Genomic DNA, 70,649 nt, shown 5'->3' on the forward strand with positions numbered 1-70,649 from the left:
GTATACGATGTAGTTGCAATATAGGGAAGCAAGGTCGTATTCCACAAGGATATTAGTAGTCAAATCCTAGTGATTACCTTAAGTCATTATGCTAGAGCTATTTAGACTAAACAATAAGGTGATTGGTTTGATTATCTAACTAATTGCTTAACAAGTTCAAAGAGAAAGTAAATCAAACAAACAAGGTGGATTAAACAAGTGATGAAGGTGATTTAGGGACTAGGCATCAATGGACAAGTAATAGACTTCAATTAGCTCAATATTAATCTCAATGTTCCTAATTATCTAGAGTGATCTCCCAACTAGTTCTAGCCCCCTCCCGGACGACTAAAACGGTAGATTACGGGTCATAGTTGCCGTCTCCGGTCAACTTCTAACTTATAACTCCCAAAAGCACACAAATATCGACAAACTCTCACCCAACTCTCAACCTCCCGATTTATTGAGTTGATATGTTTCAAGCTCCTAATCTATTATGATTATCCTCTCCCGATTCAAATCATAAATTAGAAATGCATAGAAAGTGGCCAACAATCCATACAAGATATAAACCTAGGGCTTGAAAAGATAATAGTAATAGAAACAAACAAGATATATATTGACCATAATATTCAATCCATTACAACATCCAAATAGCCTAATCCCCAAATCAAAGAGGGATTTTAGCCTACCATGTTCACAAACAACATACTTAAATCAAAGAAATACATATATGAAAGAGAGAGTAATGAGTGACAAATCCTATTAATGGCTTTTCTTCAATCTTCTCTCCTCTTCAATGCCTTCTTCAAATGGTAGGTGTGAGTATTAATGGAGGTTAGGGTTTAGTATGGAGGTAGGAGAGTGTATTGAATGTTGGGGGAGATGATAGATGTGAAGAATGGGGGAAAATGGGGTATTAGGGCTCAAAATCGCGACTGGGGCCCACTTGGGAGGAGCCCCGCCTTTTCCCCGCAGTCACAGCCCGTGACCGCGGCTAGGGAATGTGGGCAAATGGCAGGGGACCCGCGGTCCCACCCCGCGGCCGTGGGTCTTGGGCTCTTTGCGCAGTCCGCTTGTTTTGCTCCGTTCTCCCTCGTCCGGACTCGGATTTGGTCGTCGTTTGCACTCACGAATTCCTATCGAGACGTACTTCAATCTCATGTCTTCAAAATCCTCCAATTAATCCTTGATATTTCCTGAAAATACTCCAAAAACTATACCAAGCATCAAATCTCAACAAAACATAACATTAAGGCACAAACAAGCACTCACAAACAAAACATGAAGGAAAATGACAATAATTAATACGAAAATGAGGTACGAAAACCATGTTTGTCAAACAGACAAGTAATTAACCTTTTGTGGTTGATAGTGATAGGATGATTTATTTACATAATTTAAGCGAACAAAATAACTATGTGGAGGTGCAAGTTAATTGAACTTCAATAATGAGGCTGAAGAAGATACTGAGATCGAGTGATATTAAGAGGGCGGCTGATAACATTCATGTTTCCATGGTTTTTAATATTCTTATGATGTTAATTTTATAGGAAATTGAGTGTTTGATGATTGTTTTGTGCTTAAATTGCTTTATACTGTGAAATATGTTACTTACTCGTACTTTGATGAATTTTACAGAAATATGAAGTTCGAATTTGGACTGTTGATCTTAATGAAAGTTGTAGTTCGTCTCGATACGAGTTCGTAGGCGCAAACGGTTCGCAAATCCGAGTTTGGACGACAAAGATATGGCCGAAACAAGAAAGTCGCGCGCAGCAGTAAATAGTGCCCGACGGGAATTTCCGAATTTTCGGGATTTTGCGGGATTTTCGGATTTTATCAATATTTTCGAGCTCTATATTGTATTTATCCCCTGTGCCTATATATAGGTCATCTTTTGACCTATTCAGGGTTCCTTTTTGAGTTCCCAACTTTTATTTTTCAAATTCATAGCTTTTAGAATTTATTTTCTTTCCAGTTTTTTTTGCTTGGATTGGATTTCCACAAGATTGAAGATTCAAGCTGCTACATTCGTTCTTATTCAGTTTTTATATAATTCAGTTCTTCCAATTGCTTTCTTATTTATTATGTTTATGTTTTATTTTATTATGTCTGGCTAGTTTCGTTTAGCTGATTCTAGGGTTTGTAAATAGTTGATTGAATTTATGTGATTTATTTGTTAATAGCTTTGTACCTTCCAGTTTATGATTCATAATTCCTGGTGCTTAATTTCTTGTGAATTATCTGGCGAATAATTTGTATGTGTAGCTATTCGATTTGAGACCTAGCGGAGATAACTGTTTAGCGGATTCAGGAATGTATGATATGATTTTAACCTTGAGACCTAGCGGAGATAGGTGGATCATAGGGAGCTATTCTTAGGAGCTATTGGGAGTTAGTAGATTTTCTTGAGACCTAACGGAGATAGATAATTTACTAATCTACGATCGTTGCTGCTCTAGCGAGAGTGATTGATTAATTAAGTGATCTCTCATCATAACTGGATTAAATTGGTACATAGGATTAATAGATTAATTGCATAGATTTAGTTAATGAATTTACTGCCCTAGAATCAGTTGTCTTTTATTAATTGAGTTTTCTATCCTATTTTATTTGGTTTGTTTTGATTTAAGTTATCTACTTCATTCTTATTTGTGATTGTCTGAATATTACTAGGGTTTAGTTAGGATTACTTAAGGTGATTCGTCATAATAGTCCCTGTGGATACGATACTCTGCTTGCTGTTTATGTGCTACAATTATACTGTTTAGTTGCAGTTTTTGTTGCTATAATAATAGTGATCAACGGCGAAGGAAGTAAAACAAGAAGAGATTCGAAAAATAAGGTAACTTCAGTATGAAGAGAAATTATATATATGAGCACATGGCAAGCCATCAGGATGTAGGAATGGATCCACTTCAGTGTTAAAAAACACAGCAGGTCTGATGTGCACAAAAAACGCAATCAACTGCGCATTAAACGCAAGAGTTTGTAAAAAAAAAATGTATGATATTTTTAATCTATTTTGTAGAACGCCTTTTATTCTTTAAATACTCAAAGCTAATCATTTTATTATAATTTATAAGAATGATGTCTGATATCATATTAATAATTTATAAGTATTTTAATTTTATAAATTGAAATGTGTATTATAGTGATTTTGGGTGTTTAAATAAAAAAATGTTTCAAAAATAAAAATAAAAATGTCAAGCAAAAAATAAGAATAAAAATAAATAAATTATTTAACATCTTCTGCTTTTCCTAAGTGTTCTTTCTTGATGCTTAACATCTTTAGTGATGAACTCGTAAATCACTGACCTCTCATTCTAGTTGTTAGCTTGGGTTGTAGTAGCATGACCTAACATTGAGATGTGAGGAACACATGTTCGGCGTATGCTAAGAGTGAACAAGAGGCAACAGTTTCTTTCGAAGTGCCATTTTTGATAGGCGCACTTAGAATTAGCTAGGCGACGATAGTGGTACAAGGGAGAGAACGAAGGTGTGACACATCAGAGGAAGGGTAGCGGCGCGACAGTACAGGGAAGATGGTAGAGGGCATAGGTTGAAACTTCCATGGTCGAAGGGAGTTAAATTTCATTATCTTAATCGTCATCTTAATTTTGAAGGGTTGTATACTGAAAGCAAGACTTTATGCTTGTATACATTGATTCCTTAGTTCACTGTGATTCTTCTATCTCAAATATTGTTATTGCATAATCCTATTATAGTCCAATTTATCTCATACTATAGATTATATGGTGTGTTGTAGATCACAGAAGATCATATAATTGGAAAAAATTGAGATATAAATTGAGTTCACAATCGAGGCAACTATGGACAAGTTGCTGGTTTAGATTGTAGCATAAATGGATAAATAGTTTGTCTTGGCTATTTATTTATGCTAGTACATTCGTGTATTGAACAGGATCACAGTGAGATGAATTCTTATATTCTGACTAATTAAGAATCAAGATCTCGGCGACTTAAATAATCTTAACCTTAGTTGGATTAATCGGTGTAAATAATATATTGACTATTGCTTTGATTTATCATGGGTGAGAGTTCTCTTGAAGCTCAATATACTCGATACTTTGGGTGATAGCAATTATTATTTGACATGCGATTATATTGCAATAAGGATCCGTGTCCTGCTAATAACAGGATGATAATATCCTCTCGATGAACTTAATAAGTTTATCGTATTAAACCCTGCAGGTGGAATTAGTTCCGATACGATAATAAGTTTAAGTGGTAGCACTTGAGATGTCGTTTATAATTAAACGACTAATTAATTAATTAATTGATCGTCAGAGGAATTAATTAATTAATGGATATTGGATATTTTAAACACGGGGATTAATTAAGTCTAATACTAGCCCCGACTCACCTAAAGAATAAAGAGGTAATTCAGTATTAATTTTCTAGTGGAATAAATTAATACTTGTGTCTCGATTTTATTCTGGGCTGAATAGGAAAATCGAGCACTGGAAGGCCAAACTTTATTCAAGCTAGTAGATCCCCGCTTGGCCCAATAAAGGCTTCACTCCATATGGGGCGTCCGTCCATCTATTTCTCACTTAAGCCTTTGGGCTTTGTTTTAGTTTAATTAGATGATGGGCTTATTATTTAGGGTTTTAATACCCAGTATAAATAATAGGTACAACCCTAATTCTAATGACTGGTGACATTACGTGAGATAAAAAGAGAGAAATCTGTGAGAACACAGAAAGTGAGAAGCGGCGCGAATCCCTAGGAAAATGAGAGGACTTGAAGATCGTTGCCACCCAACGTCAAGTCTTGCCGTGAGAACAAGTTGGAAGATCAACACTGGAGTCGATCATTGCCGGATTTGCAAGTAAGATTCTATCCTCTTGCTATAGGCACATGATTTTTGTATGTATTCGTTTGATATCCGAAATGGATCACGGGTACGTGAATCATATGTCAAAATTTGGTTCCTTCAAATTTTATGGTCAAAACTTCCATGATGTTGTTGGTGGGGGTGGTCGCCGGGGGAGGGGAATGGTGGTGGTTTTGGCGGCGATCGTTGGGAGGAGGAAGAGAGGTGCATGTTGTTGGTGGATAGGAAGAGAGAGAAAGAAAAAATTACTAAGAATAAGAATGCATTAAGGGGGCAGTACTTTGTGTGATTGATAAGATGCATGATTGAGTAATTTTATCCTGAAGAGTAGGGTTTCTCTAATGGGATAAGAATCAAGCAAAAATTGCTTAAATGATAGAAATAATCAAAGGCCTTGGGATATCCCAAAGTTTCAATACATCAAAGTAAACAACATATTAGTCTTACTATTTTTATATATCAAGGCTAATCCTATAAAGTAATCGCCCTCTTCAAACATTTAACATCTTCTTAATTCTCGAGTTCAATAGAAAGTGATCAAATTAGCTGGGACGGATGGAGTACAACCTAAAAATCTTGATATATATAGGATTCCGCTCCAATAAGACCCTTATTTTTCGTGAGACGCTGAAACTTTTATTTTTCAATGAATAAGTCATATATACTGATGAACAAGGCGGTATCTACTGATAAATAACGAAATTTAAAATATTTCGCTGCCTCTAGAATTCGAACCCTCAGAAAAAAAATTCGCCCTCTAGGTACAATATTAGCCATAGGATAGATAAAATAAACTCACGAGATCGTGTTTAAGATCTTACTAAAAATAGGGGGTCTCATTGGAGCGCTCCCCTATATATATATATATATATATATATATATATATATATATATATATATATATATATATAGGGGGAAGGCTAAAATAAGAACGCTTCTTAAAATATAAATTAGGAACCATTTTCAGCCCTTAGATCATCAAGATTTACGGTTGATTCATCATCTTGTTGGATAAATTCATGGTCCTGAGTTCGAATCCCAAAGGTAGGAAAAAATTATTTTTCGCAATTCATACCTTTATACAGTTTATTCATGCATGTTATACATAAAATTCATGCATTTTTGTTGGTTCGTAATTCTTAAAATAAGGGTGGTTTATTGAATAACCGCCCCCTATATATATATAATAATTAAATTTAAAATATAAAAATTACTTTATTTAATAATTATTATTTAAAAAATAGTATCTCCAAGAGCGCAAAATTAGCTTCCCACAAATGTAAGATTCAATAAGAGTCACTTTTTATGATTGTCACTATTTACTATTCGCTACGTCTTTGAAAATTATGATCTTTCTTTATTTGGATATGATTCCATAAATTTTTTTTTCACCTCTTACAAAAAAAGTGTGAGATTCAATCTTCACTTAAATATAATTACTGCACTTATTATAATAATCGTATTATTTTCATTGAACCATAATTTTTAGGGACGGAAACAGTAGTAGTATTTAATTCGAAGGGGAAAAAAAATACTGTCAATTTCTTTTGTATATATATTCGTCCATCTTCTAATTGCAAATTGAATTTTCCATATTAACTTCAAGTACGCGCCACGCGGTTTTGTTTTTCTTTCTGTTTCTCTCTCTCACTCCATTTCTCTTGAAAGATTCAACACTCTGTCTTTCTCACACTAGACCTTACCAAATTCCAAGCAATGGCGGAAACAGGACTGACGATCTTCGACGGATCTCAGCTCTCAGATGCCGATGTTTCATTGCCTCCTCCACCTCCAGATACCGCGATCACCGGCGCAGAGGTCCTGGAGCTGGCTGAAACTAGGGCCTCCCTCTCCCTTCTCGGTTTCGTATTGCCGGAAACTCTCAAGTGTTCTGCTCTTCGGCGGATCGGCGTCTCTGATACCTTAGGATTCCGTTCTAAGAAGCTCGATTACTCCGATGCCTGCACAAGTCTTCGAAATTATATTTCGGCCATTGCCGATGAACTAAAAGGTGAGTTTTGCGTTTGTTGACTTCAATTCTTGACTAATTCAATGAGCAGTTGTTAGTCGTTCAAAATGTTGACATGTAGCACTTATCTTTTTTTTTTTTTGGTTAAATGAAACCTAGAAATTTAAACTCAGCGATTAACTTCCTTTTTGGGGGTTTATAATCTGTGCTGTTGAGATATTGCTACGCTGTAATTTCCGCCTCAACCAGTTAATCGTTTTTCATACGAAAAGTTACTCATATCATGAATGTGTGGTTGTTTCTGTTTCAATTCAGATGATCCTATTGCTGTGACAATATTGGATGGCGGATCTCTTAATATGTTCTTGGAAGATGAAGACGATTTTGCAATGCTAGCAGAGAATCTTTTCACTGATTTAGACGTAGAAGATAGAGGAAAAATCAGTAAGGATGAGATACAGAGTGCTCTGGCTCATATGGGCATCGAATCTGGGGTTCCTCCAGTATCAGGTATACCCTGTGCCATATAGTATGTTTGTAACTTGTAAGCACATGAGATTTTTGGAACGTCATGAACATTTATAGCTGACAACAAGATACATATTGCTCAATTCTGCTGCTTTTTATGAAAGCCTAAACAGCGTGTGTACTGATTGATTGTAATAAATTTATTCTTTCCATTAAGTGTTTAGATTTTCTATCAATTCAAGTTGGTGGTTCTGAACTATTCTTGACCATAAATTCTCCACCCAAAACTTAAGGACTTGTGTGCTGTTTCTTTGACCTGTTTCATTTGTTTGTCCATTTCCCTCAAATGCTATGATATGCAGAAAAGTGTGACGAGGTTTTATGGTTTTTCATATGCATTTTTTTATTCTGAAGCTGGTTACATAGCCTGAAATAGCTAGTTATAATCATAGAGAAAGAAGAAATGATATGATGCTATGTATAGTTATTACTTCATTTTAGTTGCTGATATAATATCAAGAATTCTACTAGTAGGATATGTGTTAATCTATTTGTCAATGTTAGCATTGTACAAGATGGATAAATACTTTACCTGCTACTAATATCATCCATAATATTTTAGTCTCTCCTCCTTAAATAAACTGGCTGAAATCGTGAACAAATCATAAACTTTTCGAATATATATTTGTACGTGCAGTGTCATTTTTTTTTTTTTATAAATTACATAAGTAAATAAAAAGTTTTAAAGACCACACCACGGTGCACTCGAACTCAAGACCTCAGGCCTAGGGCATTAACCACCTACCGCTAGGCCAACTCACGCACACCGTGCAGTGTCATTTTTGGTTTCCTAACAAGCGTTCTAAAATAAACATTCCATCACTACTTCTGTTTACTCTTTCTTGTCATTTCACCCCCGAGTGGAACTTTTAGTTGTGATTCTGAGCACACTTTATTGATGTTGAACAGAATATCCACAATTGAATGATATCTTCAAGAAACATGGAGCAGCTGGAAAAGAAGAGCTGGGACAGGCACAATTTGCTCAACTACTGCAACCTGTGCTGCAAGAACTAGCTGATAGTCTTGTAATGAAGCCTGTCGTTGTTGTTCTAAGGAACATAAAATTGGCGAATGGCTCTAAGCTTAAAAAGGTAAGTTAATTGACTGTTGCTGGTTTGCTTCCAATTCAGGGACATGGAATCCACTGTCTTCCAAAATTTTGGCACTTAAACTTTTGGTATATACTATGGTCTACTATAAAAGAAGAGACTATAAATTTTTGATTGCTACTAAAGTTTGGGTAGTTAACAGAGAGAAGAAATATAAACATCTGGTGCTGTCATTACTAGTAAATAGTAAATAGTTATATATATTTGGCAAGGGATCACTTTTTTTTTTTCTTTTTCTTTTTTCAGTTGGATCCTCTTGACTCTGTACTATTGTAATATAGTGGAATACGAATTTCCCTGCAGTGAATGTTTCAGAACCTTTTCACCATACACCTATAAAATATTTAGCTGATATAGATATTTCAGATGCTTAATAAGACAACTAATTATTTGTTTTAAATTGTGCTATGGGGAATTTTCTTTTGAGTTCAACATTGACTGTTTCTGCAGCTTCTGGCCAAGGAGAGGCTGCCTGATGATGCTGTTGAGAAGATAATGGAGGAAAAGTATGAGCGCAACGGTGACCAGTCATGTGCCACGAAAATCAAATTTTACCTCGAGAAACATGGGGATGATTTTGGTTTACCACCTTCGCAACTGCCTGAAATGGCGGTTCTCTTGGATGAAATATTTACTGAGGTAGACAGTGAGAATGGTGCAGCTGAATCAGACAGAGACAGTTTAATGGTGTTCCGCAAGAAGATCCTTGAGAAAATTGCTGAGAAACTTGAAGCCAGTCCGATTCTTTATGATCTTCAGGTCTCACAACTAGAGGAAGCTTGATTTATACTTAAGCTGAATGCACTTGATGGTTTTGTCCTAAATTTTCATCCCATTATATATATACACAATATGATATACTGCATTCTTAATCCATGTGCTATATAGAAATTACCTATCAGTGTTTATTTAGTTTTATATAACTTTCAGTCTGAACTCTGTTTTAGTATTACTATTGTTTTTTCGTTTTTGTTTTTGTTTTTTACTGTGGTCTGCTTCCGTTGCTGAACCTCCCACACCAACATCATAATAAAATGTCCCAAGAGCAGATGAGGTCTGAGTTTGTGCAGTAGTGGCTTTGCAGCTCACCTGGTTGGAAAGAGTTAGGGTTTCGAGAATGGTTCACCTGGAAGCATTTAATCTCACATCATACTCTGAGATCGTGGGACGAGCTCAAGCAATTGCTACACGCTTGAATTTCGATAAACAAGCATTACGCCATAAATGGAAAAGTACATTAGATATTGTCCATAAATAAAAATGGACTCACTTTTGTGGACATTTTAAAATGACAAAATGAAACTATTTTTTAGGATGGAGAAAGTACAATATAAAAAACAAACGCATGATCCGGAGTAGACGAAATAAGAAATAAATAAAAATATTAAAAAAGTTATTTTGAAAAATAGTACTACTTAAGATATGTCCCTAAAATATTTTTCTAAGGAAGGCGGTACATGTTTTAATAAAAATTAGTTGTGTATTTGAAGAGTGAAGAAATATCCCACAAGTTAGTAGGGTTGTAAGAGTAATATTTAATGAAATTGTTTTCAAAAATAAATTAGAAAGATGTTTTGGGACGGATGAAAAAAGAAATACATGAAGATGTTTCAATGACGTTGGGGGCCGCTCCAATGAGACCCCCTAATTTTGGTGAGATTTAGGGCACGATCTGGTGCGTTTATTTTATCAATCATATGACTGATATTGTATCTGGAGGGAGAATTTTTTTCGCAAGGTTCGAATCCTGGAGGGAGCAGAATATTTTATATTTTGTTATTCATCAATATATACTGCATTGTTCATCAGTATATATGTCTTATTCATTATTAATTTTTTAAATTTTATTTTTCATCAGTATATACATCTTGTTCGTTAGATATATGTCTTGTTCATTAGTATTATATGTCTTATTCATTGTCCTCAGTATTTCACGAAAAATAGAGGGTCTCACTGAAGCGCGCCCCTATATATATATATATATATATATATATATATATATATATATATATATATATGGAGAGATTCAAATAAGAACCACTAAATAAAATAAGAACGGAGAACCATTTTAAGCCATTGGATAATCAAGATCTACGGTGGATGTATCATCTTCATGGATGAATGCAGAACTTGGGTTCGAATCCTAAATTAAAGGGAGCAAAAATTTTATTTTTTTCGAATGCAGTAAATTTAATAGCGGATGTATTAATTTGTATAGCAGATACATTAATTTTAATGGTTCTCATGTTCTCACGAAAATTGTGATTCTCACTGAAACCGCACCCTATATATATATATATATATGACTTCACTTTTGGATTTATAGCAATTTTGACATTCTCATTTTGTTTGGTGAAATTTGTCCACGAAACGGTATTGTTTCAACAATAATTTTTTTTTGAGAATGCATGTTAAACATTGTTACAAATTAAAAGATAAGATGGTTATTAAAACGTTTTGTAAGTGCTGAAATTCCAAAATAGATAAAAAGTTATGATTTATTCGACGATTAACCCTAACATAAAATATGAAGCTAACAATCAAGGAAACACCTCGATTACAGACCTTAATCCTAAAATAGGAGTGATCTTATAGTTTTTGAAGCCAGAAACAACAAAGAGCTTAGCCCATTCTTTCTCAGTTCTTTCCTTTCCTGTTGAAGAAGTCATCATCAACATATCGAAGAAGAGCTGAGTTTCAGTTCGCTTGTGTTCTTGCTTCTCACCGTCCACAGCCATATCCACAATAATCACTTTTCCACCATTGTTTTTCGCTGCTTCTTTGCATTTCTCCAGTATTTTTATACAACCAAATTGTTAACTCAGTTGAAATCTCAAATTGTTACTATACGATAAAGGTGCGTTTGGTTTGAATGATATTTGAAATTTCATACCTTGAGGAAAATTGCATCAGCAGAAGGAATGAACTCAAACATGTCTCCACCCACAAACCTTAGATTGCGAGAACCTTCCAAGCCGGCAACAACATGCGGAAGGTCAATCTAAGCCGGGAAAGGCGTCGGTGATCATCTTCCACATCCCTCGAAAATGTGCTTGCCTTCATTAATAAGTATGCTGTGTATCACTAGCCATGGCCTCATTAAACCGTTGATTCCATTTCTCATTATTTCCAGCAAACCCCCAAAAATCCATCCCATTTTTGGTGGCGAATGCAGATGAACCTTCATCTCGAAACCATTCGCTCATCTCCCTTGTCAGTCTCGGAGTGGACTAGAATTCGCATAAGGCGAAAGAGGGCATGGGATTTTGCTGTGTTGATGCGGAGGGCGTGGGCGAGTTGAGAAAGTGTGTTTGAGGATGATATCGGGTATGCCTAGGGCTTGTTGAAGCGCGCATTTTAGAGACATGGAGTTTATGTAGCTCAAACACTGCTTCCAAACATGAGCTTCAGCATCAACAAGTATATTGGGTGATGCCATTGTTACTTGTTTAGACTGCTACTGTTTTTCAATCTTGCATTCGATTCTAGACTTTATAGCCTCCCAAATATTTAATGACGTCGACTTAGTTTTATTATTTACATCGTTTGAAGAAATTTAGTTAGGCAGTTGCAGTTCCTTCATTGCTAGAAGTCTAGAAATACATTTATACGTATATTCTTATTCACTTTTTGAGCAAAAAGTTGACATTCCATTGCATTAATGTTTGTCTGTTTCTATTATTACCATTAATACGCTCTCTCGTGTGACCCACGGAATATGATATACTTATAATTTTTTAAGAAAATTTAATTTATGTAAAAATATTAAAATATAATCATTTATGAGTTAAATTATTTGATAACAAAAAATATTTTTTTATTAATTTAAATGTAGTGTATAATATAATACTATTATAACCTCAATGAGTATAATATTAAATTTAATGAGTATTGTAATAATTAAATTTATAGATTATAAAGCAAATAATTTAAGTAATATCATTCTAAGCATATAATACTAAACCATCAATATCGAAACAAAAGTTAAATTAATAATCTAAAAATGACAAATTGGTTAAACAAAGTAATTGGGCATAAGATATTTATAAATAAATGAAACTAAATAAAGAATCAAGTTAAATTTTCCAACAAACATGCTATTTCTTATTAAAATAAAGAGGTCAAAAACTAAATACGGAACAAACAATAAAGTGATAAACTATTTACATAAATAGTTTAGATATTTTATATCTTAGATAATAAATCATAAATGGTTTCATCATAATATAATCTTAATTTTTCGATAAACTTAACATTTGTATCCATGCCTCTGTGGCCTATTGAAATCGGACGGATGAATTATATTAAATTAAAAATTATTTCATAATCTTTCATTCAAGATGTATATTAATATATATTTTTATCCAAAATATAATTACTTAAATAGAAAAAATATAATCTACCAAAGAAAAGAAAAGAAAAAAAAATAAAAAATGTAATTAGTACTGCACACATCACATCTCGGTGGTTATTAATGTAATCGATTTTTTGTAAAAAAAAATCAAGTGATGTACACGTTTTTTAATAGTGAATTCTATTATTATTATTATTATTATTATTATTTTTTTTTTTTTTTTTTTTTTTTATTTTTTACAATTTCAATTGTATCTTTCAAATTAAATTAATTTACACTCACTTCGCTTACTTCACTTTTCATATACTCCCTCCATCCGGAAAAGCTTGATCATTTTCTTTTTAGCATATGTTTTAATGAGATAGTATTTAATGTGTTAATTGTGATAGATAAAAAAGTAAAAATATGAATAAAAGAAAAAAAATTATCATATAAAAAAATGATCAAATGACATGAGATAATTTGAAAAAGAACAATGATCAAGTTTTGTGGGATTGATGGAGTATAAATTTGAAGAAATTTAGTTAGGCAGTTCATTCATTGCTAGAAGTCTAGGACATGGAATGTACATTTATATATTCTTATTCACTTTGTGAGCAAAAAGTTGACATTGCATCTTTTATTTTTTTTGGTTTAACTCACAGTGATTACGTGTGCGTTGCACATATTACCCTTTATTTAAGACGATTTATCTATTTAAAATAATAATATCTTTAAAAAAATGATATTACTATTTATAGTTGACTATTAATTTTAATATATAAATGTTTGCAATTAGGTATAAAGATGTAAATAAAATACTATTTTCGTCTCACAAAAATATTATCCTTTTATTATTTTGGGCCATCTCATAAAAATATATCATTTCTATTTCTGCACACTATTTCACCATGATTCCTTTATTTTTTACCTATATTTTTGTAAAAAGACAATTTTATGTATTTCTTAAAACTCGTGCCACTTCGAAAAAAGCTTATTTTTGTAAGACGGATGAACTATGAAACAAAATCTTATATATGTGTATAATTTTAGACCCTCAAAATTGTATTACAGTGATAATTAAGGATGATTTATTATTTGGAAAAATGATGATCTATTATAATATGATTAATTTGATTAAGGAAGATTAGAAGAAGAAAACGTACATAATATATTTTTCCAATTACAAGGCAGAAAAGTTGTTCTGCTCCCATGCCCACTAATCCAATAAAATATTTCTAAATCATAAAGCTAAATGTTATCATGGATATAATTAAAGTTATACGTCACTCGGAGAGAGAGTTCATTATATGTTGTTTGTTGTTACTCATACTTCAAATTTTGAAGAGGAATATATAATTAGAAAAAAATTTCATTTTCTTTTGCGTCAATATCTCTAAATAAGTATTTTGCTTAATAAAAGCTTAATAGTAGCCAAAAGAATATATATATATATATAGGGTTAGGTTATATTGAGAAGCTCAAATGTGTTGAGAAGTTGAGAAGCAATCTAATAGATGAGCATGCCAATTAGTTTTTATGAACACGAGTTTGATCTGGGGTTCGATCCTTGTCGGTGACGTATTTTTTAACAAATTAAATAGATTTGTATGTTCGTCAGTTATATTTGGTATGTTCAAAGAATTTATTGATCTAGGGTCTAATTACCATGTTCATCAAAATGTATTAACATGTTCATCTATTACATTGCTTCTCAACTTCTCAACACATTTGAGCTTCTCAATTGAACCACTCCTAGGAGGGTTAGGTATAAACACTTCTTAATATATGAATTCGTTGTGTAACTGTATGAATTGTTAATTTTTTTTTGTTACGTATGGGAATTTGAACTCCGAATCATGAATTCATCCAACAAAGTGATGAATCTATCGTTAATCTTGATGATCTAATGGCTTAAAATGATTCCTATTTTTTATTTTAAGAGGTATTTTTATTTTAGCCCACCCATATATATATATATATATATATATATATATATATATATATATATATATATATATATGAGAACCACGGTTATAGTGAGAACCACAATTATCGTGAGAACATAAGAACCAATAAAATTACTGCATCTGCTATACAAATTAATGCATCCGAAAAAAATAATTTTTTTGCTCCCTTCAAGATTCGAACCCAACACCTGCATCCATCCACCAAGATGATGCATCCACCGTAGATCTTGATGATCGAATATATATATATATATATATATATATATATATATATATATATATATATATATATATATATATAGGGAGAGGTTCAAATAAGAACCACTAATAAAATAAGAACGGAGAACCATTTTAAGTCATTCGATCATCAAGATCTACAGTGGATGCATCATCTTGGTATATATATAGGAAGAGGTTCAAATAAGAACCACTAATAAAATAAGAACGGATAACCATTTTAAGCCATTCGATCATCAAGATTTACGGTGGATGCATCATCTTGGTGGATGGATGCAGGTGCTGGGTTCGAATCCTGAAGGGAGCAAAAAAATTATTTTTTTCGGATGCATTAAATTTAATAGCGGATGCATTAATTTGTATAGCAGATGCAGTAATTTTATTGGTTCTTATGTTCTCACGATAATTGTGGTTCTCACTATAACCGCACCCTATATATATATATATATATATATATATATATATATATATATATATATATAGGGGAAGGCTAAAATAAGAACGCTTCTTAAAATATAAATTAGGAACCATTTTCAGCCCTTAGATCATAAAGATCTACGGTTGATTCATCACCTTGTTGGATAAATTCATGGTCCTGAGTTCGAATCCTAAAGGTAGCAAAAAATTATTTTTCGCAATTCATGCCTTTATACAGTTTATTCATGCGTGTTATACATAAAATTCATGCATTTTTGCTGGTTCGTAATTCTTAAAATAAGGGTGGTTTATTGAATAACCGCCCCCTATATATATATATTAGTTCTAAAAAAAATATAAAACATTTTCAACCCTTAGATTATCAAAATCTATGATTGATTCATATACTTATTCGACGAATTAATGATCCTAAGTTCGAATCTCATAGATAACAAAAATGTTAATTTTCGCAATTCATATATTTACACATCGAATTCATACGTGTTCAACATAAAATTCATACATTTACATACGATTTCTCTAAGATTAAATCTCAACCGTTAAATTATGGGTAGATCAATGGTGTAAATTTATTTTTATTTTATACTCTAAGAGTTATTTTCATCCGCGCCCTCCCCTATATATATATATATATATATATATATAGGGAGAGAGAGAGAAAAAGGTTCAATTGAGAAAGACAAATGTTTATAGAATTGAGAAATAAATCCTAGCCATTTATTTGATGCAATCTAATGGCCAACAGACCATATCATATCTTAATTATTAAATCTGCATAATTTTGGAAGATTCGTTTATGGAAGATACGTTAGGAATTCATAAGCAATTATTTCTTCTATATTACGTTCTTTACGTTTCCGAATAAAGTCCATTACAAGTATTTATCATGTTCAACAAAATTATAATGACTTTAAGATGTATTCTTATGTTCAGCCTTAAGTTCAAAACAAATTTTTATGAGTTTCATTAAATTAATTATAAGTTCATTATCCCTTTCAAGAAAAAAACTATAAGTTCATTAAAATAAAGTCGTCTAGACATTCTCCAACGCACACTAAAAATTCGACACAAATAACTATAAGTTCATTAAAATATATTGAAAAATTCATTAAAATGTCCAAAAACTATAAGTTCATCAAATCGAATCCCCATATGGAAATGGAGGAAAATCCGCAATTTGTCTTTACGTTCTAAAATTCATTTTCGTATAACTAATAAATGATTAATAAGGAATGATCTCAATCATCATATTAGAAGTAATCAAAGGTGTAAATTTATTCTTAAATCTAACGCTTAAGGGGTCTCAATAGAAGCTCACCCAATATATATATATATATATGGACATATGTTGTAGTTCCATGAAAAATGCTACTCCCTCCGTTTCGGCCAAGATGCTACATTTGCTTTTCGGCACGAGATTTAAGGAGTTGTAGATTAATGTTTTAAGTGTATAATAATAAAGTGATAAAGTAGGAGAGAGAAAGTAATAAAGTGATAAAGTAAGAAAGAGAAGCTAATAAAGTGATAAAGTATGAGAGAGAATGTAATAAAGAAATATTTAATTAGTGTTAATTAAGTGTTTAAAATTCCTTATTTTTGCCAAATATAAAATGTAGCATCTTCGTTGGGACGGCTCGAAAAAGAATATGTAGCATCTTGGGCGGGACGGAGAGAGTATATATTAAGAGAATTTCTTGCTTACCTTTTTGGATTGTCACATTCGACTTGGCAAAAAAAAAATTATTAACTTGTTTATCAAATTGAAATAACTTGTTCGCAACTGTTCAAACGAATTCTTAATTCTCATTATTTATGAATTCTCAATAGATCATTTCTCTTTATATATATATATGATACAATTTCAGACATATATATATATATGATACAATTTCAGACATAACCATGTTAACACGATCCATCGTGTTAGGGTCAGATTTCCGCTACAAGAGTAAAATGTGCATCCCTACGAAATGCAGAAATATAAAAGTGGCGTACATGAAATATACTTTAGAATTTAGAAACTAATTAGAATTATGAATCAATTGCAGCGGCAACTTTCACACAAAAAAATGAAGGCAAGAATGAGTTTTCTTCCATACAAAGAAACAACAAAGTCTTAGATAGCTAAGGGCCAGCTCTGCTGAGAGCATCACTGTTACAAAGTCTTAGATAGCTAAGGGCCAGCTCTGCTGAGAGCATCACTGTCACCATCTTCGATGAAGCCTTACTGTTCTCGAGCTCCTCGAGTACCAGAGGAAATTGTTCCTTCACGGCTGTGATTCTGCATATGGTCCAAGTTACCCAGTCTCTGCATAGGAACGCTTCTTCCCATCTTGTTACCCCCAATGGCTGCAGTCGCGTTTGGTGGTACATTCTCCGCTGGCAGAATCTCGACCTCATTGTTTTGAATTCTAAGGTTAGTTAAGTGATTATTAGAAGGGGATTGATAATAACGCTGATCTTGTATTGGCACAGCAGCATCTGCTGATGTTTCAGGACTGCGAGCGAAGGATTGCATGCCTGTCGTGGATATTTCAGACATAGCATGGAATAGTGAGTTCAAACCTGTTACTCTTTTCACACTTTCTTCCGCCATTTTCACCTGTTCCAGAAGAAAATGCTTGCTTATTTTCAACAAAAAACACATCTAGTCCAGCTAAGTTAATGAGTAAAAGGCACCAGTGACAAAATCCAATTCTTCCAAATAAAGTGGAGTTATCCTACAGAAATTAAGTAGTCATTTTCTCTAACACAGCCAGAATTTGGGACTTCAATTTTAGTTAACAAAGTTATTAGTGACTGGTGGCAAAGATTAAATCGATGACTGTAATATAGCATTCAAAGTGCCATGTACTTTGTACAACTGAAAAAATGCCATGGGAAGTAGACGAGTGTCGTAGCATCTCAATGACAATAAATTGGGTCAATTAAAGGTCTTTCATTTCAACCCTACAACATCTTCAGCAATTCAATGAAATTTACCTTAGCTCTCAGGGTTTCAACATCAGCCTTCAGAACTCTATTGTCAACAGCTGATTCACTGTACTTTTGGTTTATGTCAGTAAAGCGCTTGAGCAAGGATGCATTTTCAACTCTTAATTGAGAGACCTGGGGAGAAGAATGACCAAGATATAATTAGACCTTTAGGGTGCGTACTCTTTGGTTGCAAATTTATCGTGAAAAAATGATGGATACAAAAGGATGGAAAAAATTTATCACACAACTTTTTTATTATCTCATATTCTCTAAGGTGGAAAACATGGAAAATAATTATCACACCAATACCGCAAGGAAAACATATATTTTCACCACTTTTTTTCTCTTTTCAAATGTTTTGTAATGGATAATTTTCCCCAGATATCATGAATTGGAGTGAAAAAGAGAGAAAGGGGCTGCTTGAATTTCTTTTTCATGCTACCCGGGGAAAATTATCCATCCTACAGAACATTTGAAAAGAGTAGAAAAAGGGTGAAAATATATGTTTTTCACCCTTTTCCATCAAAGAGAACACACCTTAGTGGAATAACTTTCTAAATGAAAATGAGGAATAGAGCTTATACCTGTGTCTCACGCTCAGACATATGTGCCTGCTTCCTCCTTCTTGAGCGTCGAGCTGATTCTCTATTTGAAATCATTCTGAAAGATACTCAACAATTTTATTAGATAACACAGACTTATTTAAAGCTATAAGATAACATAGCTTACTTGGAACTCTAACATGTGAAATATGATGCTAGATATCCATACACCAGCCTGATCCTTTTAAGCAAGTGAAAAGTTATTTTTATTATACTTTAGACATTTTTAAAGTATATAATAACACATTAATCAGAAACATCTCACAAAAAATCAAAAACAGGTTATCAAGATTTTATTCTTACACCATACTTGCAGAGCATGCCTATTACTTCAAATAAATATGAGTAGATCATGTGGGTTGGCCACTATTGGCTGCTGGCACAGTGTACTTTAACATCACAGTTCATAAATTACAAAATATAGCTCAAACCACCAGTGCTATTCTCAATCATCTCAAAGCTTAAAAAGGAAAAAAAGAAAGAAAAAGAAAGCACGTTCATCTGTGCATATGAGTATAGTAAGTTTCTTCCAATACAGATGAGTGTATCATGTGAATTGGCTGCTATCGGCTGTAGGGCTAGTGTATTAGTAACTTAGACAGTTTATCAAGATATATAGCAAGTGATATTTTCAATTATCCTAAAGCTTAAACAGAAAAAGAAAGCACAATCTGTATATTATACTGTCAGAGAACTCCATGAATTTGGCAGGTCCTACAAGGTTAATCCACTAACCTTCGATACCATTGCCGCTATAATTTATAAATATTATGACAAGTACATACCTTGGTGTCCCCTTTCCACATTAGATCTTTGTTTTAAAATTTCTCTCTATCTACGAGAATCAGTTACAGTTCCTAAATCCAAATGGTTAACTGTTTGTAGTACATGCAGAGGCTTCTCATCGCAAAGCATACAAAGCCTTGGGTAGTGAACAAGCTTGGATATCCTTTCCATTTGTATTTGTAAATTGTAATCTTATAGTATATTATTATTAAGATTCCAGCACATCTAGTTCAATTAGATACTGAATTCAAGCCAATTTAGTAGCGATACTCCCCAACTTCAAGCTTATATGCACTATTATTTCGGGAATAGGAATATATAGTAACATTACTATTTAATGATGATGTAATCATGTAATACAGAGAGGACAAAAAAGAATACCTTCTCATGCGCTTTGCGTCAGCAGGGTCCATATTCTGAGTAGCCTCAGTTTCTGCTTCATCATCATCGGACTGATCTCCAGAAGAGCCACTTGTTGTGGACCTCACTTGAGCAACAGATTTCGTTGAAATCGAGAGAACGGTTGGTACACCAACTGTTTCACTAAAATCCTCAACTTGTATCTTTGATGAGTCCCTTCCATTTGCTAAAGAGACAAAGTAAATACAATAAAGTATATGTTATATATAGGGTATATTTTTCAGTTATTTAAGTCGTTTTTGCAATTACTATTTGATTAACTTAGCCTACTCTCAAACAAAGCATCCCATATTGCATGCATTCAGCAGCAGGTTTATGGTGTTAATTCAGTTTAGCATATGTTTTATAAATGAAGATCTTTCTCTATTTTGAGAGAAAATGTGTACCACACTGCATGAACTAGGGGGTAGTCATCCGACAAGTATGAGCCCTTCTACCAATCCTTAAGCATGTGAGTTTCAGGATATCAACCAAGAAGTCACCAACTGATAAAGCTTCCATTCTATACATGAAAGACAATGCCTTTCACATTTGCATCATGCTCATGCATAATTAGAGGGGTTCAATGGCTATATTCAAATACTTCATAAAGGACTTATGCAAACATGTTATTACATGATAACATGCAGGTTTTTCACAACACAACTTCCTTGGTCAAGGTTGGGCTTACTCGAATCATCTGACAGCATCTGACTAATTCTACAAGTTGTAGCTGCTGTCTAATGGTGAATGAAATAGAAAGAGAAGTCCACAGTCTATGCAAACCCATTTCTCTGTCTAATGGTGAATGGAACAGAAAGAGAACTCCACAGCCTATGCAAACCCATTTCTACGACTTTAAAACACGTAAAGTATAAATCAATGTATAACATCTCTGGTACCGAGTAATAATCTTGACTTACAAATTATTTCTAGAGGACAGCAGTGAAAAAGAGATAGAAGGAATGAGGGAGAGAGGGAGAGGTAGATAGAGAAACAGAGAATAACATATAATATGACCCAAAAGGGGTGACTTAAAACATGACAACTAATTGATTCGATCATTTAGCGTGACAATTTCCTTGCAGTTGCAGACTTTAAAAATAAAAAACAAGGTGCCTTATGCTTAAAAAGATAAGCATAAAGGTCATTTCATTCATGGACAGGCGCTTTAAACCAGGCAAGGATGGAATGTTACACATACTACTACTGTATTGTAAATTTCCGCCTTCCCCTTTCCCCACTACATTTCATATCCACCGAACTATTACATACAGGATATACAATCCATGACATAAATCATGTCACACTTTGTACACTTCAACACATGCAGATTTGCAATCACAACGTCAAGAGAATTCATCACGGGAAAAGAACTCTATCAAAAATTACTAATAAGTACCGTATAAATTTCAATAACCTTTACTAGATGCCGAATTTGAAACCTGAGAGCCAATATCAGCCGCAATCGCTGCATCAGATTCGAGAGCCTTGCCATTAGTTGCCTAATGATGCATAAGCAATATATAAGCAACTCATAATGCCTAAATCTCAGTGTTGCAAATGATACACGCTCAACTCATGCAGAAACAGCATAAACAAACCTAAAATCTAATTTAAAATTAGCTAAAGAGGGGAGAAGTATGAAAAATACGCCAAAGGCACAACAGCTAAAGCACAGGGAAACTATTAGCTAGTAAACAGGGTCAATAAGAGATCAGCTACAAATTAATTCCGCATAGGAAACTCAAATAATTCACTGTTTGCCTAAAAAAGGCGACTAAAACGATAAGGACAAAATAAAATAATCAATAGATAAAATTAGTAAAAATTACTCGAGTCAAAGCGACGGCGGCACAAGCCAACTCGAGGCGGCTTTTCAGGAGTGCCTGATACTCCTCTGGATCGATCCTAATATTGAGCTGGGGTGCCGCCGCCGGCTGCGGCTGCTGCTGATTATCGTTTCGATGGTGATGGTTGGCTTTGATCTTAACGACGTCATCGGTTGGCAAGGTGGTGATGTTGTGATCGGGTGAGGTGGCTTCCTGCAGGAACCGCTGGAATGCCCATTCCGATGCGCTGCGATTCATCCCTGCGGCGGCGGAGGAGGTCGGCTGCTCTCCGTCAGCATCGGCGTGAAGGAAAACGGGAGGCGCGTGCGGCGACCAGAATCCGTCAGATATGTCATCAACTGAGAAAACGCTGTCCATCTCTCTCTCTCTCCTCTCTCTCTCAACCAATGGAAAGAAGGAAAAAAGAAAAGGAATTAATAGACGGGTGCCTTTATTGCTTGTGTAAAATAAATAGCAGTCGACTTTTACTTTCCAGTAAATATCACAAAATCTAAAGTTAGATTAAGCATTTAAGTAAGAAAATATTTTTATATGGTAAAGATCAAGATATAATTCTTTGGCAACAAATGAAATAATATTATTCATATATGTCAATATTTAAGAGATAACTAAATCGCATTACGTCAGCTTTAGGCACAAGATGATGCAGACTAGGGATAAGAAGATGATCAAATAAACACAGCAATCTCCATATTTACTAATTTTTCAAATTTTATAAACTTAGATTTTGTACGTAATTTTGTTTTATTAAATTAAATGTATATTATTTGTGCAGGTGATTCATCATTACGTTGCTTTATAATATAAAGTATAAATCAAATTATTTTAGAATCGGATATTTTAAAGTGAATACGTAAGTTATGGAATCAACAGACTGCACTTCATCAACGTAAGTTATGAAGATTTTAAAATTTAGAACATCTGATTAGCCCTTTATTTTCTTATTATTTTTATCTCTCTAAAGATTGAGTATTCATAAGAACGATAAGAGGTAACTTGTGTTGAGGACTTCTAGTAGTGTTTTAAATGATTACGTTTTACAATTCTAGTAGTGATTGATTATAAAATTTAAGTCTATGCATAGAGATAACATATAGTACTACATAATTCAATTGGATATGTACATATTTAGACAGATTCCTCGTAACCCCAAGAATGATGCTACGCAGACAATTCCACGAACAGAAAAAAAGAATTTAAAAGGAGCTAAATACTTGCAAAGTTAAATACTATAATTCAACACGACTCAAACCTTTCTAATCTGTATCCAATACATCCAATAGTTCAAGTAAGAAATGAAGCTGCTATAACAAACTTCCAATACATCAAAACTGAGCAACTCCCCTTTAGTGCTGGAAACTTAAGCTTCTTGCTGCTGCCCTTCCTCGACTGTCTCAATCTTCTCATCGGAAGCCTCTGCTGAAGCCTCGACATCCTTCCTCAGTTCGGTCTCGAACTCCTTGGCCGCCTAAGTTCACAAATGTATCAACACCAAACTTGTAATTCACCAATATTTGGCATGATAACGAAACAGTGCAACTGATGGAACGTGACAGCAAACGAGTGATTCTTAATCGAAATACTGTAGTCAAGGCTTCATGTAATTAAATACAACACTTATTATTCAATGAGGGGTGAGTTTGAGAAGCGTTCAAGAAAAGCTATCATGACAAAATCAGCATTACATCGAATACTCATTAGCATTTCAGTCGAATAGTATATGTAAGGACATAAGGTTAGCTTAAGCCCAACTTCTCCGCTCACGGCTAAAAAAAATATAAATGAGATCGAGAAGACCAACTTCTCCGCTCACAGCTTTTTCAGCATAGCATATCACCAATCAACTGGTCCATAAGGTTAACTTAAGCCTATGTCAAAGAATTAGGGATATGTTTTGCTTTTATCTTCATACTTCTATGCCGTACACTCAAAATATATTTATTTTCATTATATTTACCCTCAAAATTACCCTTTTCAAGTTTTAAGAGCGATGCAATAAAAACTTTTTGCTAGCATGAATGGGTAGTCATCTAAACATTGGCCCTAGCCAACTGTTTATTCTAAACATAGTACGTTTCCAATGATTGATGACTCCAGTGCAACAACTTAAAAATGCTAGACTATGGTGAAAGGAAAAATTATGAAATTCTGATTCATCCCCAACCCTCTAGCTGCAAGTTAATGCCTGTGCGAGATGTTCCTTTCTTTTCATTATGAAAGAACAGCATTGAACCTGCTAATGACTTTTTGGCCTCGCGAGGTTTATTTGGGGGAAAAAAAAAAACAATTGCTATGTTATGCAAACAACAATCTGCACAATGAGGCGAGATCATTTGACCGTTCAAAAGAATGCACAAGCCAAAGTTTCCAAAGAGTACTAAACCGAGAAGTTCCCAATCTATTTTGAGGTATAAATTCTTTGCTATTTATGCAATCCAGCATTCCTCCAAACTTGACATATCAGATGTCAAGTACTAATGCTTGCCCAAGATCCATAGTTCTTGACATATAAAAGTAAAATATTGTACATCCATAAAAACAAATGCTTAAAACACTCACTATTATCACATCACTTATTTGTTTTGACCTCTTTTGTAGTTTAAGGAACTGGAAGTTATCAACAGAAAGAGCTGCCAAGTAGAGTCTAACATGCAAGCATTTCCTTCAGCAAGATATAAATAAAATCCAAATTTGAATCGGGCATATCAACTTTAGCCATGAGCAAATTCACAGAAAGATTGATATAATTTGGCTCCAGATTCATGAGTGTTGACTGGCACCTGTCACATATCGTGAACATATTTTTACGTGAAATAATAGCATATAGATAACCAAGCGGATTAGCCTAACCAGAAAGGTGATATCAACAGATTGTAAGATGGCATCCCTTTCCACTATTACCAACAAGGCTAATATCAAATCAAGCTACTAAGGTCATATGATATCAAGGTTTAATCTTAACAAACCGATAAACATATCAAACAAGCTTGAACATACTTTTTTCATTCCAGAGAATTTGAAGCTCAGCTCAAACACGATTTTGATGCCATAGATTGTAGCACCAAATATCAAACTTTAAAGCTTTCATCGCCCAAAGGGTGAATCTACGTATAAGATTAAACACGAATTATTGTAGCGCTGAAATCTAAATCACTGACGTATGATTCAGTATGGTCAATGGGTTGCTGGCCTTTTGATTCTCATCTCTCTTGCTCCAATATTTGCAAATATAAAGATCACTCTTTTTATTTCTTATTCATTTAGTTATTTCTTGAAAATGTGGATTCTTAGTATAAACTTCATCTACAACTTTCTTAATCAATCCAAAGCTAAATATTAATTACCCCCATCTTCAAGACTAGCAATTGTAAACTAAAAAATTTAATGAAAAAAGACACAGAAAAAATTAACAAAACATAAATCAAAAAACAAAAGGCTCGTATTATTAATCAGAAGATGAAAAGGAGAAAAAGTAAGACCTGTTGAAAGCTCTTGACAGTCTTGCCAATACTGCGGCCCACTTCCGGCAGCTGTTTGGGGCCGAAAACGAGCGCCGACACGCCCACAATCACGACGAGCTCCGGCACTCCAAGCCCGAATAGGCAGTTACAGGAGAATCCCCGTTTCTGAGCTCTGGTGGGGCGATCCAGAGCGAGCCCGAGCCCGGCCCGGTTCTTGATATTGTAGCTGAAGAATACTGAGGTGGAGGACGAGAGAGAAGTGAGTTTTAGCGATGGATTTGAGGTGAGTGGCAGTGCTACGGTGGAAGACGAGGCGGCGGCCATTGGAGGAGAGATTTTTAGCTGATTTGGCTCGTGTTTTGTGTGTCGCTGTATGCGTTGGGAAAGGGAATGGCTATTGCTATGTATCTTAAAGACTAACTAACAGTCAAACAACAACGTTTCCTTCTCTTCTCTTCTCTTCTCTTCAACTAACTCAATTATGGTTTTTTCCATCTTGCACCTAGGTGCATTGTACCTAGGTGCTGGATGGGCGACACGTGGCTTCCACTTAAATTCTATTTTCTTTTATTTTTTTGAACCATTAAACTCAACCCAGGTTCGAAAAGTGGGCCCCGCCTGCCAGCTGGATCGGTATTCTATAAATTTGGGGCTGTATTTGGTTTTATTTTTAATGTTGAATACATCTGCGGGCCCCATTATTTCTTACTATATGTTAATTTTGGTCAGGCCCACCATCGGTAAAGCTTCGAACGGAAGCTTCTCTGGTGCCTTTCACAATTGATTTTTTACCACATAATAACTTCGCGCTCTTTTGCCTTATTCTCTCTCACCGTGATTCTAGTTCAAGGTCGCTATTATCGTGTTCCGGTCCGATGGTCCGACAGTCCGACGTTTATTTCCGTGGAAGGCTCATCTACTGCGGCATTTGGTTTTTCTCTCCGCTGGCGAACATCTTCTGCGGCTTTTGGTTTTTCTCTCCACCGGCGATTTTTCTCTGTCGCGGCGATTTCAGTTCCATTGCGGCATTATTGTCTTCTGTTCCGGGCGTCCGATGATTTAACGTCTTCTCGAGGTAGGCGTACATTTTGGTTCAGTTTTCGGCTTCCATTTCGCATGTCTGAATTGAGCATTTGGTTTTGGTCCGATGATTTGGTTTTTTCGGCTTCCATTTGGCTTCCATTTTACATTTGACTTTCGGCTTTCAGTTTTCGGTTTTGGGCTTCCATTTTACATTTTGGTCCGATGATTTGGTTTTTCTTTGGTTATTTTTGTTTGCATGTCTGAATTGAGCATTTGATGATTGTAGTGGTAGGTTTTCTGAATTGTTGAAGAGAAGCGAAAAGGCTGAAAGATGACGAAGAAAACTCTAGCTACGAAGGCACCTGAGGAACTAGGTTGGGTGTTTTTGTGCTTTTGTCTGAATGCTTTCTGAATTTCTTTTTTTGTTAGTTCAGATGACTGGTAGTATGAAATCTGAGGTATATTGTATCTATTATGTGAGTATGTGGTTTTATGATTGTTGTTGTGCGTGTTTGGAGTATTCACAGTTAGTTGGTCGGAATGTTAGGGTTTCAATGGTATGTTTGTTTATCCCAGGTAGGGTTTTTGTATGTAATTGTGAAAGTGATGGTTGAATGTTTGTTTATCCTACGTATTGCTCTTTATGCAACAATGACCTAATTCTTAAAAGATTATCACATTTGACTGCATTATTTTAGAGTTTCCTTGTCATTTTCTTACAATTTAGTGGTCCTCTTTTCTTCGTTAGTGAATAAGATATAATATATGTGACTAATAGAGCATTTAGTTTTGCCGAACTATGTGGCCTTTATGCCGAATTGAAGTTTTTTTTTTCATCCCGAACTTTATGGCCTTTTGTGTTTAGAGTTCTCTTTGAATCTATTCTATTGAATATTATGGAAAATATATGTCATTCAAAGTTTGTGATCAATCTATATATTACAGGCTTAAGTGTAGTTATTTTTTATAAGTACAAATAATTTGAATTAAAGCTTGAAGTGTATAAGCATCATTTGTTTCCTATACTTTCTGTAGGTGCACATGTTTCCCAACGCAACCAACCAACTACCTATTTTCGTCGTATTCGGGAGTTGTTAGACTCTCACAATCTGGAGAGATTTAGGCAGTCTTGTTTTGGTAGGTTTTTAAATATAGATGAATGGAAATTTCAAGGTCATCTCTTGTATGTTATGTATGCATCGATCAATGTAGAGTCTTTTAATAGGAGAAGATTATCTTTTAGACTATGTGGGCAGGATATAGAGTTGGGCCCCATGGAATTTGGTGTCATGACCGGGCTGTGTTTTAAGGGTTGGGAGGAGCCCCCACAAACCTCTGAGTTTTTTAAAGTCCATTTCAAGGGAAAAAAGAGAATTTTTTTCCACGAAATTTACGATGCTTTTGAGAGGCACTGCAAAGCAAAGAAAGGGGCAGATGAGGATTCTTTAAAATTTGCTTACCTAGTTGTTGTCTTTGGCATTTTATTGATTCGCCATAAAACGAATAAGAGGGTAGAAGAAAGGCTAATTCATTTGGTGGACGACTTGGATAAGTTTAACTCTTTTCCGTGGGGGATGCTTGCGTATGAATGTCTTGTAATAGTTGCTCACAACGCCAAAGCCCGACTTGATTATCAAAGTATACTCCACGAACGTCCAACATGTGAGGCTCTAGGGCTTTGGTATGTGTTGCAAGTAGACATGGCCACGGTTCGGTTCCCGGTTCGAACCGAACCGGAACCGGCGGTTCCACGGTTCTGAACACGGGAACCGGAACCGAACCGAGTTACACCTTTGACGGTTCCGGTTCCGAACCGTGAACCGGCGGTTCCGGTTCGGTTCTGAACCGCCGGTTCCGGTTCCGAACCGCCGTTATTTTTTTTTTAAATTGTTTTCAAATTAAATATGCTTTAATTAAATAAAATAAAGGTTGTAATTCTTACAAATATAAAATAATTAACTTATATATATTCTTACAAAGAATATATTCTTAACTTATTTAATTAACTTATATTGTTATGTAATTAAGTTATATATTCTTACAAAGAATATATTCTTACAAATATTCTATCTAATATATTTAACTTAAAAATTGCAATTGCAAATTTGCAATTTATTCTAACAAAGAATATATTCTAACAAATATATATTCTTACAAATATTCTATCAAATATATTTAACTAGGAGTACAAATATATTCTTACAAATATTCTATCAAATATATTCTTACAAATTTGCAATTGCAATTTTTAAGTTAAATATATTTGATAGAATATTTGTAAGAATATATATTTCTAAGAATATATTCTTACAAATATTGCATAATTACTTTATTTGAATCAACTACTTATAAATTACAATTCTTACAAATATAATTTAAGTTACACATAACAACTCTTATTAGTATAATTTACAAATTACAACTTTTGGATGCTAAAATAAAATTACAACTCTTAATTTACAACTTGTAATTTGGGGAAAAAAAGAAATAAAGGAAATAGGACTTGAGCTTAATTATAACATTTAAGTTATAATTAAGTTGCCTACGTATCCCGAAGGAATCAAAGTCCACGTAGTTCTCTTACCTTCGTCTTACCTTTGGTGACACCGCATAATCATGAAGTCTTCTACATGTCGAAGTCGAAGTCATCGTCAAAGTCTTCGCCTTCGGTGCATTGAGATGACTCGCTCGCATCGGTGGTGTCGCCTTCGGTCGTGGATATGGGGTACTCTACGAACAAATCATCCCATTTATTTTCTTGCTCTCTTGCTTCGGCTAATGTATGATCTTTGAGCAATAGTTGGGCTTCAAGATTATGCGGTGCCATTTGGGATCTTCGTTCATCGAGCATGTATCCCGTTTCGCTAAATGCTTGCTCGACCGCTACAGTTGATGCGGGGACGGAAAAGACTTCTTTCGCCATGATTGCAAGGATAGGGTATTGGCCTTGCTTAATTGACCACCAATTCAACACGTCCACGTCATTTGGCCCTGCATTAAGCAATTCGCCTCCCTTTGGCTCGAAAAGGTATTCTTCTAATTCAGAATATTGTGTATGACCACCACTATGACCTTTGTTGGCGAAAAATTTTTGAAGCATTTGACCCGCTTGAGTACTAGTGTCAAATCCATAAGAGGAAGACCCGGTACTCCTCACAGTTTGTTTTCGAGTATTTGGACCATATTTTGAAGTAAAATCTAGATAAAGGTTTTGTAAATCACAATAAAGACGAGTTTTGATATCCATAAAGTTCGGCATATCCAAAGCATCATAAGTAACACCCTCGCTATATCTTATATCGTTAAAAAATTGATAATAAATTTCTAAAAGGCCACAAACACCTTCGTATTTGAAAGACGGGTCTAAACATTTTGCAATTAAAAAAATGTTAGGAATATATTTGAAATATTTTAACCATTTCAAAACCATAAAAGTAACGGATCTTTGTAAAAAATTTTTAGTACTACAAACACTTAATTGAGCCATAATCACTGTACAATGAACAAGAACACGTGAGCAAGTAGGATAATAAACACCCGATAAATCTTTAGTAGCGGCCTCAAAAACTTTAAGTAGTTGCACAAGATCATAACAATCATCCCAATAAGATGGCAATAAAATCATAGAGCTCACTTCACTTGTAAAAAAATTTACTAATAAATCCTTAAATTCGTATGTTGAATTCAACATATCATATGTTGAATTCCACCTAGTGCACACGTCTATGTTAAAGCACTTGCTACGTCCAGTTTGAGCTTTACAAAATTTTAGCCATGACCTATGTAATTTTTGCTTATCACGTAACATCTCAACAGCTTGCCTAATTGGTTTTATTGATTTATCCAAAGCCTTAAGGCCATCCTGAACACACAAATTTAAGATATGAGCAATGCAACGAGTATGAAAATATTTACCTTGTAGCGAAGGATTACATGCACAAATTAAAGAAGGCACACTAGCGGTATTGGCGCTTGCATTGTCAAAACCAATTGAAAATATTTTTTCAGTAATATTGAATTGTTGCAAAATTTTCAAGATAATAAGAGCAATATTTTCGGCGGTATGAGCACGATTGAATTTTTTGAAAGCAATAACACGTTTGTTCAAATTCCATTGCAAATCGACCCAATGAACAGTCATACCCATATAGGAATTATGTTGAAATGCACATGTCCAAATATCGGAGCACACAGAAACTCTATGTGGTAAAGTAGTCAAAATATTACGCAATTGAATTTTATATCTTCTAGCTAATTTAACTATGGTTCTAGTCATAGTTGTACGTGGGATTCTTCTAGCTAAGGGATTATATGCTAATTTCATGGCGCCTTCAAACCTCATGCTATCGGCAAATTGAAAAGCAAGAGATTTCGTACTAACAAATCTCGCCATAACTTCCCTAGCAACAATATCGTTATACTTAAAAAGAGAGATTTCGGGCGTACCTTGCTCGCCGAGGGTAGAGGTGAGTTGCGTTTGTTTACCTTTGCCTTTGGTGGGAGGATGCACATTGTTGATATGCTTGTTGTAGGTGCCATAACCATTCCCCGCGTTGAAAACATAAGATTTGCCACAAAGGTTGCACACGGCCTTCGTGACAGTTTTGCCGGTTTCGGGGTCTTTCACTTGTACTTTTTTGAAGTACACCGTGAAGACGTTGGACCGCGGAGCTCGTTCTTTCTTGCTCGGTGTCGATCGTTTAGGTCGGACCGGTCCCATCTCGTCCATCTCGTCCTCCAAATCGATGGCTTCAGCATCGGCTTGTTCATCTTGGTATGTGGATGGAATTTCTTCATCGGATTGTTGTTGAGCAAGGCGCTCCGCCATTTCCGCATCGGCACGAATTTGTTCATCCTCTATTTCTTCTCGTTCACGGCGATTGGGCACCCTTTGGAAATGAGAAGTAGGATTCTCACTCCCAATATAGGTTGCTTCGTCGAGATCTCGAATAACAACCCCACGTTGGCGTCGAGGGGCACGGGGTTTATTTCCAATGGTAGCAGTGTAGTCAACGGGAGTTTTTCCCTTGCCACCACTACGACCAGAGCCGGAAGCAGTCATTTTTGTAGTGAGATGAAAGAAGGAAGAAGAGTAGTAGAGAGAGTACTGCAGAGAGAGAGTATTTGTGGAGAGAAAGAGAGTAATATAAAGAAAGTAATATAGAGAGAAAGAGAGTGCAGAGACTAATTTAGAGAGTAACAAAGTAATATAGAGAGAGTTTTTGTAGAGAGAATTGCAGAGAAATAATGAGGATATGATAGTTGGTGTGAGGAAAAATGAAGAGAATTAGGGGTGTATTTATAGGAAGATGTTGAGGTGAATTTGAGATGAATTTGAGATGAATTTGAGGTGAATTTGAGGTGAATTTGGTGGATGGAATTTGAAATTTGAAAATTGGGAACATACGCTCCCTTGCAGTCAAACTTGCAGATAAAAGCCTGCCAATTGCACAAGACATGCAGCATGCTGCCAGCCCATTCTCACACTTTAATTTTCAGCCAAAATAGCACGCAAATCGAGGGCGGTTCTGGCGGTTCCGGGCCGGTTCCACGGTTCCACGGTTCCGGTTCCAGTTTGGAACCGGGAACCGGCGGTTCTAGAAAATGGAACCGTAACCGAACCGGTTTGAGCCGGTTTCGGTTCCGGTTCAGAACCGTCTCTAACGGTTCTGGTTCCGGAACCGCCGGTTTCGGTCCGGTTCCCTGTTTCGGTTCCCGGTTTCGATTTTTTTGGCCACCTCTAGTTGCAAGTGTTTGCATATGAGTTGCATCCGAAATTTGTGAAATTAAGCTGTGAGAAATGGGATGACATTCGTGATGCAAGCCCTCGCATGCTCCGATGGATCCCATCTGCCAAAATGCTCAAACTTAATGACGTAGAGTCTTTCTTTACCCTTAGTAGTTCTTCGGACTTGGTAAGTAGCAATTTTAGTGTATTCATTATTTATTGGTTGCTTTGTTGTGATGCTTAATTATTATTGTTTACAATTGAATGGTAGGAATCCATGAAGTTTAGCGAAGCAGAGATGTTGTGGTTGAACGAGCAAGGACTCATCCGAGCTACTGTTGCGAAGTGGCAAGCGCGGATCTCCTGCAATCTATCAAATATAAAATCCAAAGCTCTTCTAAACCAAGAAGCCCTGTCGAGAATTCAAATGCAAAAGGGAATAAGATTGTTCTTGGTAAAAGGAAAACCTGTGCAACAAATCGTGTGATTGAGGAGTCCGAAGATGATGAAGATTTTGAAGGCTTGATGGAGTCGGCAGACGTTCGATCAAGGCAAAAGAGTGGTGGTAGGAAAAAATTGCCACGAAAAGATGTTCCAGCTGCTAAAGGACATCAAGTAGGGGAAGGAACAACCAAGACAACACCGAGAAACAAAAATGAAGAGTGTGACATTTCCTCTTTACCCACATACAACCAAATACAGGAGGTATTAATGATAGCACAATATAAAGAGTTTTATAGGGTTTGAAGAGCTATTAATTCACTATATTATTTCATTTTATTTTCATGTGTAATTTGCAGTTGATAAACATTGCACGAGCAGTCCAAGCGACCCTGACATCTTTGGATGGTAGTCTGAAAAAGGATACACATCCACACTTAAGCAACGAGGGAGTTCAACAGCAAGAGTCGAGGAGCCCAAAAGTTGATGGTGTTGTGCCGCCAGTTGTGGATGCATTCGACCTTGGTGAAGACAAGATACGTGGAGATCCTACAGCCTGTGCAACTTCATCGAGACAGGTTCCTGCCCAAGTAAATCTTGATTTCACAGAGATCATAGATTTGGATGCATTTGCTGCTAGTCCCACAAGAATAATTCAAAGGAAATCTCCCAGACAAAAGCCTACTCCTTCACTGGTCGTTGGTTCAAATGAGCGTCCATATTCGATGCGCCTTGCATCCAATGAATGGATAGACCAGTTTAGGGATTGGTATGATGGAAGTGTGGAAAATCCAAAGTACATACAAATTTATTGCAGTTCAATATCTTCATAAGTATCCTAATTTTGATCAAATGCATTTTCTTTGTTAAAATAAAGGTCGCCTCCATTGAAGGGTATGCCCTTTGTTGGCTCGAGACATGCTTCTTGGTTCGATGAACTTTGGAAAGCGAATGGCTGGCTGTCATCAGAAGTATGTATTGCTTCTCTAAGCTTCTTTGCATTGTTATAAATTATTTTCGCTTATGAGGATTAGGAGGTAAAGGAATACGGATAAAAAATCAGTTAGAGATATTATGTTTTAGGGAATCATGAATTTTTATTTAAGTGATATTTCAGTTATATTTTCACTAAATGATTACTAAAAGATGCTGCTTGCTTACTGTATTGGCCAATTTATTGCCCACTACAGATAAATTGATCGGATAAATGGCATATATAAATGATTATGTTCAATGGAGATTGACCCTTTCATATCATATTGAATTTCTTTTATACTGCAGCACATTGATGCAATCCTCAATCTACATATTGAGCGGTTCATGCAAGCACCCAGTGAATTTGTACACAATTGGACTGTAATTGAAACACCAGGATGGGTAAGATTTTATAATCTTATGTGATTATTTTTTTGTACAAATGTTAACTTCTTTTCTAAGTTTTTAACAAAATAATGAACGTGTATATATATATATATTTTTGGTATTTGTGTTAGAATGGTCTTGCTGCGGAGGTGTATGGAGCAATCCGATCCCAAATTCAATCATATATTGAAGGAAAGGCTCCATATGGGCTGTGTATGCCGTGGTGGAAGGCCGACAGGATCTTCGGCCTTGCCCTAGTAGACCGAGAGCATTGGGTGTGTTACGAGGTGCTCCTAGACGAACAAAAAATCGATGTTTACGACTCACTCTCCCTCCAAAGGGACCTCTAAAAAGGTTGTTGAAGCTTTCATTGACGTTGGGAAAAACCTTAATTGGATTTGCGGCCAATGTAAAGTGTGGCAGAAAAGGGATATAGAAAAAAGCCGAGGGGCAAATGGAAGGTAGCAATTATACCGGATTTGCCACAACAAACATCGACGACGAATTGCGGCATTCTAGCCCTTAAGTACTTCGAGTGCTTGGTGACGAACACTCCATTGGATTCTGTATCTGGAGATTCTGCTCAAGATTACCGCAAGTCGTATTGTGCAAAACTGTTTAAGTTTGCAGTTGAAAGTTAGGTGTTTGGATAATCGGTTCCTTTGATTATGATGTTTTGTGAAGTGTGGTGGCTGTGTCCATTTTTAGGTTTTGCTGGGCTAGTTTGTGTTGGAATTGTTCATGAATTTTTTTTGGCCGATGTAAATGCAGAATTGTCAAGGCTTTGATTTTTGTGTTTTTTTTTAATTTTGGATCAGTCCATATCATCGGAATTCAAAGGCGCTTGAGTTACAGAAAAATGGAGTAACCTAGCCTAATATTCGCTATTTTATTGTATTGTTTATAAATTCATACACAATTAAATAAGGGATAATGACGTCTCTAATCCATGAATTGAAGATTTTGATGGGTTTCAAGGAGGCATAGGTTTTGATCTGTTGAAGAATGGGGGGTTAAGTTCACGTCAAAAAATAAAGGACCTGCAAACTTCAAGCTAAAAATGAATACATACTGAGCCATTATTCACATGCAAGAATCTTTTCAATAATGTAGTGTTGAATTTAAGCAAATACTACAATCAAGAAAGCACTACAACCAAGTGAAAGATATCAAGATAGATCGACAGTAGCAAAAGTAATCAAGAAAGAAGATTCTCAAACCAAAAATTACCTCATCAAGCAAAATGATCGACAGTACCAAAATCAAGAAAGCACTACAACCAAGTGAAAGATATCAAGATAGACGAATCGCCTGCGGTGGAGTCACTTGTAAAGCTTTCTGGATGATCATAATATAAGATTGAAATTAACCACAAAAAAACAAAAAGCTAGAAATGAAGCTAGAATTACCTAACTAGCAACTATAATGTGGCCTTGAAATTAATAAGAAAGACTCTCAAACAAAAAAAATATCTGCTACATGCAAATAGTAGGCCTTTGTCATTATTAAATGAAGCAAGATGCCCAAAAGTCACGAGAACAAATTCACAAAAAACTACCTGCTGAATTTAAGAAGCAAGATTCCCAAAAGTCACAAGATATATAGCTATTCGGTTGAATGAAATAATGCCTCAAATTGATTCATTATCTAATAGTATATTTCCATCAAACAATCACATGCAAGAATATTGAAATACATTACGTACTTGGAGCCTCTAAACAAGCCAAAAAAGTCATTGAGTTCGACAGCTACTGTGTGGAGAAAAAGGAAGCCTCATATTGTTCTATTATCTTCAATAAACAAAAGAAAGGAAGTAAATAATAATGGAATCAAAATAATAGGATAAAAACCTCAAAAGTATATAAAATTACCCCATTAGAAGTAAAATGGCCATTTGTTGGGTGATTGGTAGATGTGGTGGCATGAGAAATAGGTTCGGTACCTGCACAAAAACGAATATTTATAGATTAAGACTAATAATATGAAATATAAAGTGCTTATTCTTATAGTAAATCTATCATTACAAAACCTAATGTCGTTCCACATTTTCTCCCTCTCTTTTTCGGCCTCTCCCAGTGTCGGCTAAGCCGAGTGTTTATAAACCTTCGCTTCACAGGAATCACAGGATCATGGATGGTGAATGCATCGGCCGTTGGATTTTGAACAGGGGTGTCGTCATTTCGATCATCGTGGGTTAGAGCCCTTAACCACAGCTGTATTTCATTTTGTAGGTCACCGAATTTTTGGAGAATTAATTGACGACAAGCTTCATTTACTTTATCATTGTTCAGCAGCTCGTACATCCCGCGCATCACATGGCTATTCATGGCAGAGTTAGCCAACGAAATATGACCATTACTCGGACTTGTAACGCCGACCCCAACATCAAGCCCAATTCGTGTTTTCGCTTCCCTTGACAACCTCCTCAACAAATACTTTTTCGGAATTAAATGCACGTTCATATGGTAATATATCCGAAAAATATGACGACACAAGATGCCAGAAGTATCCCACAACCGGCAGGTGCATGAAGCTTCGTGAGAAGTACGATGTAATAGTACACATCATGTCCGATTTACAGATGTACTCGTTTTCACAATAAAACATAACTGTTGTTGGTCGGCCTCCGTAGGATTTTCAACGATGCTCACATTCAATGAGTGATTGGCCTCGAACTCATACGAAACAAAAACGGCTCGTGTAAAGAATTTTGCTGCTGCCACCACCAGTGGATTGTGCTCAACAAATTGTCCGGGCATCCCAATACAAAAAACATCGTCCGCTCTTTCTTTGACCCGCCAATCCTTTTGAATTTGTTCGTAATTGAGGACAAATTCAAATAACGAGCCACTTCTTCTACTCAAATCCTTCAAAACCCTGTTCGTTACTTCACTTCGCGAAGTAGCATGTAATCCGGCAGAAAAACGAGAGTTAGTGAAAACAGAAGCCCATCTCTGACGCAATTTGTACATACTTGCAAACCACCGATGCTCAGTCAATCCATAATCTCCAGTCATTTTTGTCCACAAGCTTTCAAATTCTTCCTCGCTCTCGCACCAATTCATGCAATGATTCCAAGCTCTCTTGAACTCACTGTTACCATTCAAGGACCCAAAGTGAGAAGGGGCATTTTGATTGATATGCAATTGACATAGGCGATGAGCCGCGCCTTTGAATTGAGAATCAATAGCATTCATCAAAGCTTGACATTGATAGGAGAATATAACTTCCGGTTGCTTTCCATTCATCGACTCGAGAAAGGTTGAAAACAACCATTCAAATGTCTCCGTTGTCTCGTCAGAAAGGAAAGCCAACCCAAACATGCAATTCTTCAAGTGATGATTAATACTTACAAAATCAACATAATAAAAATTATAGTTTGAGAAAAATAGGTAATGTTAAGCCATAATGTATGTAAGAACAAAGGTGTACATAAGCTGTTCTTAAATTAAGCCAAAAAATACTCCAAAAATAATTATTCTCGATGGCAAATAAAGTTGATTTTTTTTTTACAGAAATGGGCAATGTTATCTGGATCGAAGCTAAAATTATTATTGGCCACTTAATCAATGTTAAAGGTGTAAATAAGAAAAAAGTCAAATAAAGCTCACAAAATAATTAAGCCTTAGGTTAAAAAAAATATACAGAATGTCTATCATCATGAAATGTTTTGGGCTTCTCATGTAACAGCACAAATTTTTTTTCGAATGTATGTGAAAAGGCATTATCAATTTTAGCATTAATTAAGGAACTATAACCACTTCATGCAAAGTAAGAAAAATATTTAAGGGCATTCTCAATATTTCCAAAGTGATGATCCATACCTACAAAGGGAGCACAAATAAGATCATATTTGTTCGTCTTGTAGGTTGTGTCAACGGATAGCACATCACCAAAATACTCGTAATCAAGGCCACTACGAGAATCACGGTAGAATAAATTCATAAGTCGACCATCATCATCCTTTTGCATATTCCAGTAGAAAAAAGGCTCTTTGTTCGACTTGTCAACAAAGTACTGCATCAGAGCCGTTGCATCTCCATCCGTCATCTTAGACTTTTTTCTAACATTGTCCATATGATGGTAAGCATCTTTACGAATAAATTTGGCGTTTTCAAGGCCACCAGATTCATTTTCCATGAAACGACAAGCCCGGTTTATTGGTATGCCGGCTGAAGTTAAAGCCTCCAACATAGACTTCTTAGGATGCGAAAGGTGACGACTAGAACGAAGCAAATAGGCTTGATCCTTGGCAATCGTGGTTGTGTTCTTTATTAAATGTCGTTACCTTCCACGGCCCTCCCTCAACACGAGCAACCCTCAAAAGGGCTTGACAGTTGGACCGAGTTGTTTGCTTTTTATATACAGGTAAACGACCATCAATGTGACTACTAGGTGTCGAACCGCGACAACTACATACAAATGTCTTCATACGCAATATTTTTGTCCGCCTAAATTTTTCTTCGTTCCCTCTCCTTACACTGAATCCAGTCATTTTGGCATATGCACAATATAACAAAAAAGCCTCATCGACCCCATCAACTAAACACCCAGGTGATAATTTGTCCTCTAACTCTCTAGATGACAAATTAACATCTTCATTCGCCACATCTTCACCATCGACGAGAAACTCAGATTCCACAGCTTCAACATTCTCTTCTTCTTCATTCACAACGTCTTCATTCACATCTACATCTTCTACATTCACATTTTCTTCCGTTTCAAACCCATATGCTGAAAAATCCTCAGCACGAACATTATTCATACCCCAGTCTATTGCATCATCATTGACAATATTATTGTAATATTCCAATTCATCTATTCCAGCCGGCACATTCAAATCTAACACCATTTTCACTAATCAAAGAAAAAATGACTACAATTAAACAATTATTTTATGACAAAACATTATAAAACAATACTACAGGAATCAAAAGACTCATATTAAATAAACAAGCCATCGAAGAACCCATTTGGCATTTGGGGTATTTGTTCCTCCAAAAAAATAATGTTCGCAGATCTAATCACTCAACCAAAAAATAATAAGAACAACCTTCATACACACCAAATTGACGAACTCAGGGCTCACATTACATATCCACACACAAAACTACAAACCCTAATTGCATTTAACTACCTGCCACATTTCATAAGAGCAACAACTACATGCATACACCATTTCTACAATATAGTATATAGGAATAACATATAAAGATTTTCAAAATTAAAAAGAACAAATGTCTACCAAAATTTCGCTATTTCAGAATCTCACTTGCTTCTGCTATACCGCCATACCGGAACTTCGCTTCGCCGGTGGGTTAACGCCAGCCACAGCTACGGAAAACATAGATGCAAAATGACGAACATAGTACCATTAGACCTTCCAACCCAAAAAACCTCCGTCGGGGGCTTAACGACAACCGCTGCTCCGGGAAGATGTCTCCGACAAGGATGCCAAAGCTTACGGTGACGGACTTCTTAGTTTGACGGTGACGGACTTCTTCCCACCAAAAAAATGACGAAGCAAAATTTATTACACAAAATTTTGCAAGCTTCGAACTAAAATGGGACCCACATATAAAATTCAAAAATAATTGAATGCTGTTTCAGATCTTTTTAAGGAATAGAAGCTTCCCTTCGAAGCTTTTACAATATTGGGGCCCGCATATGTATTTAAAATTAAAATTAAAACAAAATACAGTATAAAGAATGTATTGAGCAAACCCCAACTGGCAGGTGGGGCCCACTTTTCAAACCTGGGTTTAGTTTAATGGTTAAAAAAAATAAAAGAAAATGGAATTTAAGTGGAAGCCACGTGTCGTCCATCAAGCACCTAGGTACAATGCACCTAGGTGCAAGATGGAAAAAACCCTCAATTATCGTTTGTTTGTAAAACTTGTCGGATGATTATGAATTATGATGAACTTCCCCTTTTCTTCGGAGAAAAGAAAACACACAATAAATTAAGTTGGATCATCTATTGAAATTTTGTCTTTTATTTTTATTTTCTTACATTTAAAGAAGAACCATATTTAACAATCTTGTTATTTGAAATTGACTAGCGGAATAAGAGAACCCATAAAAAAGTATAAAGATTAGTGGCAATTAATTGAGAGGCTAATGAAGACCTAATTTGATTTTGAGGTATTGATTTTAAATGTTGCATGATTATGACATTGGTTTTTCCTTAGCTTCTTTTATAAATTTGTTATTGAAATAATTTAAAATCAATTTGAAATTGATTTGAAATGAGAGATTTTCATTTTAATAGTACATTATAGACTCTCCTGTTTAATTAGTTCTTAATTAAATAACTATTAATTATTTATTTATTATTTACTTACAATTAATTATGGAGTAATAAATCCTAACCCTAAATTCTAATTGACAATTAATAATAAGTTATACTAATATTTAAATATGTGTGTTAGGCTAACGCCTAACGGTAGAGATGTTTTAATCCATAAAACTAAACATCTCAAATTTGAGTCAATCTTTAATTTTAGTATTGCAATTACAAAAATAAGCCCTAATAATCTTTAACTTCCCCTAATCACCCACCCTAATACCCTCCTAATCACCCCAAGAAAAAGAGACCAGTCTTTCTTTTGTTTTATTTAATTAATTTAATACATATGCCTATTATTATTATTATTATTATTATTATTATTATTATTATTATTATTATTATTACTCCCTCCGTCCACGAAATGAGTACCCATTTGGGGGTGGCACGGGTTTTAAGAAATTGATTGAGTGTGTGTAAGTGGAATAAGGGACCCACTTTTATTGTGAGTGAGATGTGTGGGGTACACTTACCAAAAAAGGAAATGGGTACTCATTTGGTGGACGGACCAAAAAAGAAATATGGGTACTCATTTCGTGGACGGAGGGAGTATTATTTAGGAGAGAGCTGATTAAGCCCTTGCTACTTCTCCTCTCATCTTCTTTAGCACCGCCGACCATCACCATCCCGCCACTGACCGAACCACCGTCAACCCCATTTAGCTTCTTTGACACGAATTCGATGATTTCTGGACCTAATTTTGGAAGGAAAGTTTGAATCTTTCTTCTTCTAAAGGGTTGCTGCGATTAGTCTTCTTTTAATTTTCCCTCAAAATATTCTGGGCATGGAGTTGGACTGTAATTACGAAATAGCCCGAGTAGCGGAGTTCGTCTGTAGTGGTGGCTTCACTAGAGTAGCTCTGCAGGTAGCAATAGACTGACATCTCTTATATCTATATAAGCTGAGTGTGAGCGTGCGTGTGTGTTTCCCAAATTGCTCTGTTTGGTGCTGCATTCTCTGATACACTCCCACACTCACTATTTCTTGTTTTTCTGGTGTGATAAGTTCCGAGATGAGCTTCTGGCTATGTGATGAGTGTGTGCATGTGTTTTTTTGAATTGTCGTGTTTGGTGGTATATTCTCTCTCACACCGCGTTTCGCACGCTTGCTGTTTTATGTCTGCTGGTGTGATAAAGTTCCCGGATGAGCTATTGAAGGATTCTATGAAGGTGGTTAAAGCTCTGCGCCGGGAACTCAATTCATCAGTGAAGTTGTACGTAATGGCTGACACTACATACGGAAGCTGCTGCGTCGATGAAGTTGGGGCTGCACATATTGGTGCCGAATGCGTCATTCATTATGGCCAAACATGCCTCAGCTCGTAAGTCTTGTTTTAGTACTTAATTCCAGCAGTACGAGTGTGTTACACGATTGTGTAGCTTGCTTTGCCTGAAGTATACTCTTGGATTTGACCAATCAATTCCCACTTGGAGCATTTGTCGTGTGGCAGTTACATGATGTTTATATGGTTGGATCTATACATGGAAATGACGAGTGTTAGGCTGTTAGCATGTGAAATGATTTAGCATTTCGAACTTCAGCTTTGTCCTCGTTATGCTCAAAGAAATATTGAGAGTAATGGCATTTTTCTTGCCATTTCCATCCACGATAATTTGGGTTAAAAAGTTTCTTACATTAGAAGTGGTAGACTTTAAGCAATATTTTGATCAGGTCATTCTATGATTGGTTGAGGTTGCAAGTTGCTTTATCCTTAGGCTTCCGATATATAAACTTGTCTGTGAAATATTGTGTTAATATGAGGCTTTCTTTAAGTTAGTTATGTAATTTTTTTATCTCTATGTTCTTCTTCTCAGGACATCAACTATTCCTGCATTATTCATTTTTGATAAAGCTTCGATCAGCCCATCGAATTGTGCAAGGAGTTTGCTCGATCATGGTCTGAAAAGTGGCAAGCCTGTTTTGGTACGTTAGTGATGCTTATCTGTTTGGTTTCGTGCATCTATAGTATGTTGGAGTGGCTAAAACATGGAATTAAGAAAGAAGGCGTTAAGAATAAGAGTCTCCTGGCCCAACTCTAGACACTCTAAGTTCCTTTGCCTATTTTTTTCCATTTCAATAATAAAAAATATGCAGTATAAATATGTAATGGTCCAACCTGTTGTATTATAACATCACATCTAACTTTTCTTCTAATTTCTAATTAGAGCTGTGTAACATCATGTGTAATACGAAGGAAAAAAATAAAAAAATAAAATGTTCTTTCCCCGCTTTACAGCCACAGATTTTTGATCTAAGAGTGGCAATGAGACTATGCACTCGAGTCTTTTTAATGTGACCATTAGAATTAAGACACTTAGCAACCTTATTTATTTAAAACCTATGAACTCTGGAGCAAAAGAGAGGAGCTCACTAGAGTAACATTCAAAAGCAGTAGGCTGTTCAATAGCAATTGTCCGTGCACTTATTGGTTGCATTTATGTATTAATGATTTTGCCAACAAAGAGTATGTGTGTGTGTTTATGTGCCTTTTAAACAAATAATTGAGTAAGATCATGGTGCATCTATTTTAACTCTGCATGAAACTCATAGTCTTGTTGATAGCTAGTTTATATTTGCCCGGCCTCTTGAGTCAGAGAAGTTGACAAAGGCATAATGTGCTATTTTTGCTAATCTTCCTGTAAGGACTAATGGTTGTTCTGCCGAAGTGGTGAAAATTCCACTCCAGTGACAATAGATTTGATCCTTACAGTAAGACTTTTCAGTTCCACTGCAATGGTTATTGTTTTGTAATCTCTTACTTATGATAACTAGGTTCTAAGTGGTCTGGAGTTTGCGCATGCAATACCAGAAATTAAAAAAGCGGTGGCTTCTGCTGCTTCAAGCATATCCGGATCCACATCCATGTTAGAACTCCTTTATGCTGATCTATGCTGTTCGGTTGTTAGCCCATCTGAGACCTGTACATCTGTAAATCAAATTGGAGTCGGTGGCCAAGTTGTACATCAATGCCCTGCTGATGAATCTGGCCAAACTTATAGTACAGGAGGTTTGAGCTGGAGACTTCCTCAAGGACAGAAAATGGAGGATTATTTGCTTTTTTGGATTGGCTTGGACAATCCAGCATTTGCAAATGTGGTGTTGACTTTCAACAACTGCGAAATAGGTAATAATCCTTATTAGCTTGTCTTGTGAGCTTGTTCGCGCTGTCGATAAGGAAAAGGAACACGAACTCTACACCATGCACACATTACTGGTGTTTTTCCTGTCAATGTAGTCAGGAAATTTCTATTCATGGGGTTTGGAGTTTTTCTTTAAGAGACCTCACTTAGTAGATGATTCCATGAACATCTTTTTCTTCTTGCTCGTATTGATAATAGGGATCATTTATGTTTCTTACCTTTCTTCTGAGTTCTGAAGCAGATGTTAATTTTGATGCCTTTTTTTTTGCCAATTCATTGAGGAAATTAGCTGCTACTCATGCTCATAAGTTTGCTGCAATTATTACTATTTAATTATAAAGAGAGAATAAATTATGGGGCATAGTTGGAAGAGATGAAGTCTTTTTATACTAGCTGGTATGAAGAAATGCTTAGAGGAAAGGAAATAAGTCTGGAAGAATTAAGTTTTCAATCTTAATTTATATCTCTCTGTATAGACAGATGCAGCTGGAAGAGATCTATTTATCAAATTCTGACTAAAATGTGTCCACTACTTAATGCTATCTTCAAATGCTGAGTTTCAGCAATCAAGATGTCTCTTGTAATGCACGTTTCTTGCCCAAATATCTCATTCATTAAGGAACATTTTCTAGGTTAGGGGTACAGTCGAATTGTATATAAGATAGTTTTATGGTATGAATTGCTCCAATATACACAAATGCTTCTGAATAAAATTAGAGTCAGAGAACCTTTAGGAGCAACGCTGTAGAACTTTGATTTCAAATTTTGCTTTCAGAACCATATATCACAAGAAACTTTCTGGGACATGAATCATATAGACATCAAGTAACACTTTTTGTAAGTGAAAAGGCTTTTTTGAAGGCTATTATACTGAAACTGTCACCAGATGCCTTCATGTGGCTCTGGTCAGAACTTAATCCTCTGTTGATGTATTATTGGTTATGGAATGGTCCCTTAGTTTGGGAGATGTGGTTTGATACAATTTACAAAGAATACACAAATATACTGAAACAGAAAAATACAAGTTTTATTTTCTCTATGCCCCCTCCCCCCCTCTCTCTAGCTTATGTGCTATGTTTAATCAACCTTCCCATGATTCCTTGCAGTGCCTGCTGAGATTTATGTCTAGCTGTTACAGTCTTGCCCATGCCATCTTCTGCATTTATTATATAATGTTGCGGTATTTTTCCCAAACTGAATGTTTTGGTTTGTTTCTAGTCAGATATGATGCAACAGAAGGTCGCTTGGTGACTGACGTATCTCAACAGAAAAAAATCCTTAGGCGTAGGTATTGTCAGGAACTTTGCTTGTGAATTTTGTCTTTTGCTATTATAGTTCTATTTTACTTCCAAATTTGTCTGTCACATAATGCTTAAATGAACTTGGAAGGTATTATCTGGTTGAGAAAGCGAAGGATGCCAACATGATTGGAATCTTGGTTGGAACACTTGGAGCAGGTATAATATGTATTGTGTACAAACATTCATGAGTTTCCTTGTCTTAGAATAACCCTTACCTAGAAAAATGCACTAATTGATCATCAAATGGCTTCTGTCTTACTTCATATTTATTTTGCAACATAATTTACATCTGACTTTAAAGCCGAACCTTGAACATATTAAAAGAAACAGCTGCTCGTTTTCTTGTGACAGGGAACTCAAGTTTGAGTTACTCTTGTATAAGTGTCCATGATGTCATTTAGATGCCATATTGAGTTAGTGCATAATATCCCTCATTCAGGATTACATTACTACACATTTATGATGTTTTGCATCTTGTTCTGCTTTCTATATCTCGTCCAGTGCATGATTCATGCAAAAAGGCTAAAGCATCCCTGCAACTGTTATTTCAGCTGGTTATCTACATATGATTCATCAAATGAGGGAATTGATAACACAAGCTGGAAAAAAGTCGTATACTTTTGTAATGGGCAGACCAAATCCTGCAAAATTGGCCAATTTTCCTGAGGTAAACCTCATTTTGTGCATGCTGATATTATTGCTTATTTGCATACCTTGTAGCTGTAATGTTGATATGCCATTTGCACCTTGCAGTGTGACGTCTTTATTAACATATCTTGTGCACAAACAGCACTATTGGACAGTAAGGAGTTCTTAGCTCCTATAATTACTCCATTTGAAGCAATACTTGCTTTTGACAGGTACTGCAACTTCTGATTTTTGATTGCTTCAGTATTACTATTAACTAATATTTTGTTGAAATGTTCATTGTAGAATATTCATTGGTTGATTTTCTGGCACATATAGTTCTTCCCTCTCAGAGGAAGCTAATCTATATATGGAGCTTTAGTAGTTCATAATTTCTAATGACGGAGTACTCTCTTAGGTTAACCTGTCCGACTTAAGTCCAGATCAAGAAACAATGGGATTCATAATGGATCATCTGGAAGTATCACATTTTCATTTCAAATCTTTATAAATTGCTGTAATTTCTTGTAATGTGTCATGAAAGAAATACGTTCTGCTTGTTGAAATTCAGAAAAACCAAGTGAGTCTATGAGTGTGATGCCCATATAAAAAAGAATGCATCGATCATGAATGGAATAGTGAGGCATTTGTTAGTCGCCAAGCAGTTTGGTGTTCTATTCTTTCTATGCATGATTATACTTTTTGGTTCACTTTTCAGGAGAAGTCAATGGACTGGAGCGTATGTAATGGAATTCAGAGATTTGATTGCCTCAACTCCTGTAGAAAGGGAACAATCTGGAGAAGCGCGGTTTTCTTTCATTAAGGGTGGTTATGTTGAAGATTTGGATCTGCAAGGTGCTTATTCTTTGACTTTGCAGTTTTCATTCTTTTCAACTTACTCATCTCTGAGGAGGTTAAGATCATAATAATCTAGCAACCCAAAATTTTCTTGCCAAGTAAATAGAGCATGAGAGTATAGACTTTTCATTTTGTTTAGAGGTAATTCTTCTTCATATACAAATGGCTCAGTGTTCATTGCAAATATGCAGTCTGAATGTCATGATCGTGTCGTTTAGTTGTCATCAGATGGCTGATGCTTCTGAAACTGTTATAGACATGAAAACGTAGAGATAACTTTAGGGGTTTAAGAAGAGTTGATCTGGCTTAAAAGTAACGTAGCTTGAGTTGATCGAGTTTGAGCTATAAAGTGAGAACTTGAGCTATATTATATTTTCTCGTGAACAACTTTAGATTATTTTTATTATGATTTTTATTTTTACAATAATATATTACAATAATGTAGTGTAAATATTTCAGATTAACATGAGATATTCATCATTCTATCCCATTTTATTTAATGGTCAAACTATACTCTTCAATCATTATTTCTCCTCTTGAGATGCTTACACCAGGACCAATGTCTCATTCTAAACATTACCAGCATCACCATTGACCATCAGCTGCCACTGTTGATAATTGCCTCTCCTTTAATCAATTTTGGCTTCTGCATTCTAAGAACATTATCTACTCTTAGTCATCTCTAACTAGTCTAGTCATGGCCACCAACCCAATTAACAATTACCATCATTCCAGCAACATTATTCAGCACCATCTATTATATTGCAAAATATCTTTTTCCGGTTATATGAAAAGTGTCTCAAGCAAGTTTTAGATGATAATTGTTGTAAAGTGATAGTGTTCATGATGTGTGAGAGGACCACTTTTACTGATTATTTGTATGTAGTTCCTTAAGGGGGCGTTTACTTAGCATGATTGATAAGATGCATGACTGAGTATTTTTATCCTAAAGAGTAGGATTTTTCCAATCCCACCCTTTTAATGGAATAAGAATCAAGCAAAAGTAGCTTAAATGATATAAATAATCAAGGGCCTTGGGATATCCCAAAGTTTCAATCCATCAAAGTATACAAGGGATTAGTCTTACTATTTTTATCTATCAAGGTAAATCTTTCAAAGTAAACGCCCAAGAATGTTTTATGTATCTACTCACTTTAGAGTCGAAATTTAAAACTTTTTAAATCTCTGATTGATCAATTGAATTATATGTACTACATATTAACATACTTTTGCCTGATGGATCTGAAGTAAGATCACAAACTGTACCAGTCTGCTCAATGTTTAAAAGAGTTGCAGAAATTAATTGTGCTCATTATGCTCTAGACTTGGGTACAAAACTCAAGTATCTATATCAAGCTTGAAGTAGAAATGATAAAAGCTAGATTATTCTGGATTGAGTTTCCCAACTTTCGTTGTACCTAGTTATCTCCCTGCATTTAAGTAGTCTTCAGCCTGCAGTTCTTTGCCTGAATTATGATGGATCACTTTGGAAAATAGTAAGTGTCCAGAGATTCTTTCAAGTAGTTGCTGGTAAAATAAATAATACTGCCTGATGTTTCTTAAGCAGAAGATGACGAGGTAGAGAAGAATGAAATCCTTTCACTAGTGAATGTCACGGAGAAAGCTCTGCAAGTGCGAGATGAAGACACCCGATCGGTCATGAGGAGTACAGCTAAGTCGGGGGCTGAATATTTTGCGAGCAGATCATATCACGGTCTAGATATAAACAGCACTGATTCACTCCCTGGGGAATTTTTGGCTGGGAGAAGTGGGAAGGCTTCTGGATACAAGGACGAGAAGGCATGAATATCTCAATCCTAATCTATATTTCAAGTGAAAAATGCATATGCTAATTTTTTACTAGTGTTATGTATGTTTGTGCTAGTTGACCCTGAGAAAATTGTACACACTATTTGTAGAAACTGAAGCAAGCAAGTCATTCTTGCAGCAATTTCTTGTTGTTTGCATTGTTTTTAGAGTGCATTTACTTTGATGGATAAAAATATTTTCTCCCTAAATATTTCAATCTTCTCCATCTTTCTTGCAATCAAACTCACCACCAGTGGCGATTAGCCCACTTACAATCAGCAACAACCGATTTAGCAAGTAGCGTCACGGGTGCTTTGGAACCTATAATATAGTAACACATGAAATAAGAATGCGAAATTTGGAGGTAAAGGCTACTCACATAGTGAACACAGTAACCCAAAAATTCAACTCTTGCAATCCTATTTACTTGGGACGAATATAGGAAACAACTAGAGATAGCACATTCGTTTTAAATTTAACTAAGAAATGTATAAAGTTAAACTAATTGCCTAAAAAGTTCCCGCCAAAATTTTATTAATATCACTATTAATAACGATTAATTTTTAATTATTAATGAACAAAATTAATAAATTCTATGAATAAATGAATATAACTGATGAACAAACGTATGTATTTGATATGTTGAAAATCTCGTCACCTTCAGGACTCGAACCCTAAATCAAAATGTTTGTTCATAAAAATTATTGACATGTTCATCAAAATAAAATGACTTGTTCACAATTGCTCAGACGAATTCTCAAGTCTCACACTACTTGTGGATTCTCAATAGATCATTTCTTTATACATACATGTATATATAATTAATTCGTTTAAAGAATTTCAATATTTAGTTTAATTAACCAACCTAATTCAGTGTCAATTAGGGGTGGTAAAACGGTTCCGGTTAATCGGTTTTAACCGTAACCGAACCGAAAAAACCGGTTTTCGGTTAACCGATAACCGATTTTTACCGGTTCGGTTTGGTTATCGGTTAGTGTGTTCATCACTAATCGGTTAATCGGTTTAACCGGTTTATTTTATAATAAATTAATTAATTTATATTTTAATATTTTAATTTAAATAATAACATTAATATTTCAAGTATCTATAAATTTATTTTTGTTCTAAATTATCACAAGTTATGAATTGGTGCAGTGGATAAAACCTTATTCTTTCTTTCAAAGCTCAAGAGTTCAAATCCTATTAAACACATTCTACAAATTTGAATTTTTTTAAATAAAAACCGGTTAATTAGGTTAATCGGTTAACCGATTAACCGAATTAACCGGTTAAATTCGGCCAAATTGAGAAATCATGGATTAATCGGTTTGACCGGTTAATCGATTAACCGGTCCGGTTTAATCAACCGGTTAATCGGTTAACCGATCCAATAACCGGTTCGGTTACCGGTTAGGGAAATAACCCTTAACCGGTTTCGGTTAACCGGTAAATCGGTACCGGTTTACCAGCCCTAGTGTCAATCAATAGATTTCAATTTTAATTTTAATAATTTGTGTAGATATTAGCATATTTATTTATTTAATGGTGATTAATTTAGATATAAAACTATCACACATCTTATTAGTGTAGGTATTCACATATGTATAGATATATATTAAAACATGGTAGTCAAATTAAATGTATATGATTTTAATATAATGTGTAACTAATTTACTTTATTTTTATATATAATGTTATACTTATGGATCTGAAATATAATATTAAAAATTCTCACCCAATTCATAATGTTAGAATTTCAAATTTGATTTTATCTATATAACAACAAAATGATTTTCCCACCTTTGCAAATTCAATTTATTTATTTATTTTGGCAAAATCACTTATTATTTCGGTTGGAAAGTTTAATTGTTGGTTGAGCAAATTTGATCGAATTAATTTATCCATTTAATGCATAAAAATAATTTAAAATGTCATAATCATTGCTCGCCTATTTTAGGATAATTGTTGCTAGGCTGTATTACTTGTCATGTCTATTTTGATTTAAGCGAGATTAAAATTCAAGCAAATTTGAAATGAGTTAAAGTTTATGTATTTACATTACAACTTTATAGAGTTGACAAAATATCAAAAGTCACTAATAGTTTGTGGATTTACGGCCAATTTCTGAATTGCACATGAAATTTAATTTTAGTATAACAATACATAAATAATCATTTTGTTATGATTACCATGAAACTAAAATTATCAAATTTAAATTCATTTCAAAATCCATCAAGTTGAAATCCATGACAAGGTTTGAAGAAACAAACTAAAATATATACAAGCTAAAACGATGCAAACAACGAAAATTTACGCACTATTCTTTAATAAAATCATAAATTTGAGAATTTTAATTTCATAGTAAAATCATAACAAATTGAAACTTGAAAATTTATATATAGAGAGAGAGTGATTCAAATAAAAATCATATTTAAAATATTTAGACACAACGTTCGGTGAAAACCAAGTCAAAATGAAGCACTATACATATATTGTCTTCACCATAGTCTCTTTTATCATCATCTACTTGTTCTCGTTAGCCTAGTAATAACAGAAGTCCGACCTGGGCTGAACTATATTAAATAGCCTTAAACCGAGTTGCATTATTTTAATAAAGATTCATTTATGCTTATTTAATTGAGAATATAGTTCAATTGGAGTATGTATATAATTAACTGCATGCAAATCCTAAATAGAATAAAAGGTTGCAATGAATCCAGGAAACAAAAATGCCAATTGGAGCACAAAATACCGAATCCATGAATAAGTTGTTTATAATGCATGAATAACCATTTAAACTTGGGTTTGAATCCTAAAGGAGGCCAAAATTTCACCAATTAACTGAATTATGGTTATTCGGCATTACAAACAGCTTATTCATGAATTTATATTGATTTATTCATTATTCTCATTTTCATCAAAGATAAATTCTCATTGAATCCCAATTCTAGGAATTGGATCAAATAAAAATATCTTAACGTACAAAATACAAATTGCACTTTTAACTTATAAAATAAATACACTTCATGTATAAATTATCTGCACTTTAGTAGCATGGATTTGAATCTCAAATGAAGCACATTATTATTACCAAAATACAGTTATTTTATATATTGAATGCAATAACCCTATAAGTTAAATACAAGGTTATCGATTTATATATAACAATGCCATTTTTCTTTTTTTCAGCAATACCAAAGTGAAGCAAGCCATTCAAATAAAATGACTGAGACGACCGACATTATGAAGGAGCGCGGGCGGCTGCATCAAAATTACTGTGATTTTGGGTGCAGGACTCATTATTTACTTTTTGTGTTGCGGATAAGAAGCACTCATGATTTTGGAGTTGAAACGTCATAATCTCACATTATGAATGCTCATCATCTTTAGATTGTTTAGAGTAATCTTTGCTAGAATCATTGCTATTTTTACTAGAAAATAAAATAAAGTAGGAGTAAATATCAAACATAGTCGCATCTTCTGCTAAGTGATCTCCTATTTAAAAATAATATTTTGCTAACCAAAATACCCAAGTTCCAAATTATTTAGTCAAATTCTGTGCAATTTCAAATGAAAATATTTTAGCTGGTATAGGATGCCTAAAATTTTATTCGCAAACTAATGACTTATTAGTTGTTATTTCTAAAAATGGAAATGTATTAATCAATTTTCACTAAAACTTAATGAATAATTCAATTAATAAAATAACTAATTAAAATTGAATAAATAATAAATAAACAAGGCACTGGACCAATCGCAAAATTTATTAATCTTCAATAAAAAAAATAATTAATTTAATTAATTAAAAATTATTAAAATAAAAAATTAAATAAATAATAAACATAAATAAGGCAATGGCAAAATGTTACTTAACTGTAATATTTGATCAAAATATTACTCCATCCGTCCCACTCTAGTAGGTTCGTTTTCTTTTTTGAGACGTCCTACTAGAATAGACTCGTTTTCCATTTTGTATAAAAAAAATATACTTAATTAGTGTGAACCATATAATAGTTTCTCCTAAAAATTATGTTTTTTAATTTTTGTGTCTAAAAGAAGTGAGCTTATTAGAGTGTGAACGGAGAGAGTAGTAATTAGTATGGATAAGAACGTACGAAAGATTGTTGCTCTATAAATCGAACAAACGAAGAATAAGATGACAAATTTGATGTATTGTGTGAGCTGTGTTGGGCCAATATGTACAGCTTTGTTAATTGATTAATTTTGATGGGAATTGAATCAAACATACACATCAGATGAGATGATAATAGCAATGTCTTTTTCCACCTGTGTGTGGGTGCGTGTGCTCTGCTTTTCTGTGATTTGATTATTTCCCCTTTTCTTGATTAATATGCTTTCTCTGTTGTTCTATAGTAAAATTATCAACTTTTATGCTTTTAAAATTTCTCAACTTCAATTATTGTGTACTGGAGTGATATCTTCAACAGATCTGCAAACACAATGAGAGCGGAGCTGCGCCGTCAATCTTTTAAAGAAATTACAGTAGTACTCTTTCCGTCCCGTTTCAAATAATCCCAAAAAATTGAGCATGAAGATTAAAAAATGTACGATAAAGGGGTAAAATGGTGATGGGACAATTCAAAAAATAATGTTAAATGCCTAATTTTTATTTCTAAATTTGAGTTGAGTCATTTGAAATGTGACAACCCAAAATAAAAAGGGTTGGAATTAAATCTACCCACATCAATAAAATGTCTTGCAAAACTACCCACTTTGAAAGTCAAAGCCGAAAAGTACACTTGATGGTGATGGGTTGCTTGGTTTTTTGTAAAAGTTCTTACACTTTTCTTACACAAGTACAATTGTGTAAGAAAATGTGTAAGATAGGTAGTTAAAAATGCACAAAACCAGATAAATGTGCAATTATTGTAAGATGATTGACGTATAATGCCCTAAGTTTGAAAATAATGAAGGTAAGTTTGTGTATAATAAAACAGTAATACGAGGATGACAAAAATTGTACTTTAAGTATATTTGGAAACAAAAAAAAATTATGAACCTAATGTATACATTATCCGCCAGTAAAACATAGCCGCTAGCATTAGCCGCCGGGTTTAAACCAGTAAAACATAGCCGCTAGCATTAGCCGCCGGGTTTTTTAAACCCGGCGGCTAATGCTAGCGGCTATGTTTTACTGGCGGATAATGTATACATTAGGTTCATTAATTTTTTTTGTTTCCAAATATACTTAAAGTACAATTTTTTTCATCCTCGTATTACTGTTTTATTATACACAAACTTACCTTAATTTTGTATTTCTTTTTTTAAAATATATTCTATGAAGTAGAAATACATAATAGGCTTCTATTTAGACAAATTTAGATTATAGTGGTGTAATAAGTCTCGAATTTTTTATTTTATTTTATTTAACAGGAATTAATATAGCCTAACACATAAAATAATAGAAAATGTTGGATAAAAATAATATATAATCATATATTATGAAACAGTAAAATACTAGAGAGCCTACCATATAATTATCCGCCAGTAATTCGTATCCTCTAGAATTAGCCGCGTGAAAGAAACCCTTAGCGGCTACTTCTAGCGGATACTTTTTACTGGCGGATAATAGTACCATGTCATTTATTACTGCTTTTTATATCACAATATATATAAATTTTATTTATTATCGTTCCAATTAATGGTTGTTGTATTTTTTTCAATTTTGAAGAGCTAAAGCTAATTTAATTGTGATTGGACAATTCAACCGGCAAGGGTGAAGCTTTATAGGGTGGGAATCTATAGGCTTTGCAGCAAATTAAGTCACGGGCGGCTAGAATTGAGCGGGCACGGCTTTTGTGGGATTTGTTTGAAAAAATTGAAGCTTTGATAAGAGAGATAAATTGGGTAGGGCCCATTTACACAATATTTTATGTTAAATTAGGGTTAAGAAGTAGAGAAGCAGCCGCGCACTTGAGAGAAGGAAAAAATCAGCCGCTGGAGGAAAAAATCCATTGTTTTGGTTCCTCTTCTTCAAATCAGCCGCACTCCACTTGAGAGAAGGAAAAAATCAGCCCATTTACACAATATTTTACACAATTCACGCCATGGCTTCTTCTTCAAACCAAGTAAGTATACTTGTTATTTGTTTTGTATATGTTAGATATATTTATATGTTAAGAATCTATATGTTTTGTATATGTTTCGAATTTTGTATATTTTTAAGTAAGTATATGTTTTGTATGTTTCGAATTTTTATATGTTTTGTATATGGGTGAATTTTTATGTTAGAATCATTATGTTAGAATTTATATGTTTGTATGTTACAATTTATATGTTTCGAATTTTCATATGTTTTGTATAGTATTGAATTTTGATTTAGATATAGTATTTGTTAGATTTATTTATATGTTTCGTATATGTTAGATATAGTGTAGTTGAGTGCTGTTACAAGTTTGAGTATAGTTTCAGTGTTGTTAGAATTTTTATTTAGTTGAAGCATATTTAGATATATTTAATCGTCTATTTAGATCATTAGGTTAATTTTACTGTATTACGCATAAAATAATAACGTTTTTTTGGTTATTCAGAATTTAAAAATTTATAACATACTAATAAAAACATATAGAACCATAATTACCTAATATCCGCCAGTAATTAATCTTTTTAAGAAGTAGCCGCCGGGTTTGAAAACACCAGGCGGCTACTTCTTAAAAAAATTAATTACTGGCGGATACTTGTTTATTGTGGTTCTATATTTTTTTATTTATGTTTCTAGTAATTTAATAGTTAATTATGCATTATTATTAGTTGATGTTTGTTAATTCATTATGTTTTGTAAATTGAGTTATTTTTTGTATTGAATAGGTCCCTTATTCGAGGCCCGAGCAAATCAATCGTGTGGCAGTTGAGATCAGTACGTACAACAATATTAGTTACCTATCGACAGTAGTCTCGAGACTAAACGAAATTGGCGGTTTTGCACTGGAGAATACGTTCAGGCATGGGTGCTTTGGGATGATGTTGGATTGGCAGCCGGGCCAGAAGTGCAATGCTGCATTGCACCATATTGTCTCTCGTCATCTTAAGATCACGAGAGACGATGAGGATGATGAGATCTGCTTCTACATCAACGGGAGGAACGTTGAGTTTACTCCGAGAGATTTCGCTCTCGTGACAGGATTGTCCTTTGGGGATGATCCTTTTGACCCCGAGGCTGAGCACGATCTGAGTCGGGCTCATACATTTAGACAATTTTGCCGCTCTCAACCGGTGTCAGTGCGGGAGCTGGCGAATATATATTTCGACACCGTCAATCCAGTGGTTGACACCGACGGCGGGTTGTACCTCCGTGTGGCCCACTTGTTGGTGCTACACGCATTTGTATTAGGAGTGGACGTGCGCCGACCCGTGCAGTCCTGGACTTGGAAGCTGGTGGATGATTTGCCGACCTTTTCCAGATTTCCTTGGGGATCGTGCGCGTATAGAAGCTTGAACTACAGGTTGAAGCACAGCACAATCAAAAAGGATTGTAAAAAGTATCACTTCTACGGTCCTTCTTGGGACCTATTCATTTGGGGTCTTGAGAAAATTCCCTATTTGGGCCCAGCCATAGCCATATGCAATGCGGGGGTTTACCCTAGATTTCGGAGGTGGACGTTCGTGAAGACCAAGTTGGATGGGTTACAGAGTTATTTTGAGTCTCCGGTAATAATTTAGTTGTTTATTTGTTAATATTATTTTAGTTTATGAATATTAATGTTTGACTACATTTTTTTTGTTTCTAGGAGAACGGGATATGGGAGATGGTCCCCGATGAGTACGAGGCCAAGACATCTTACTGGCTATCGGTGGCAGGCGTCAATGCCGGGATAGGGGTTCGAGTACCAGAGCCGGCAGTCTTTGGTCATAGGCAGCCTCGGCAGCGCTACACTGGTGGGGACTACAACGAGGATGCTCCTGAGCATCAACCTCGGCGTCGCAGTATGAGACAGGATACTGGCAAGCGCCCGAGGGGACAAATAGTGGACACCTCATCGAGCAGCAGCCATCACGATCAGAGCATTGGGGGCGATCACCCCGTTGATTCTGGTCGAAGGTCTCACAGTCACAGAGCCCCGAGGCCTAGGCACGAGGATGCTCCTGCACCTTCACAGTGGAGCGAGGAGGATTGGCAGCGCATGCAGCACATGATGCGCGAGAGTGAGGAACGGGTAGCGAGGACCGTGGAGGACAGCCTGTTCAGGAGGATTAAGAGATATTTCGAGGACAAGTTCGATGCTATGCGTTGCCGATGCTCGCATAGCACTGATGTTCACGTGCCCAGACCTGCTCCACGATCTCACTCTGACAGGAGACGCGAGCCCCAGCCCGAGCCCGACTCCGATCCGGCGCAGCCTACATCCTCAGAGGCCCCATCGCATCACCAATCCCCTGCACATGAGTCTCCTGCACGAGAGGTGGGACAGACTACTGGTGATGCCATGCACACCCCGCAGTGGCAGCATGATCCGTTTGGTGGCCCGACTAGTTTTGGGCATGTGCAGACTCCGCACATGGGTGTCCACCACATGCCCACATTCGAGGCGTCCAGTTCTTATGGTGGGCCACGCTACTCGTGGGCTGAGCCGGGCACGAGTTCAGCATACCCTTTTGAGCCGGCCCGTTCTTCGGCTCCGATCCTGACTCAAGATGAGATGCACGAGTATTGGAAGCAGTTTAGAGGGGTATGTTGTCGTTGCATTAAATTTACAAGTCATTTAATTTAAATTATGTCAACATTGTTTAACTTGCGTTGTTTTATGTGAATTATAGGGAGTTTCTGAGGCAGTTTCTGAGGCAGTAGCTGTTGTTCCCCTCAGTATTTGTGCACCGGAGGCTCCACGCAGAAGTCGCCGAGAACGGAACCCGTCGGCTGCACTTCGATCACCATACGTGCACAGCGCCGTGCCGAGACCCGTCGACTCACAGTATGTTGACGGGTTTGACCGTATGATGAAAGCTGGCAACCGTGGCAACTACCGGACGATGTCGGTGGCAGAGAGCGAACACCCTCTCCCGTTTAGCTTTTGGACCACTATGCAAAACACGAGAAGAGACCTCTCGTCCAATGTTGGTTAATTTATGAATCAGTTGTTATCATGTAAGTCTGGTCACTTGTTACTAACATTTAAGTACGTGCAGGCTGTTGATTGCTACATGATGACGATGAGATCGAGGTTGATGAGGGGTGATGACTTGATAGACGGTGTTGATGCGAGGACCACCATCGTATTGGATACAGAGTTATTCGTAAGCATTTAATTAAATATTATTATTGGATACAGAATTATAATCAAATATGCTTTTAATATAATGTTTAATTGCTGCAGAAATATTTCGATGATGAATTCACGCAGTTGAAGTCAGCGTGGCGGGAAATGTTTCCCACGAAGGCAGAAGGGCGGTTTATATATTCCGACGGAGTTTTTGCGTCGTGGCAACCGCATTCCAAGAAGATGTATATGGTGCATGGGCAGGGGGTATCTTCGACTCATGGCGATTGGATGAATGCCACAACGGTACACATATATATCTACAGTATCAATATGTTGGAGTAGTTCATTTTTTATTTCCTCTTCACCAATTGCATTTGCGTGTGCAGCTCATTTTGCCTATACATGTGTGTGGACGTTACATTACATGCCGAGTGGATTTGCTGAGTGGAGTTTGCGACATCTTCGATTCGCAGTTGTTCAAGACCATGCCGCAGCCGCGCTTCGATGTGATCGCCGCCCTATATCCGCTGCAGTGCCTGTTGGGTAAGATGCTTGAAGTGTCCCAGTGGTTCGCAAGGACCACGATTGTCGACAACCCGTTGGAAAACCTCCAATGGCGAAGGTTGAAAATCCAATATGCCGACGAGAATGAGCAGTTCCAGCAGCCAGATCAATGCAGCTCCGGTGTTTTTGCGTGCATGTATGTGGAGCGTCTGATATCAGGCTCGCCGAGCCTTGCGTGGGGCAATGGGCACGCCGCCGACTATAGGCGCAAGATAGGCAGTAGCATCTACGAGTTTTGCATCCCCGCATCGAAATAGCTTATGTATTTGTACATTTAAATGATAATTATGCAAATGACGTTTTGATTAGAGGTTGCAGTATCTTTTTGAGTATGTTTCTATGATTTTCCACTTGCATCCTAGATAAAATTATGAAATAAGATGATTAATGCAACTAGCCGCCAGTAAACAATTATCCGGAAGCAGTAGCCGCTTGAAAACATTTCAGCGGCTAATCACGGCGGGTAATTAATTTCTGGCGGCTACTTGGGCTAAACATCTTATTTGATAGTTTAATGCATAAAAAAGCATACTTTGGGTGTTTTATGCTATGAACTAAACTTTTATATAAAACATTGTTCACTTCTCCAAAGTCTCATTCATAATTTCAACTCATAATTGTTAAGACATGTCCATGTTGGTCATTACTAAATGCGTGTGTTTTCTGCTTCAAATATTTCAAATCAGGCAACACAATAGCTTCTAAAACATCAAAAAACCGCTAATTATCAAAGTATCCGCCAGTAAATACATATCCGCGGCCAGTAGCCGCTGATGTTTATTGTTGGGCGGCTACTAGTGATAAACCATTAATTACTGGCGGATAGTGAGCATTCCATGGTGTTTGCTAGTTCATCGATATTATGCAAATGACACCGCTTCGAAATTTATTCAATCAGTATCCAATACTCTCAACTTCAGAACATCACTTACTGGAATGAAAAAACATCAATATCCATCGAAATTTAATATAAAAGGAAATTAAACTACTGCTCCCAGCCCGTACCCTTGCATGCTCTACGTGTGTGGCCAGGCGAGCCACATAGACCACAGGTTTTGGGTGCTCGTTTTCCCAGACTACTTGATGCATCCGCTGTAGTAGTCCTTTGAGTCGGCCTCTCACCAGCTGAAGGAATTCTAGATTCTCTTGGTCGACCAGCTTGTCGCCGAGAAAGGTTTGGCAAAACAATATCAGTTGCAACTTCAAACGGAATTTCCCAGTGCTCTAAGGGAGGCAAGTGATTTACTGGACCGGAGTATGTTTGAACCAGTGAACTCCGCAGGTAGTAAGCTTCCACGTAATCTTCCACTGGCTCTTTCGCCTCACTGCGAAAAGAAAGATTATATTTAGTAGGCATCTAATAACTGTAATTTTATAATAAAATAGATTTAGCATACGTAATGGCTGCGATCGCATGAGAACACGGCATGCCGTCCAGGTCGAATTCATTGCATTCACAGCTCTTCGCTTGAAGGTCAACCATGAAGCGACGATCACCAGCACGAACCCTGTATTTTCTCTCGGAGGTCCTCTTCGCAGTGTAGCGACGACTCTTTGAGATCTCCGCACTTATCTTCTGTTTTGCCTCTGGAGTAAGAAGGTCATCGCTCTCTTCCGCAGACGCAAGTCTGTCATTGAACCACTGCTCCAGAACCATCCTGATTGCCTCCAGCATGGAGCATATAGGAAGGCGTCTGGCCCACAACAAACGGGCATTCAAAGCCTCGGCAGCATTAGATGTAAGAAAACTATAACGGGTCACCGGACTTTGTGATCGTGCCCACTTCTCAGGGCCTACGCGCATCAACTTCCCGTACGCCGCCGGCTTCAATTGAGCCATAGCCGACATTGCACGTGAAAATTCTGAGTCCGTGTAGGCGTATGCAGCCTGGCGGAAAAGCTCCACAACAGCTTGCCCGTAGCCCTTAATTTTGTTCTGCAAGTGGTAGTAGCAAAGACCGTGAGTAGCATTTGGTAACTCGCTCTTCACAGCATTAGCAATGGAGACATGCGCATCAGAGACAACTAGTAAGTTGTCGGGCTGACCAAAAGTTTGTCTCACATTTGAGAGGAACCACTTCCATGACTCATCATTCTCGATCGGCCCGACACCAAATGCCAACGGAAAAACTTGCTCGTTTGCGTCTTTTGTCACGGCGACGAACAAAATGCCATTGTTCTTCCCCTTCAAGTGTGTGCCGTCGACCACAATCACTGGCCGAAGCGAAAAGAAGAAAGGTGTGATGGAAGCCGCAAGAGCAAGAAACAGATGCTTGAACCGGTTGTTTTCGTCTACTTCCAAATCCATCACGGTGCCTGGATTCGCTTGACTTAGGGCATACAAATATTTGGGCAGAAGAAGGAACGAATCATCAATTCGACCGTATATCTTCTCTAAGCTGAGATTTCTTGCACGCAGCGCGACATCATATTTGATTCTGACGCCAAATTCACGTAACAACTCCGACATAATAGATTTCGGCTTAATGACCTCTCCGTCATCGCGTATTCTTTTTTCCACATAAGCTGCAACCACATTCGAATGTGCCTTTATTCGTTTCAAAATGCCCAACTCCCCTTCGCAAGAGTGCTCTTTAAACTTATGCACTCCCCACATCCCTCCGCCGTGACAAGATGCACGCACATCGAACTTGCACTTATCAGAGTGCTTGCACTTGTAATAGAGGCGTCCCTGATCTGAGCGTACAACTTTTGCCTCAGCCCCTTGCTTCATATTCCAGAAGCCAACAGCAAGGACCAATTCTTCTTTACTGTTGTAAAAAGAGTTCTTCCCCAAATCAGCAACTCTGGACAGCTCACTCTCGCGAGCAACGAGCGAAGTCGTGGCGTCCACTGGAATCAACGGAACTATCCAATTAGATAGATCACCGGTCGAGTCCGTCGGATTTCCGTGACGGGTTCTACTTTGTCGGATCCAACCTGCTCGCTCGGTCGCCGTGAACTCTATCAGATCATCGTCTAATAAATCCTCAGAGGCGGCAGAATCTGTGCCCGACTCGTTCGTTGGATCGTATTCTTCGTCTTCTTCATCAGAATCGTCATCAGGTTCTTCGGCTTCGTCTTCAGGTTGTACGGCTTCTTCATCAGAATCGTCATCCGTCCGCACCTGGTTGAATCTCCCGCACATTTCATTCAGATTCCATGCGGATTCGTCCAACGGTTGCCCATCCCATGAAAAGTACTGTGTTGGAGGCGCGCTCTCGCGAGCATGATACGACGTCTCATACTGACTAGATTGTGCTTCATCATCTCCGTATCCCGAAGCCTGGCCAAAATCAAAAGTAGGGATGTACGCTTCTTCGACCGGGTCGTTGTTGTGCTCAACGTACACCATGGGATATTCGGCAGTTTCCAACAAGCCTTGCACATCATCGTCGTCACTTATTATGCATTTCGTCTCCCTTCCAAATCGATTGGTCGCCAAATAATACAATTGATAGTTCGGGCTCAACGAATGCGTTGTCAGCACATTGTTGATGCTGTATATCAGGCTCGCAACTGTTTCATTTAAGAGCGGAAGGACCTCCGTAGCCCCGCCAACATAGTGTATACCATCGACGACTCCGTTGTATCTCACATATATGTATCTCACGAATTCCATCTATAAAACCACATAAAATACAGTATTAAAATACGTTTAGAAAGTTCAAAACATCACAATAAGCTCGAAAAATGAAGTATCCGCCAGTAAATCATTATCCGACACCAGTAGCCGCTGACCTTGTAGGGTCGGCGGCTATTATCGTTTTCTAATGATATTCTGGCGGATACTTTATTTTTTGGGTTCAAAACATTCAATTATATTAGAAAAAAGTTTAATATTTCCCTAACATGCTTTTAAATTTCAGATAATAAAGAAATTCATTAAAATAACGTAAAACATGCTCTCAACGTTAAAAACAACGTACGATTAAACATGCAAACTATAATTTATACAAACAATACAGGAGAATCACCTTTTCGGGCTGAAATTCAACACAAATTGCCTCCTCTCGCACAAAACCACTCAAATCTTTAGGGTATGCCTGAATTTATGAAATTCAAGGTGAGTATTTCAATTTGTGTTTTGGTCATTCACAAATGCAGCCTTATAAGGACTAAACTTGATTCCTTACAAAAAGTTCACGTGAAGTGCAGTGTTCATTCAATACGGCTTCAATCTATTATTGCATGTCACCTCACGCATGCATAAAATTAGCATTAATGCCCCACTACAACCAAATTTTTTGCAGAGTCACCTTCTCAGTATGTACTTTTAATTTTTTACTAAAAAATTAAAAGTAAAAAATCGCAACAAATACAAAAGGGGAATGCGTATGTTATATTTAAACATTCATAACAAGCTGAAAAATTAAAAATTATACATAATTTGACATAAAATATTATTTTCTGCCTAACAGACCAAGTATCCGCCAGAAAATCGTACAAAAAGCCCAGTAGCCGCCATATATTTTTTGTTAGCGGCTACTGATAAATCAAATAATTTAATGGCGGATACTTTACTTTTTGGCTATATAATATTATTTCATTACCGAATATATGAATTTCCAAATAATTGGTATATAATTTCTTATTATTTTATGTGCAAGTCTATTATTTTTTGTGTAGTCAAATCATGCATAAAGTGAGTGTTATTACCCCCACTATAATCCAAATTTTGGCAGATTCACTATCTCTCATATTTCCCATCCATGTGTACTTCTTGTACTGTACATATTTCACTATCTCTCATATTTCCCCTTGTAAAATTAAATAAAAATCTAAAAATAACGGTGCATATGTAACACTAAAAAATCACGAAGGATAAAAATTCACAATCATGCTAATTATGAACAAAGTATTTTTTTTGAAGCGAATAACACAAGTATCCGCCAGTAATTAGTAGCCGTTGAATAGTAGCCGCCGGTCACAAACTTCAGCGGCTACTTCGGCCGGCTACGAATTACTGGCGGATACATAGTTTAATGGTTTCAAAAAAAAAAAATCTTAAGAATTGACATATTCGTGATTTTTTTGGCCTTCGTATTAATGTTTGTAACACACAAACGTCCCCTAATTTATTCAAAATTTGCAAATCTATTTAATCTTATAATGCATGAAAGTGACGTTTTCTCACATTTTGTACCAATTTTAACTGTTTTCTTACACAACTCTTACACAATTTCCATCATCATCAACTTTTACACAAAAAACCAAGCAACCCATCACCATCAAACTTGCTTTTCGGTCTTTGACTTTGAAAGTGGGTAGTTTTGCAAGACATATTATTGAAGTGGGTAGATTCCCCTATTAACACAAATAAAAATTGGGTCATTTGAAATAGGACGATATTTTTAGGATGAATTTGTTTTTAAGTAGAACAAAATAATGAGTTTCATTTATCATCTTATGCATGATTTGTGATAGATAATGAGTTTATATTGATCAATTAACAATAATATGTGTAAATATATATGAATTTAAATGGTGATATTATTTTCTTAGAAAAGGGATGGTAAATGAATTCATGGACAAATACAAATACCAAAAATTTGAAAATGATTCTGTAAACGAAGGGAGTAGAGTTATTCTTCTTATGGATATGATCTTTTTATAACTTTTAAATCTTAGGCTAATTAAAATCTTACTATTATTTCATGTTAATTGTTTTTGAAGGCAAATGCAATTATAACTTCATTTTCAACCTTTGACGACGTGATACATAACTTTTCGATTTTATTGTAATTGGGATCGCTCTTAAATTCAAAATTTGCCAAACTTTCATTTTTAAATAAATTATTGGCGTTCATGTTCTTAATTTAAAAATTTTAAAAATTAAATATTGACCTTCAACAGAGAGTAACATTTTGGCTGTGTGCGTGTATTGGCCAAGCGGTAAGGAGTTAATGCCTAAGGCCAAAGATTTTGGATTCGAAATCTCCTGTGGTGCGACATTTTAATTTCTTTATTTGATGTTGTAAATATATCAAAAAAAAGAGAGTAACATTTTGGCATATAAATTAATGTCAATACTTGCTTCCCCTCCATATTCTGCATGTTATGGAGCCTCTGCAGAGTGTCCTTAATGACTGGAAACAGTTGATTGCTCGTTTCTTTTGGGGTTCTGAGGGCGAGCAGCGGAAGATTCATTGGGTGAGTTGGGAGCAGATTTACATGCCGCTAGTGAAGAGGGGTCTCGGTATTCGTCGTTTTTCTGAGTTAGTGCATGCTTTCAGCTTTAAGTTGTGGTGGTGCTTTTAAGCTACAGATTCGCTTTGGGCTAGATACATGTGGGCTAAGTATTGTAGTGGTCGTTTTCCCAGTGCCTGCATTATACTGTGCATGTGAGTCTTACTTGGCGTCGTATGATGCGCATTTCTAAGGCTACTCATTGTCATATTATGTGGTCCATTGGGAAGGTAGGATCAGTTTTTGGGATGACATATGGTTCGGGGACCATCCCTTGAGCTCATATAGTCATCCCGGGAATGGTCACACTTTTCCTCATGTTCGTGATTTTTGGCATGACTTTGTTTGGGATAATATTCGCTTGCATGATTTATGTGATTCCCATGGCTTTCCTATTGATTTGATTGATGCTATGAGCCAGACGCCGATTGTGATGGGGCGGATGATGTGATGCGTTAGGATTTTACTAGTCATGGTGAGTTCTGTACTTCCTCTACTTGGGATCTTGTTCGGAGAGGGCTGCCCGAGCATACTCTATTTGCTTATATTTGGAGTGATTGTCTTACTCCCACCATTTCTGTTTTCCTGTGGCGTCTGTTGTTTGGTCGTCTTCTTGTTGATTCCCGTCTCCAGTCCCGAGGCATTGTTCTTGCCTCTATGTGTCTGTGTTGTCTGTCTCCTCAGTCTGAGTCTTGTTTGCATGTGTTTCTGTGAAGTGGGGCTGCTTTGATTGTCTAGGCTCATTTTGACGCATGGTTTCCTTCTATGCACACACCTCTGCACACGAGCACTGATATTGCACGTAGATTAGGTCACTATTGTGAGATGGGTTCCGCCGGAGTCTCCTTGGGTGAAGCTAAATACTGATGGATCTTACGACTAACACGCTATTCGTGCTGCCGGTGGAGGAGTGGCTCGTGATCATACTGACTCTGTTTTGCTTGCTTTGTGCACTCCATGTGTAGCTTCCTCCAGTTTTGAGGCTGAGCTTGCTGCGTTGCTTGAGGGTCTTAAGTTTGTTGTCACATTATCTTCTCATATCTGGGTTGAGCTGGATGCTACGACGATTGTCTTGCTCATGTTTGCTGAGCGTCACGATCATGCTAGTATCCGGTATTTTGTTGCCTGTTTTCGACAACTTATTCGGCACCGGCAGGTTCGGTTCACCCACATACATCGTGAGGCAAATCGACCTGCTGATTTTATGGCTAGGCATGGGCAAGTTTTGACTATGTTTGATTCTGAGTCTGCTCCTCGATATTTTCTTGCTCTGGTTAGGATGTATCAACTTGGTTATCCTAACTTCAGATTTAGATATCATGTTGATAGTTAATTTTTCATATTTTTTATTTGGTTGTTTTTGTTTTCGAGATGTAGTCTCTTTTGGGCTACATCTTTTTATGGTTCTGTTTTATCTTTACAAAAAAAAAAAACTATGACAAATTTAACCGTACCACCAACATGTTTGATAACGAAAGCAATATTTATTTTTTATGAATTTTTTCAGCATCACCTAATATTGGACATTAATTTATATGTGAAAATGCCGAATCCATCATAGCCCACTCTTTAATATCTCAAATCAAATGTATCAATCATGAGAATCTGTTTGAAATCAAAAGTTTGATGAATTTCTCAAATTTGAGGGTATCCTAATTGCAACAAATAAAAAAATGGATAAGTGCTAATCTGAAAATGATTTTTATTACAGATTATCAAAACTTATACCTTCAAATGCAATTAATCCCGTAAACAATTATGTTTAAGTTGGTATTCCACTATCCCTTCTATGGTATTTGTTTCGAGGATATATAATCTCACATTTTGTTTATACATCACGACCTTATGATAAAAAGTTACAGATATGTTAAATTATTAATTTTTTTCTATTTATTTTACTTTATCTTAGACTCGTTCCGATTATTATTTCATACAAATTTAGACAAATTAAAATCAATTATAATTTGTATTTAAACTTTGCTATCGATCGAATACTTACAAAATAGAATAAGAAAATGTCATTGTTTATATACAATTGAATAATTTGATATCATAGGCATCATTAGATATCACAAAGAGAGGGATGCATGTGTGCGTCAGTGCGTGTGTTGGTCAAGCGGCAAGGCCGCGGTTAAATTTCTAGGCCAAAGATTGTGGATTCGATTCCTCTACAGTACGGCTTTTAAATTTTTCTATTTAATACTGTTATTTTATTAAAAAAAAAAAGAGAAAAAAAAAGAAAGAAAGAAGAGGGATGCATCATTATTAGTCCTTATCAATAATCAATTTATATGGACACGAGTAAACATAGTTTTTATTATTGATGTAGTGATGTCATATGAAACACTGGACATAACAGTCAACTCATCGACACCGTATTTGACTATTTGTTTTATACTATGCGTGAATTATTATGTTTAAGTTACTACCTTAAATAATAAAATAAAATAAAAAATTAAGATGCAGGAAGATTTGGGCCAAATAATTTCGAAAAAATGAAACGAAAAGAAAATGAAAAAACTGAAGAATTCGTGGCTTTGAATGAAACTTGGACATATGGTGGGACATTTGGCGCAACTACAACTTGAGCAAGCCATTCCTGATAAAAATGAGATCTTGGGCGAAATTATAAAAATAGGCTCCTAATATATTTTCGTAAGCAATACATTGTAAAAAGAAAAATGTTCATTACTTATAAAAAATAATTTTGCCTAATATTTTTACTTGTAAAATTATCTACAGCATCTTTCAAATATATGTTATCTAAAATTTCTTTTTTGATACATAGTATTGTCAAACCATTCAATCTCTATTGGGATATTGACGATATCAAATACGTTTTCGACAATTTTAAGTTTTGGTGAATTTTTTTGGAGAATTTCAAAATGGTTTCCTATCTTCAGAATTTGTAAATTGCAATGTGAATTTATTTATTTATTTTGCTTGGACAATTAGAACGATAATTAAGAAATAATTGGTATAAGAGAATAATTGTGGTTCCTCATATTTATATAACTATATTTCATTATTCAACGTAAGAAAATATATTGAAAATACTATCTTCTCCATTCTTAATTTTTGGGAAACTGGCCAACGATTTGGAGAAGATGAAGATTTTTTTTTTCAAGAAATACGTTGAAGGAGGCGAGATCTTATTTTCTTGGATATCTAATGATTTAATTGTATTTGACAATACATTTTGTTTGGTCCAAAATCAATAAATCAATTATTTTTTTTGTAAATACCAGATTTGTAAAAAATGAAATGCATTTTTTTTGTAAACTGTATGCACGAAAAAATATGTATTCTCAGAAAATCTAAAAAAAATTAAAATAAAAAAATTGATTTTTTTAAATATCCAAAAAATATATTCCGATTTTACCCTCTGCAGATTTTGCTTTGGAAAGTCTTAGAAGCTCCTTGCCACGTGTCACAATCTTAGTACGCCACATGTCCAAAGTATGTGGTCTAGATTTGGTCATACGTCCCTACCTAAGTCGAGTATTCAACAATAAATATATCAGATTCCACAGAATATATACTCTTATCAATTTTGTTTTACTATTATCAAAAAAATTGTTTTACTACTTTTTGTTTCTCCAAAAGTAAAAAAGTATGCGTAGGCCCGAAAAAAAGAAAATTAAAGCATGTGTTTGTTTTTAATATTTTCTACGTATAGAAGTAATTATATTTTCAATTTTATTTAAATTGATAACTCCCTTATATTTGGTTCAGAATGTACAATCAACATTTGTTTTATAAATTTGTACTAGCTAGTTTTTCTTTCAATAACTCATTATTAATTTCAACAAATTGATTGAAGCAAATTTGTTAGAAAAAATGACAAGGAATGACAGAAGAAATATATTGTATTGATGCATATAAATCTAAATATATGTTCTTTCCTATATTGTATAATTGCATGCTATAAGTACAATAAAGAATATTATTACTCCACACACATTAACTAAAATACAACATACTATTAATTATATATGAAGCAGACCTAACACACATCTGTTGCTTAATTGTCAGCCCATTGGCCAAACAATTTAAAATACTCCCTCCGTCCACGAAATGAGTACTCATTTGTGGACGGCACGGGTTTTAAGAAATGTATGGAGTGTAGTGTGAATAGTTTAATGGTCCCACCTTTTGAGTGTATTAATTAAAGAGATGTGTGGGGTACACTTGCCAAAAAGGGAAATGGGTACTCATTTCGTGGACGGATGAAAAAGGAAATATGAGTACTCATTTCGTGGACGGAGGGAGTATGTTGTAACAGTACAAAATCTCCGCTACACCCGGGTCGTACCCGACTCGGATTCTGACCCGGATTTGACCCAACTGAACTATCATATCTTAATGTCAAGTATTAGTACCATTTCGATATAGTGTTAGTGTCATTTAAATATAGTGCTCGTGCTATTTTCAAAATAGTGTCATTTGTAAAATAAAATAGTGTTAGTGTTATTCCAAGATCGTGTTAGAGTTAATGTCATTTTGTGTTAGTGTTAGTGTCATTTCAAGAAAAAATTGGTCAGGATAATTTAACTGGGTCAAAATCCGGATCGAGTACAATCCGGATATACGGTACATCCAAGTTCACAGGAGACCAGAAATTGTAAACATAGTTTAACTTAGAGAGAGAGAGAGAATCTTGGCAAGTTGGCAACTTTTTATTTAAACTTAACACTTTCTTTAAACAAAAGCAGGATTGAGAAAGATCTGTCTGCTGTTAAAAAATACCAACTCCTCCTCTTCCTGTCTGTTGGGTTCAATACAATTATGCTTCATTTTGCGTCATTAATTACGTCATTATTTCTCCGACAACTCCCTCCAATCCCCTCCCTCCCCGTGGCCACTTCTTATCCCTCCAAATAATGTTATTTTTCTCTCAAATTGAAAATGATGCCACTAAATAATTAAGCTCTCAAAACTTTCATATTCATATATCAATGCTCATATTTCTTCCTCTTACAGCTCCCACTCCCACACCTTACATAATTTTAATTTCATCAATCATCTTCTTTATCAACAAACTTAGCTAGAGGTCTACTACTATAGTAACGTTTGTATCACATATCTATATACTCATCATCGTTGTAGAAAGAAATTTGAAATAATGGGGACGGAGCATGAGAATCGCTTGGAATACGACGAGACAGAGCTGAGGTTAGGGTTGCCCGGTGGAGGAAGTGAGAAGAATAGTGGGTGTTTGAAGAGAGGCTTTTCTCAAACTATTGATTTGAAGCTCAATTTGAACGCATCCATGGCTTCTTCTTCATCAACTCCGCATCATCAACTTGTCAAACAAGAGGAGAAGACTGCGAAGCCACCTGCAAAGTAAGTACTTTTTTCTTTAACTTTATGAATCTCAGTTTGCATAAAGATTTACAGTTTTTGATCATTACTAAATTATGAGCGTAGTGAATGGCATGTATATATGTGTTTGTGTGTGTAATATATTGTTTTGTATGTGAAATGATTTAAGACTTCTTTCCACTTGAATTAGTAAAAAATATTCGAAGTTTGAGTCTCATGATGAAAAATGTGTGATTGACGAAATATGTCCACGAATAACTATATATATATATATATACTCCCTCCGTCCCACGAATCTTGAATTATTACCTTCTCTCTCCTACTTTATCACTTTTATTACCTTCTCTCCCCTACTTTATCAATTTTATACTTTATTAATTACACACTTAAAACACTAATCTACAACTCCTTAATTCTCGTGCCGAACCCAAACGTATCAAGACTCGCGGGACGGAGGGAGTATATATATATATATATATATATATATATACCAAACTTAACTACAAATTTATTACAATATAAAATTAAGGTATATTCTTACAAATTTTGGTATATCTATAATATCCTTACTTATTTGAATTTCAAAAAATAATTTAGTAATTTAAATACATACATTTAGGTGTTAACTATTTTAGTATAATGACTAATTATTTTGCATGCTAAAAAATTTAAAAACTTAGAATTTATCTATTTTATATGATACGTACTATTTATATTCTTAACTTTACGTGTAAATAACCAATATATGGAAATGTTGTAAGAGAAATAGTTCTATGGACGGAAGAAGAGAGTCTAATCATGCAAAAAAATTCATCAAAAAATAAATTAATGTGATACAATACATTCTTTTATTCAAAGAATTGAGAAATAAACTAATTATTAATTACCTGAAATTCAGAAGGTGTGGTTTTGTTTAGCACGTGAATGTGGTAAGATAATACGCGAGGACATGTTTGGTTGTCTGTCAAACTCCAATAACCAAACAAAACATTTGGAATCTTTCTTTATTTCTTTTGGCCCAATATTTGAATGAAAGCGACAACCATTTTCGACACAACATGCACCCAATTTTATGTGCGGTTATATTTGAATAACACCCACCCACCACTATTCCATACTTTCTTCTTTTCATATAATTATACCCACCTTTTATTTCATTGTACATAACAAAAGAAAATATTCCATGTTAGGCATATGATAGCGATATTTTC

At 35.5% G+C, this 70,649-nt stretch overlaps 8 protein-coding genes and 1 pseudogene across 8 annotated transcripts in view; 4 read left to right on the forward strand and 5 right to left on the reverse strand.

Annotated features, from left to right (window-relative positions):
• Positions 1-6,382: 6,382 nt before the first annotated feature.
• On the forward strand, positions 6,383-9,388 carry LOC131014373 (uncharacterized). Its single transcript, XM_057942333.1, has 4 exons — positions 6,383-6,854; positions 7,128-7,322; positions 8,250-8,434; positions 8,903-9,388. Exons 1-4 carry the CDS (start codon positions 6,560-6,562, stop codon positions 9,233-9,235), a joined length of 1,008 nt encoding a protein of 335 aa, XP_057798316.1. The 5' UTR covers positions 6,383-6,559; the 3' UTR covers positions 9,236-9,388.
• Positions 9,389-10,960: 1,572 nt separating this feature from the next.
• Positions 10,961-12,017, reverse strand: LOC131014374 (flavonoid 8-O-methyltransferase 1-like; annotated as a pseudogene).
• Positions 12,018-17,422: 5,405 nt separating this feature from the next.
• Positions 17,423-22,614, reverse strand: LOC131014375 (light-inducible protein CPRF2-like). The gene is made up of 6 exons (XM_057942334.1): positions 22,029-22,614; positions 21,614-21,698; positions 20,176-20,380; positions 18,991-19,066; positions 18,413-18,538; positions 17,423-18,032 (listed from the first exon to the last, which is right to left on the reverse strand). Exons 1-6 carry the CDS (start codon positions 22,401-22,403, stop codon positions 17,655-17,657), a joined length of 1,245 nt encoding a protein of 414 aa, XP_057798317.1. The 5' UTR covers positions 22,404-22,614; the 3' UTR covers positions 17,423-17,654.
• A 605-nt stretch (positions 22,615-23,219) lies between these two features.
• LOC131014376 (sec-independent protein translocase protein TATA, chloroplastic) lies at positions 23,220-40,031 on the reverse strand. Its single transcript, XM_057942335.1, has 3 exons — positions 39,932-40,031; positions 25,526-25,981; positions 23,220-23,514 (listed from the first exon to the last, which is right to left on the reverse strand). The coding sequence occupies exons 2-3, from the start codon at positions 25,829-25,831 to the stop codon at positions 23,407-23,409; spliced, it is 414 nt and encodes a 137-aa protein (XP_057798318.1). The 5' UTR covers positions 25,832-25,981; positions 39,932-40,031; the 3' UTR covers positions 23,220-23,406.
• Positions 36,626-38,913, reverse strand: LOC131018989 (protein FAR1-RELATED SEQUENCE 5-like). Its single transcript, XM_057947673.1, has 3 exons — positions 38,350-38,913; positions 37,890-38,261; positions 36,626-37,390 (listed from the first exon to the last, which is right to left on the reverse strand). Exons 1-3 carry the CDS (start codon positions 38,911-38,913, stop codon positions 36,626-36,628), a joined length of 1,701 nt encoding a protein of 566 aa, XP_057803656.1.
• Positions 40,032-40,945: 914 nt separating the features above from the next.
• LOC131014377 (uncharacterized) lies at positions 40,946-48,351 on the forward strand. Its single transcript, XM_057942336.1, has 10 exons — positions 40,946-41,272; positions 41,544-41,728; positions 42,222-42,330; positions 43,180-43,531; positions 44,766-44,835; positions 44,937-45,004; positions 45,400-45,515; positions 45,602-45,708; positions 46,194-46,330; positions 47,901-48,351. The coding sequence occupies exons 1-10, from the start codon at positions 41,192-41,194 to the stop codon at positions 48,137-48,139; spliced, it is 1,464 nt and encodes a 487-aa protein (XP_057798319.1). The 5' UTR covers positions 40,946-41,191; the 3' UTR covers positions 48,140-48,351.
• Positions 48,352-53,731: 5,380 nt separating this feature from the next.
• LOC131018990 (uncharacterized) lies at positions 53,732-58,232 on the forward strand. The gene is made up of 7 exons (XM_057947674.1): positions 53,732-54,231; positions 54,971-55,810; positions 55,891-56,829; positions 56,918-57,214; positions 57,287-57,394; positions 57,475-57,663; positions 57,747-58,232. The coding sequence occupies exons 1-7, from the start codon at positions 54,211-54,213 to the stop codon at positions 58,179-58,181; spliced, it is 2,829 nt and encodes a 942-aa protein (XP_057803657.1). The 5' UTR covers positions 53,732-54,210; the 3' UTR covers positions 58,182-58,232.
• A 558-nt stretch (positions 58,233-58,790) lies between these two features.
• Positions 58,791-61,442, reverse strand: LOC131014378 (uncharacterized). Its single transcript, XM_057942337.1, has 2 exons — positions 59,322-61,442; positions 58,791-59,249 (listed from the first exon to the last, which is right to left on the reverse strand). The coding sequence occupies exons 1-2, from the start codon at positions 61,277-61,279 to the stop codon at positions 58,910-58,912; spliced, it is 2,298 nt and encodes a 765-aa protein (XP_057798320.1). The 5' UTR covers positions 61,280-61,442; the 3' UTR covers positions 58,791-58,909.
• Positions 61,443-68,836: 7,394 nt separating this feature from the next.
• LOC131014381 (auxin-responsive protein IAA16-like) overlaps positions 68,837-70,649 on the forward strand; it is a 3,066-nt gene continuing 1,253 nt past the window's right edge. Inside the window, exon 1 of the mRNA XM_057942340.1 lies at positions 68,837-69,459. Coding sequence (XP_057798323.1) covers positions 69,239-69,459 — 221 coding nt within the window. The 5' untranslated portion in view covers positions 68,837-69,238. The remainder of the gene's footprint in view (positions 69,460-70,649) is intronic.

Source organism: Salvia miltiorrhiza, chromosome 3 (assembly GCF_028751815.1).
Source record: "Salvia miltiorrhiza cultivar Shanhuang (shh) chromosome 3, IMPLAD_Smil_shh, whole genome shotgun sequence".
In the NCBI taxonomy this organism is placed as follows: domain Eukaryota; kingdom Viridiplantae; phylum Streptophyta; class Magnoliopsida; order Lamiales; family Lamiaceae; genus Salvia; species Salvia miltiorrhiza.

Excerpts from the sequence above, each read along its gene's own strand:
- LOC131018989 (XM_057947673.1), bottom strand. The coding sequence starts at position 38,913 with ATGGTGTTAGATTTGAATGTGCCGGCTGGAATAGATGAATTGGAATAT. Across the intron at positions 38,262-38,349 it reads TTGAGGGAGGGCCGTGGAAG|AAGTCTATGTTGGAGGCTTT; the intron begins GTAACGACATTT and ends TCGCATCCTAAG. Across the intron at positions 37,391-37,889 it reads ATCTTATTTGTGCTCCCTTT|AATTGCATGTTTGGGTTGGC; the intron begins GTAGGTATGGAT and ends CATCACTTGAAG.
- LOC131018990 (XM_057947674.1), top strand. The coding sequence starts at position 54,211 with ATGGCTTCTTCTTCAAACCAA. Across the intron at positions 54,232-54,970 it reads TGGCTTCTTCTTCAAACCAA|GTCCCTTATTCGAGGCCCGA; the intron begins GTAAGTATACTT and ends TGTATTGAATAG. Across the intron at positions 55,811-55,890 it reads AGAGTTATTTTGAGTCTCCG|GAGAACGGGATATGGGAGAT; the intron begins GTAATAATTTAG and ends TTTTGTTTCTAG.
- LOC131014375 (XM_057942334.1), bottom strand. The coding sequence starts at position 22,403 with ATGGACAGCGTTTTCTCAGTTGATGACATATCTGACGGATTCTGGTCG. Across the intron at positions 21,699-22,028 it reads CCGCCGTCGCTTTGACTCGA|GCAACTAATGGCAAGGCTCT; the intron begins GTAATTTTTACT and ends ATGCATCATTAG. Across the intron at positions 19,067-20,175 it reads GACGCAAAGCGCATGAGAAG|AATGATTTCAAATAGAGAAT; the intron begins GTATTCTTTTTT and ends AGTATCTTTCAG.
- LOC131014373 (XM_057942333.1), top strand. The coding sequence starts at position 6,560 with ATGGCGGAAACAGGACTGACGATCTTCGACGGATCTCAGCTCTCAGAT. Across the intron at positions 6,855-7,127 it reads CATTGCCGATGAACTAAAAG|ATGATCCTATTGCTGTGACA; the intron begins GTGAGTTTTGCG and ends GTTTCAATTCAG. Across the intron at positions 8,435-8,902 it reads ATGGCTCTAAGCTTAAAAAG|CTTCTGGCCAAGGAGAGGCT; the intron begins GTAAGTTAATTG and ends CTGTTTCTGCAG.
- LOC131014378 (XM_057942337.1), bottom strand. The coding sequence starts at position 61,279 with ATGGTGTACGTTGAGCACAACAACGACCCGGTCGAAGAAGCGTACATC. Across the intron at positions 59,250-59,321 it reads CATGCGATCGCAGCCATTAC|TGAGGCGAAAGAGCCAGTGG; the intron begins GTATGCTAAATC and ends TTCTTTTCGCAG.
- LOC131014376 (XM_057942335.1), bottom strand. The coding sequence starts at position 25,831 with ATGGCCGCCGCCTCGTCTTCCACCGTAGCACTGCCACTCACCTCAAAT. Across the intron at positions 23,515-25,525 it reads CTGTCAAGAGCTTTCAACAG|GCGGCCAAGGAGTTCGAGAC; the intron begins GTCTTACTTTTT and ends TTGTGAACTTAG.
- LOC131014377 (XM_057942336.1), top strand. The coding sequence starts at position 41,192 with ATGGAGTTGGACTGTAATTACGAAATAGCCCGAGTAGCGGAGTTCGTC. Across the intron at positions 41,729-42,221 it reads GGCCAAACATGCCTCAGCTC|GACATCAACTATTCCTGCAT; the intron begins GTAAGTCTTGTT and ends TCTTCTTCTCAG. Across the intron at positions 42,331-43,179 it reads AAAGTGGCAAGCCTGTTTTG|GTTCTAAGTGGTCTGGAGTT; the intron begins GTACGTTAGTGA and ends TATGATAACTAG.